The sequence below is a fragment of the Chiloscyllium plagiosum genome, unplaced genomic scaffold, assembly GCF_037043375.1.
Source record: "Chiloscyllium plagiosum isolate Xiang-an unplaced genomic scaffold, Cpla_swu_hap1 HiC_scaffold_38, whole genome shotgun sequence".
In the NCBI taxonomy this organism is placed as follows: domain Eukaryota; kingdom Metazoa; phylum Chordata; class Chondrichthyes; order Orectolobiformes; family Hemiscylliidae; genus Chiloscyllium; species Chiloscyllium plagiosum.
In genome coordinates, this window is record NW_028270176.1 from 24,026,055 (window position 1) to 24,098,143 (window position 72,089).

At 42.0% G+C, this 72,089-nt stretch overlaps 2 protein-coding genes and 2 pseudogenes across 3 annotated transcripts; all 4 read left to right on the forward strand.

The window, feature by feature from the left end:
* Positions 1 to 8,936: 8,936 nt before the first annotated feature.
* LOC148139325 (putative G protein-coupled receptor 139) lies at positions 8,937 to 12,404 on the forward strand. The gene is made up of 2 exons (XM_087981060.1): positions 8,937 to 9,003; positions 11,494 to 12,404. Exons 1-2 carry the CDS (start codon positions 8,937 to 8,939, stop codon positions 12,402 to 12,404), a joined length of 978 nt encoding a protein of 325 aa, XP_087837186.1.
* A 16,815-nt stretch (positions 12,405 to 29,219) lies between these two features.
* Positions 29,220 to 34,021, forward strand: LOC148139326 (putative G protein-coupled receptor 139; annotated as a pseudogene). The gene is made up of 2 exons (XR_015753710.1): positions 29,220 to 29,344; positions 32,469 to 34,021. The product of XR_015753710.1 is annotated as a putative G protein-coupled receptor 139 (transcript).
* A 16,020-nt stretch (positions 34,022 to 50,041) lies between these two features.
* On the forward strand, positions 50,042 to 54,348 carry LOC148139327 (putative G protein-coupled receptor 139). The gene is made up of 2 exons (XM_087980841.1): positions 50,042 to 50,108; positions 53,435 to 54,348. The coding sequence occupies exons 1-2, from the start codon at positions 50,042 to 50,044 to the stop codon at positions 54,346 to 54,348; spliced, it is 981 nt and encodes a 326-aa protein (XP_087836967.1).
* Positions 54,349 to 67,336: 12,988 nt separating this feature from the next.
* Positions 67,337 to 71,470, forward strand: LOC148139328 (putative G protein-coupled receptor 139; annotated as a pseudogene).
* The last annotated feature ends 619 nt before the right edge of the window (positions 71,471 to 72,089 follow it).

Consider the following 72,089-nt stretch of genomic DNA (forward strand, 5'->3'; position numbering starts at 1 on the left):
AAACATTAGAGTTGATCCTGTAGGGGATCATATCTTCGGTAATGTCTGTGCCTTTGTTCTCCTGAAAGGAAGGATGTCAAGGTATTGGAGGTAGTTCCGTGAGTATTTAGTTGATTGATATCTGGCATGAATGAGTTACCTTGTGAATAACAATTTTACAGGCAGCTCTTGTTTTTTGCTGGAGGGGGAGTGACTCGATGAAGTATGTAAAATCCTGGGTGGGCTTGACAAGCTAAATGTGGAAAGGACATTTCAGCTTACATGTAAACCCAGAGCTCGGGGACACTGCTTTGTAATTAGAGGTAGCCCTTCCAGGATAGAGGGACAATGTTTCTTTTTCTCAGAATGTTGGGTGATATTGAAATATTCTGTCTCAGAAGGTGGCAGAAGTGCAATCATTAAACAATTTTAAGATGGGCCTGATAGATTGGGCAAGGGAGTTAAAGATTCTGAGGGTCAGGTGGAATTCTGGAATTCCGAATACAGGAAGGTTAGTCATGATCTTAGATTATTTCCTCATCAGCCTATTCAGAGACGTTATTACACTCCTTTGAAGCAGGTGGGACTTGAGCCCAGGTCTCCTGGTTCAGATTGAGGGACACTACCAACAAATCAATTGAGCCCTCCTTTATGATCTTATTGAATGGTTGGGGTTAAGCTCAAGGGGCAAAATGACTTACCTCCATTCCCAAATAGTCTGTTTAGCTCAGTCAATTAGTTGTTATTCATTTATTTGGCATTGGTTCAATCAGTTGGTGCTGATGTAGCCATGGTGCCCCAGTTCCTACAATTCCATTGGGCTGACAAAGGCCCTAATTGCACCATGGGAAAATCCTTTTGCCAACACACAGTTCCTCAACATGATATGAATCACAGCTTTTATGCATTTTTCTCAGCTTCCAGCCAGCGAGACTTTCTCTTCCCTCAATTTTGATCAAAAAACCAATGTTGCCTTCATTGGTGGCGGTGATTCTGAATTAGTACAATGGATGTCAGCATTGGTCCATGATATAACACCAATATGGCTGCCACCTCATGGGACAGGCCCAAATTCATAATGGAGCAGAGAGGCCAGAAGAGCAAGACTGACCCTCATGTCTGTTTTAACTCTTTCTCCTGCAGGTTAAATACGATGTGTCATTTTGAACTCACACACCCAAGGGAAAATATCCTTGTCATTAGCCTTATCCATGCCCCTCAGATTTTATACCCCTCTATAATGTCAACCTTCAGCCTCCTACTTTCCAGTGAACAAACTCCCAAGCTATCCAGCCTCTCGATACAACTCAGACCTTCCATTACTGGCAACATCCAGGTAAATCTCTTCAGAACTCGGTTCAATTCAATTTTAAAAAATCTTTGTGGGGATGTGGGCGTCGCTGACTGGGCCAGCATTGAATGTCCATCCCTAGTTGCCCCTTTGGAAGGTGATGGTGAGCTGCTTTCTTGAACTGCTGCAGTTCACCTGCTGTAGGTTGACCCACAATGTCATTGGGGAGGGAATTCAGGATTTTGACTGAAAGACATAGAAGGAATGGTAGTATATTTCAGTATATTTCAGTATACTCCAAAGTATATGCTGCCCTATTCCTTCTGGATGGAAGTGACTGTGGATTTGGAAGATATTGTCGAAGGATCTTTGATGAATTTCTGCACTGCAACTTGTAGATGGTATGCACTGCTGCTAATGAGTGTTGGTGGTGGAGAGATAAGATCCTTGTGGATGTGGTGCTAATCAATCGGGGAGAAAGTGAGGTCTGCAGATGCTGGAGATCAGAGCTGGAAATGTGTTGCTGGAAAAGCGCAGCAGGTCAGGCAGCATCCAGGGAACAGGAGAATCGACGTTTCGGGCATAAGCCCTTCTTCAGGAATGAGGCTCATTCCTGAAGAAGGGCTTATGCCCGAAACGTCGATTCTCCTGTACCCTGGATGCTGTCTGACCTGCTGCGCTTTTCCAGCAACACATTTCCAGCTCTAATCAATCGGGGGCTACTTTGCCTTTTGTACATTGTTGGAGCTGCACCCAACCAGGCAAGTGGGGAGTATTTCAACTCACTCGTGATTTGTGTTTTGTAGATGACGGACAGGCTTTGTGGAGTCAGGAGGCGATCTCCTCCCTACAGCATTCCTAGCCTCTGACCTGCGCTTCTAGCCACTGTTTGTTTGGTGAGTCTAGTTGAGTTGCTGGTTAATGATAACTCTGGGGATTTTGATTGTGTGGGAATCAGTGAGGGTAACATCATTGAATGTCAAGGGGTGGTGGTTAGACTGTCCATTATTGAAGATGGTCATAGCATGGCATTTGTGTGGCATGAATGTTACTTGCCACTTCCCAGCCCAAGCCTGGGCATTGTCCAGATCTTTTCCATTTGATCATGGACTGCTTCTGTATTTGTGGAGTCATGAATAGTGAATACAACATGGGGAGACATGGGATTGAGGGTGATTTAACGGTTTGAATTAGAAATTGGCTAGCTGAAAGAAGACGGAGGGTGGTGGTTGATGGGAAACATTCATCCTGGAGTTCAGTTACTAGTAGGGTACTGCAAAGATCTGTTTTCGGTCCACTGCAGTTGGTCATTTTTATAAATGACCTGGATGAGGGCAGAGAACGATGGGTTAGTAAATTCATGGATGACACCCAGGTCAGTAGAGTTGTGGATAGTGACAAAAGATGTTGTGAGTTACAGAGGGACATGGATAAGTTGCAGAGCTGGGCTAAGAAGTGGCAAATGGAGTTTAATGCAGAAAAGTGTGAGGTGATTCATTTTGGAAGGAGTAACAGGAATGCAGAGTACTGGGCTAATGGTAAGATTCTTGGTAATGTAAATGAGCAGAGAGATCTCGGTGTACAGGTACATAGATCCTTGAAAGTTGCCACCCAGGATGATAGGGTTGTTAATAGGCATATGGTGTGTTAGCTTTTATTGGTAGGTTGAGTTTCAGAACCATGCGGTAATGCTGCACCTGTACAAACCTTTGCTGTGGCTGCACTTAGAATATTCCATACCGTTCTGGTCAAGGCATTATAGGAAGGATATGGAAGCTTTTGAACAGGTTCAGAGGAGATTTACGGGCATGTTGCCAGGTCTGGAGGGAAGATCTCACAAAGAAAGGCTGAGGGATTTGAGGCTGTTTTCCTTCGAGAGAAAAAGGTTAAGGGGTGAATTAATTGAGACATATAAGATGATCAGAGAGTTAAATAGGTTGAACAGTGGGAGCCTTTTTCCTCAGATGGCAACGGCTAGCATGAGGATACATAGCTTTAAATTGAGGGGTGATAGATGTAGAACAGATGTCAGAGGTAGTTTCTTTACTCAGAGAGTAGTAGGGACGTGGAAAGCACTACCTGTAACAATAGTATACTCACCAATGTTAAGGTCATTTAAATGGCCATTGGATGTGTATATAGATGAGAGTGGAATAGTTTAGGTTAGATGGGCTTCAGATTGTTTCACGGGTTGGCACAACATCGAGGGCTGAGGGGTCTGTACTGAGCTGTAATGTTCTATGTTCTAATATTCCATGTTCTATGACAGTCAAAATGGTATAGGCCATCTCACATGTTGACCATGGAGCAATTCCACGATTTTGCAAGGCCCACCCAGTGCCATTTGACTTAGGGGCCAAAGGAGAGGCAGAAATCCGGAGGCAGGAAAGTGAAGGAATCATCAAACCAGTGCAGTTTGCAGAATAGGCAGCACTGGTCGTACTGATTGTGAAGCCCAAAGGGTTGGTTCATCTTTGTGGGGATGTTGAGCAAATGGTAAATCGCCTTTCACAGCTGGATATATGCCCTGTCCCTGGCATACAGGGCTCATATGCAAAACTGGCAAGAGGGAGTTCCTTCACGAAGCTGGACGAGCCATGTGTACTTGTGGTTTTATGAGGAATTCCGGAAATACGTTACAATTAATACCCATGGGGGTTTGTACTTATATACGAGATTGCCTTTTGGGGTATCATCTGCTTGTGCCATTTTCCAGCGGACAATGGAGAACATTTTACAAGGGCTACCCCAGTTCGCCATTAATCTGGGTAATGAGCCAAGAACTGGGAAGATCAATAAAGACCATCCAGAGAACTTGGAAACAATGGTAAACATTAGGAAAGAATAATCCGTATAAACGGCATCCATCAACTTACCTCGATCCACCATCTTTGTCAACGCTTTAAAAATGAGCTTTTCCAAGCAAGAAGTACCCTCATGAATCCATGCTGACTCCCTCCAATTAGCTGAATCTTTTGAGGTGATTTGTTGCCCTATCCTTGATGATAGATTCTAACAATGTCCCCATCACAGTTATCAGGCTGACTCATCCGTAATTCCCTGGTTTCCCTTCTCAAAGAGTGAAGCGACATTAGCAAATTCCTGACCTAGATGTACAACTCCTGACTACAGGGAATTCTGAAAATTGATGTTCAGTAGATCAGCAAAATGTTCTCCTACCTCCTTTAACGCCCATTGATGGAAGTTTTCAGGTCCTGGGATTTGTCACTCTTCAGTTCCACTCATTTCATTGAACATAATAGAATCTCTCCAGTGTGGAAACAGGCCTATTGGTTCAACAAGTCCACATCGACTCTCCAAAAAGTAACCCACCCAGACCCATTCCTCTGCCCTTTTATTCTGCGTTTACCTCTGATTAATGCACCGAACGTTAACATCACTGAATACTATGGGCAATTTAGTGTGGCTAATTCACTAACCTGACCATTTTTGGATTGTGGAAGGAAACCAGACCACCCAGACCCGGGGGAAGAATATGCAAACTTGATACAAGCAGTTGCCTGAGGCTGGAATCGAACCCGGGTCCCCAGCGCTGTGAGGATGCAGTGCTAACCACTGAACCATCATGCTGCACCATTTATGTATTATTGACAATTTATTTTTGCTGATTTTATTTAGATATTGGCCTGATCCTCAGTTAGTTTCTGTGGAACTTTCAGCAAACTACCTCCTTGTCTGCTTTCAATACTGAAACATGTCTGCTATTTCAACACAATCATTGACAATATCCCTACTCTCAGCCTTCAGCGAGGACCAGCATTAATCTAAGCAGCTGCTTTCCCTTTCTATAACCAGAAAATCATTTCTTACTGTATTTTACATTCCGTGAATGTTTCCTTTTATCATCCTTTTTAGCTAATCTGATAAACTGCTTTGTTGCCTCCCATGTTGATCCTTGTCTTTGTCACTTGCTGTGGAATGTGTGATGGTTCTATGTATTTTCTTTCATTTTATGCTGCTCCTGATGTCTTTGGATTTGGAAAGGTTAGTGCACTGCAGAAATGATGGAACTGTTGCTAAACAGATGAATGGTGAATGGAGATGTTCTTTCTAAATATTCATTGCAATTCTCCCAGTGTTGTCTTTTTTTTAGTACTTGCTATGCACAATATTTATCTTTGAAAGATGTTACCATTCTGCATGTTGTTTTAATCACTGTTGTACCAGGATGTTGCCTCGGCTGAAACTTATCAGTTATAAGAGAGATTGGGTATAGTGCTGCTGTTTTCGTCAAGTCGAGGAGATTGAGAGGATACGATCGGAATGAATAAAACTATAAGGGGCATAGACAGGGTTAGTAGAAAGAAACCTTTCCCCTTGATGGCGGGATCAAGGAGCAGGGGCGTAGACTTAAGGTAAGGGGCAAAGTTTACAGAGGAGAGGTGAGGAAAAGACATTTTCACATTGAGGTTAGATGGAATTTATAAGGATGTTATCAACACTGGACGGCTTGAGAATTAAGGAGAGGCAGGTTCAGAGTCATAGGGAGAGGCAGGTTCAGAGTCATAGGGAGAGGCAGGTTCAGAGCTTGGAAGCACGGGATCTTTTTCCCTAGAACGTTGGATGCTGAGGGGTGACACTACAGAGTTTCATAAACACATGAGGGTCATGGATAAGTTGAATAGGCAAGGCCTTTTCCCCAGGGTAAGGGATGTTAAAGCTAGAGGGTATAGGCTTAAGGTGAGACTGGAAAGATTTAAAAGAGACCGAATGGTTAACTTTTTCAAACAAGGGGTGGTGCATGTATGGAATGATCTGCCAGAGGAAGTGGTGGAGGCTGATACAGTTACAACATTTTAAAGGCATATGGATTGGTATATGTATAGGAAGGGTTTAGAGGGATATGGGTTAATTGCTGCAAAACAGGTCGAGATTAATTTAAGATATCTGGTCTTCATGGACGAGTTGGACCGAAGGGTCTGTTTCTGTGCTGTAGAGTTCCATTACTCCTTGCAAAGGAAACTGATGATGTGGGACCCTAATTCAAAATGGGAGAGAGGGAAATACAGGTAATTATTGGTCAGTTCGCTTGACATACCTAATTGGGAATATGATGAAGTCTATTGTAAAAGATGAAACACGAGTATTTTGGAACATGTTTTACAATCAGAGTGAACATTGCGTCATGAAAGGGAAATGATACCTGAAAATGGAGTGCAGTTCTTTGAGGAAACAACAAACAGGGTAGAGGAAGTGGAACAACTGGTTGTATAGTTTTGGAATTTCAATGAGGTGTCACACATAACACTACTTTGCACGATAGAAATCATTAGCACTGGGCGTAGAACATGCCCATGGATAGAGGACTTGCTAACTAATAGGAAGCAGTGGCTTTTATGGAGGGAAAATTATAGAATGATGACTCATTCAAGCCACAAATGTTGACAATATGTCTTAGTTATGTGAATGACAGAAATGAACGTTCTGTCATCATTTACACGTAGGTGGGAAGGCAAAGGATAAGGGTGGCCCACAGTGTTACAGACAGGGGAAGGAAGTTGGAAACAAATCTTGACTGACAAAATGTAAAATGGGAAACTGGGAGGTTGCACATTTAGTCAGGAAGAATAAGAGAGCTGAAAATTATTTACAATGGCGAAGGATCAGACAAATCTTTAGGAGAGAGAAATTCATGAGTCTTAGTGCATGAATCCCAAAAAAGGTCTCGTAGAGTCACGGAGACGTACAGCATACAAATAGACCCTTCAGTCCAACTCGTCTGGACCAACCAGATATCCTAAATTCGCAGAAAGTGAGGGCTGCAGATGTTGGAGATCAGAGTTCAAAAGTGTGGCTCTGGAAAAGCATAGAAGGTCTAGCAGCATCCGAGGAGCAGGAGAATTGTCATTTTGGGAATAACCCCTTCATTATTCCTGATAATGTCATTAATAACATGGGCAGCATGGTGACTCAATGGTTAGTACTGTTGCCTCACAGCGCCAGGGACCTAGATTCAATTCCAGCTTTGGGCGACTGTCTGTGTGGAGTTTGCACATTTTCCTCGTTCTGCGTGGGTTTCCTCCAGGTGTTCCAGTTTCCTCTTACAATCCAAAGATGTACAGATCGGATGAATTGGCCATTCGAAATTGCCTATAGTGTTCGGTGCATTAGTCAGAAGGAAATGGGTCTGGGTGGGTTACTCTTTGGAGGGTCAGTGTGGATCTGTTGGTCCACACAATAAGGAATCTAATCTATTTACAATGATAAACGGAAAAATCTAACCTGAAATTTACATGTTAAAAGACATCTGACTGTAATAGGATACATCAAGTCCCCACCATGATGAAATGAAATTCACAACCCGAGTAGCAAACATTTCAATGCAGCTTAGAAGGCATCCGATCCAGATGTATCAACACTTGGTATGGCAACTGCTCTGTTCAAGACCACAAGAAATCACAGAGAGTTGTGAACACAGCCAAGCCTGTCATCCAAACCAGCCTTCCTTTGAGCTGTGAGAAAGCAGCCAACATCATCAAACACCACTCCAACACTGGTGATACTCTCTTTCACCCTCTTCCATCAGGCAAAAGAAACAACAGCTTGAAAACACGGACCAACAGTTTCGAGAACAGCTTCTTCCCTGTTCTTATCAGATGATGAATGGACCTCTTGTACATTCGAGTTGATCTTTCTCTGCCCTTCTCTGTAGCTGTAACTCGATATTCTGCTTTCAGTTCAATTACCCTGATGTACTTATGGAAGGTATGATTTATTTGGATAGCAAGCAACACTTTCACTGCATCTCGGTGCATGTGACAATACTAAATCAAATAAAATCCAATCTACTGTAGTAGAATATTAAGTGGTCTGAACTTCAAATATTTTCAAGCAAGCAATTGATATTTTTTATCAAGCTAAAGAGACTAAAGGATGTCAGGAGAATGCAGGGAACAGGGCCCTGAGTTGGATAATCATTAACATTGGGTAGTGAAGTAGGTGTGAAGGACCGATTGGCCTAACCCTACTCGTACATTCTATGTCTCTATGTTTGATTGGGATGCCTCTGTAGAAGCCGCAGCACCTTATCAGCTTGAGCTGCTGTATTGTTTGGTTTGTTTAGCTCAGGTCACCGAATCTGTCAAACAGAAGTGCTGGTTTCAGACTGTTGGAGTCTGATTTATGAACCTGAGGGGCAACTTGTTTATGCAAATGTGTGTGTATGGAATGATGAGGTGATGGAGGCTGGTACAATTATGGCACAGAAAAGGCCATCTGGATGGGTAGATGAGCAGGAAGTATTTAGAGGGCGAACTGTTGGCAAATGAGACGAGGTCAGATTGGGAGGCCTGGTCAGCTTGGACCAACTTGACTGAAGGGTCTCTTTCTGATCTGTATAACTCTACGACTCTATGGTTTCTGCAATCCATTGCTCACAGAGATTGTCCTATTATTAAGCCATTAAGGCTATAAGCCTTCTCTTTGATATTTTCCTATGAAGTCAGAACTGAATAATTTGAATGCAACAGGGACTTTATATCTCGATGGTAATATATTTTCCATAACAGATCAGAGATAGCAATGATGCAACTTTAACATTCCCTTGGGAATTCAAAAGAGTATAAAATAGTTTGTGAGTACAGTAATACTATGTTCAACTCGAAGATTTGGCTTCATCACCCAGGAACAGAACCTTCATCACAAAATGCTGCAGTTGTTCACCATCGTTGATAAAGTATATTACATCACTATTGCTGCTATTGGTGTTCCTGGTAAGTTTATTTTAATATTCATTCATGGGATGTGGGCATCACTGGAGAGGCCAGCATTAATGGTCCAGAGGGCATTTTAAGAGTCAGCCGCATTGCTGCCAGTCTGAAGTGACATATCAGTCAGTCCAGGTAAGGATGGCAGTTTCCTTCCCTAAATGACACTAGTGAAACAGATGGACTTTTCCAACAATCCACAGTTTTAATTAAACTCTTAATTACAGATTTTGTTTTCATTCAATTCAAATTTCACCATCTACCATGGGTGTTCAAACCTGGGGAGAAAGTGAGGTCTGCAGATGCTGGAGATCAGAGCTGAAAATGTGTTGCTGGAAAAGCGCAGCAGGTCAGGCAGCATCCAGGGAACAGGAGAATCGACGTTTCGGGCATAAGCCCTTCTTCAGGAATGAAGGGCTGAAGAAGGGCTTATGCCCGAAACGTCGATTCTCCTGTTCTGTGTTCAAACCTGGGTCCAGAGTACATTACCAAGGTCTCTGCACTAATAGTCCAGTGGTAATCCCACTCAGCCATTCCCTTTCCTGAGTAGAACTTTGAAAGTTGCATCAATCCATGCAATGGCATACCATGCCACCGTGCTTATATTTTGCTTAAAGTATTTGCCACTTGAATTCACTGTAGGTCAGTTAGCACTGCGATCATCGGATATGCATTATCAGGATTGTTGTAAGTATTAATTGGGACTCAATAATACGGGAATCCCTGTGAGCAGTAGATTGCAGAGATCAGAGACTCATAGAGTTATACACCACAGAAACACAGCCTCAGGACAAATCAGATATTAAGACGGTAAGACAGTCCAGTCAGAGCTCCTGTCTCTCCAGTTCCTTTTCCTTTTCCTTTCATTTCTCTTCTCCTCTTTGCAAAATTTTTTTTCTTCCTCCCTCCCCGAAACTATTAACTGCCCCAACCTGGGGAATGTAGACGAGTCGTCAACGGAGACAGGGCGTGAGCTGAGCACTCGGGCTGTACCCCAAAGCAGCAGCAGAGTGAGCAGGGGCCGAGATAGGGACTGAATCTCGGGGTTATGGCAGTAGGGAAATTCCGTGTCCTGGAATGGCACGTGGGGAATCCCACGTTCTGGAGCAGCACGAGGTGAAGCATAACTGAACTTGTTGCTGCTGAGTGCCGGTGAGGGAATGGTCTGGACGCTGGAGGGATGGGGGACACTTGTTGGACTTGGGCCCTGGTACCATGTGCTGAGCTGCTGCTGTTGTAATTCTTTACCAGACTGGAATGTAAATAACTACCTCTTTCCTATCCCATTCTCAGACACTGTCAGTAATGTTACTGCTTTCCTCATGATCCTCTTTTGCATAACAGCATTATATTTTTATTAACTCTGTAAGATTTGTACTTGGACCGAAGGTGGTGCCATTAAAAGGCAGCCATTGTAAACACTTCCCACTGTACTCCTGTACTTCCATACTTCATAAGAAGTGACAACAGAGAATATTCAACATGAACGGTTACATTTAGTCGATGATGGGCAAGGAAATCTTTCTTTGCTTAATAAATCTAGTTCTCCCCCACCCTTTTTTTTGTTGAACACTTCCGGTTTTTCTTTCAAAGAGTAGTTTAGAGGAAGAAGCGCTGATATTTCCTAATCTCAGGGAGTTCCACGAATGGAAAGCAGTGATAACCATTCACTAACACATCACCAGTACTGAGTACATAATTCCAGTCTTCAACATAACTAATGATTCGAAACGTAATTTCCAGAAATTTAGACAAATGTGAGGTGCTAAATGTTGGAAAGGCAAATCAGTGCAGGGTTTCTACTCTTAATGGTAGGGTCCTGGGGACCGTTGCAAAGCAAGGAGGACTTGGAGTGCAGGGCCCTTGAAAGTGGAGTCGCACATAGACAGGGTAGTAAAGAAGGACTTTAGTACACTTGCCTTTATTAGTCAGTGCATTAAGTATGTGATGTGGCTGTACAGGACATTGGTTTAGCCACTTCTGGAAAACTACCTTCATGTCCGGCCACCCTGCTATAGGAAAGATGCTGCTAATCTTGAAAGTGATCAGCACAGATTTACAAGGATGTCGCCGGGGACGGAAAGTATAAGCTATAGGAGACACTGGGCAGGCTGGGGCTGTGTTCCCTGGAGTATTAAAGGCTGAGGGGCATGGATAGAGTGAATGCTCAACGTCTTCTCCCCAGGGTAAGTGAGTCCAAAACCAACAGAATGATGTCTGTGAAGCCTGTACAATAGACAACAAGAACATATTCAGTTTGATTCTGTACACAACAGTAACGTAGTCAATTGACCATTTTCCATCTCCATTTTGCAGAACTTCATGTTCAACACCATATGCCCACACCCTTCGTTCATTGGGCACATCATAACGTGGGATGGAATCGGGGTTAAAATGCTTTTTACATTTTAATATTTTCCTTGACAGCCCTAATGCCATCTCAACTCAAATGGAAGGCTACAATTTCTGAACTAATTCGACTTTTCCCTCTTACAGTTAATGCACTAGCAATTGTGATTTTATCGCTTGGAAAATGCGGACTCTCCAAATGCACCACTCATTATCTGGTGGCCATGGCAACAGCAGATCTGATGGTCATCATAACTGACGTCATATTATATCAGCTAAATCATTACTTTTACCAGGGGTCATTCCTGCACCTCACGCCTGCATGCATTGTGATTGCCTTCCTGCTTTTAGTGAGTTCGGACTGTTCTGTCTGGTTCACTGTCACTTTCTCCGCTGATCGGTTTGTCACCATATGTTGCCGGAAACTGAAACTGAAATATTGCACTGTCAAAGCAGCAGCTGTTATTCTTTCAACAACCTTCACTCTATTCGTTCTAAAAAATGCTCCAATTTTTATTACACGGGAACCTATGATTGTGGTTGACAATGTACAGTGGTCCTGTCAAATTAAAGACAGCTATTACACTGAACTTGGGTGGGTGGTATATGACTGGGTTGATAAAGTGTTAACACCATTACTCCCATTCAGTTTGGTTTTGCTCTTCAATGCATTGACAGTCAGATACGTTTTAGTGGCGAATCGAATCCGTAAAGGATTGAGGAGTCAGAACACGGAAGAGAAGCGCAGTGATCCTGAGATGGAGAGCAGAAGGAAGTCAATGATTTTATTGTTCACTATATCAAGTAGCTTCATATTGCTGTGGTCACCCTATGTAATAAATTTCTTATATTATCGAATTGCAGCAATTGATCCCAAATCTTACAACGAAAGTTTGCTTGTATTTGAAAGGATTGGATACATGCTGCTGAGCTTGAGTTGCTGCACAAATACATTTATTTATGGAGTAACTCAATCGAAGTTCAGGGAGCAGTTCATTAGCGCTGTAAAATATCCAGTGACTGCGATAAACAGAGACATTACTTTTAGAACGAATTGAGGAAAATCTCTAAGGCAGTCCCATATGCATGTTTTCCAGAGTGCAGCATTGAGTAGTAAATGTCCATCAAATGATTTGTATCAAACCTGTTAGCTTGTATGAAAATACAAACAGCAGTGTAGGCTTAACGTTGATTGGGTGGTGTTTTATTTTGGATTGACATAATATTGAGACAAGATTTTTAATCTTCACCTGAATTCAACGTAATGAATAATTTGTTCAAGAAAACTGCACCATTGCAGCAGCCAAAGACATAAAGGAAAACCCACAAGAAATCGACAGAAAAAACTGAATTAGGGAAATTGCTTTCCATCAAATAGGTAGCACCGAATCTAACCATTGGGTCACTACTTAGAGTTGGCAATAAATTGCAAATGAGTCCATTCACATTGTATCTGCCTCATTTCAGTTTGTTTTGGCAAAAACTTTCCTCTCATTTCATTTATCGCAGGAATGATATGTTATGGTCCCAAATGATGTTAAAATTGGACAGTTCAGGTTGGAAATAGAAATCAGGATTCCTGGTTCATCTTTATTTCATTTCTCATTTCACGTGGTAACCTTTCAGAGAAGGATAAGCCTGGAACTCTGCACATTTCGTTTTAACAATGAAAATGGTCATGATTAAAGGAATGAAAATAATGAGAAAGTATCTGTGCTCTTCACATGTAAAACGGTTTGACAGTTTTCAAAGTACATGGCAAAAATATCCTGTCATCCAACTTTACTGTACTCGAATGAGAGTTTCATTCTGTGTAACATCTATAGCTGTGACTGAGCTGCTTCTTTCACTTTCTGTTCTTGGTAGTTTGTTAGTCTTTCCCTTGTTTATTCACACAAAAGAATATGCTTACCATCAAAGGACCCTATCTGATTTATAACCAAAGATTTCTGGCTTGGAGATTTCATATTAATACATTTGCAGTAGGATAACAGTTTCAAACTGTTCTGAATTAACTCCTTTCTGAGGGTTAACCTATAACTATCCTCTTCCAGTCTCTGCAAAATGCCCCAAATGCCTCATTACTTCGGTTTTTATTTCACAAGACAATATTTATTCTTCAAACCAAAAGCAAGTCAAAGGTCGCCATTGCTGATCGTAAAACCCCTGCAATGCAAATCATCTCACAATATCTCTCCAGTGTCAACCCGCTTACCTGCTTTCTGACCCATGATGTTTTGAGTTCATTACTCCCAAATGGTTAACACATTACTTATTACCCTTCATGCATGCAGATTAAAATTCACATCTGAGCAGGTGAAAAACTGAACGCAAAGGTACATTACATTCTCGCAACATAAACCATCCCCCTAATATCATATTCCTATGTTTGCATAATATTGCCAGAAGTCAAACGACACCAAGTTATAGTCCAACAGGTTTATTTGAAATCACACACATTTGGAGCACTGCTGCTTCACCAGATGGAGTGCTGAATGATTTCTGACTTTGTCCACCCCAACCCAACACCAGCACCTCCATCATTGATATTGTTGCACTCACGCTTTATTTTCGAAACTTGCAGATTCTGAATATTATAATAGTAGATGATTTTCTTAATTTGTATTAGCTTTTTTTGGCGCTATTTGCTGAGTTATTTGCTTTACACATATTCACATGCAAACATGCCTCAAGAGGAATAGAACTCTCAGTCTGTTCTAAACTATATAATAAAAAGACACTAATGAGTGCCATAGAATAACTTTCGATGTTTGTAAAATTTTGTTTAGTTCACTCACATCCTTTGAGGAAGGAAAGGGCTATCCTTACTTGATCTGACCACCATGTGACTCCAGACTGAAAGCAATGTGGTGACTCTTAGCTGACCGATGTGCAATTACCGATGGGCAATAAATTTTGGCTTCAGTGGCAACACACACATCCAATGAATGAATTAAAATAAAACCAGATGATATTTAGGTCTCTGGCTGTCATCTTCTGTTTGTGAAATAAAAAATCTTGATTTTAACTGGTGACTGTGGTCTCACATTTCAGGTACAATAAAATCATAGTAGAAAAAAATACTGAGTACTTTGAGTCACTTTCCCACTCTCTTCCAAAGTTAATTACTCAAACCTTTCTTGGTTACAAGTCTCTGAGGCAGACCTTTTCTGTTCGCATGCAGCAACAGGAAAGTGGCTTCCAACTCTGAACCATTGATCTCTCTCCGTAGTCATTGGTTGCTGAACGTCACATGGACAGTCTTGCTATCTTAAAAGTGACCATTCCTCTGAATTCTGGACAGTATCTGATATTTCATCGCCATCAAATCCAATTAAGAAAGAATACAAGGGAATTTAAGACGCTCTAATTCCGACTTCAAACCGTTTCCATTCACCGTGACCCTTGTACTGCAATGGATCCTACGTCAACTATGGGTCAACTTTGAAACTCACCCTGTTGCTCTCAAATCCCAACATGTCCTCTGTTCTCCATCATAGTGTCACCTTTTGTATCTCTGCAAGAAGTTCGTTGTCTGACTATTTCATTCCTCCGCATATTGACTGATGTTTTAAAGCCATCCAGTATTATGAAAGATATAAACATGCATATGCCCTTATGCCTCAGTAGGAGTAGGTCATCTGAAATCTAAAGGCTGCATTGACACTGAATAAGTCCAAGGCTGATCAGATTATGACTATAATTCCACATTGTAACCTACCACTGATCCATCTCCACAACCTCTTCACCCCGCATCAGATTGCATGTGTCTCGTGAATATTATATGACTGTCTCCGCCACACTCTGGTTAGAAAGTTACAAAGATAACTTTCAGCAAGATGATTTTCAGCAAGAACTGAATCTACAACATTGCTGACTCCTCAATCATTAAAAGTTTATTTCACACAATTCTCTTTTTCAATCTCACTTTTGGGACTATGTTGAAGGTTGAATTTTGATCATCTACCATATTATTTCTGCATAGGGATCAGCGTCACTGTTTTAGGGTGAATCCTACTATGAAATACTTCTGGATTTTCGTAAATCCTAGTTCTTCATAAACATGTTTCTTTTGTGACTGACATATATTATTCTTTAACAATCATTTTGTTTGCATTTCAAGATCATTTTGTGTGCTGACTCCATTTAGTTGCTTTTTCTCTGAATGAAAGTAATCTTATAACGATAGTGGGATTACAGGAGGAAAGCATCCTGTTTGTCTCATTGAGAAAAGTACGCTCTCACTTTCTGATACCACAGCAAAATGTAATTGTTTTATCTTGTTCTGATTTGGTCAATTGGACACTTTTGCTATGTCAGATTGAGGACAAAGAGCTCAATTAAGCAGCTCACTTTAATGACGTCTTTTTTCAGCAAAACAACAGTTATTTGATGAAGAGAGACATGCCGAGTGTAGTGATTGGAGCAAGGTCAACCAAGTGGACCTTAGAGAATAGGAATTCCCTGATAGGAGCTGTTAATCTGGTCCAATCAGAGAGCCCTGACTGACTGGCATAAACAGAAGTGTCAGAGGCTCTGCTCACACTCTGTCAATGGCTCTGAGCTAGCTGGGTCAGTGACATGTACAATAATAGGATACTAGCCTTTCTGGAGCTGTGATTGACTGGGGGTATTTGCATATAACATGTACAGTCCCCAGCAGAGAGGAATCATGCTGTGACTGCCTGTGTGTGAGTCGGTGATGATTCAGTCAGTCAGTGATGATTCAGTCAAAGTCATAGACAATTAGAAATTGGAGCTCTAATTAAGAAATAGAACTTCTTTAAAAAAAGCATTGAAAAGGTATCTGGGTGCGTGCATGAACTGGAAGGGTTATATGGATATGGACCGAATTCTGGCAAACAGGACTAGATTAATTTAGGATATCTGGTCAGCACATGTGAGTTGGACCAAAGGGATCTATTTCCGTGCTGTACAAATATGTGACTCTGTGTTTCTAAGTGGCTCATGAGATAATAGATGTGTTGGTGTCAATATTCCAAAATTCAGAACCAAATGTGGGAAGGTTTGATGATGTTGCAAAGTAGCTGATATAGTCCGTCTATTGAAGAAGGAAAGGATACGGAAAGCAAGAAATGCAGGTTAGTTAGCCTTGTGACTGTAATGGAGAAGTTGTTTGATTCAATCCTGAAGGAGAGTGTTATTGGAAAAATTGGGAAGAATCAGCCTGATGTTTTGAAATGGAGAACATTTTTAGTCAGCTACTCGGAATTCTTTGAAGGAGAGCCCATTGATGTATTGTATTTGGATTTCAGGAGTCGTTTGATAAGATGCTACATGAAAGATTATTGCAGAATATTGGAGTTGATCCTGTAGGGGATCACATCTCAGATACTGTCTGAGATGTGATCACACACACACACTCACACTCACACACACACACTCACACACACACACTCACACTCACACACACACACTCACACACACACTCACACTCACTCTCACACTCACACTCACCCACCCTGGGGGTGGGTGGGACAGGCATTCACACAAATATTTACAAGTCAAGGTGGTGAATGGGTTGGAGGGGAACTAAAAGCAACTTTATTCCTATGTATCTGCTGCCCTAGTCCTTCTAGATGGAAGTGGTCGTGGGTTTGAAGGGTGCTGTCCAATGATCTTTGGTGAATTTCTACAGTGCAGCTTTTTGATGGTACACACTGCTGCTACAGAGCGCCGGTGGGGGAGAGATTGGATGCCTGTGGATGTGGTGTCAATCAAGCAGGGGCTGCTTTGCCTTTAGAGTGCTGTTGGAGCTGCACCCAGCCAGGCAAGTGGGGAGTATTCCATCACACTCCTGACTTGTGCCTTATAGATGGTGGGCAGACTTTGTGGAGTCAGGTGGTGAGTTACTCACTCGCTGCAGCATTCTTAACCTCTGACCTGCTCTTGTAGACTGCATTTATATGGTGTGTCCAGCTGAGTTGTTAGTCAACGATATCCCTCAGGATGTTGATAGTGGGGAATTCAGTGATGGTAACACCATTGAATGTCAAGGGGCGGTGCTTAGAGTGTCTCTTATTGGAGATGGTCATAGCCTGGCATTTATGTGGCATGAATATCACTTGCTACTTTTCAGCCCAAGCCTGGATATTGTCCAGATCTTGGTCCATTTGATAATGGACTACTTCTGTGTGTGTGGAGTGTGAATAGTGCTGAACATTTATGTAATCATCAGCAAATATGCCCACTCCTAATGTTTTGTTGGAGGAAAGGTCATTGATGAACTAGCTGGAGATGATTGGGCCTAGGATAGTGCCCTGAGGTGCTCTGCAGAGATGTCCTAAAGCTTAGACGACTGACCTCCCACAATTACAGCCATCTTCCTGTGTGCCAGCTATGACTCTAACCACTGGAGTGTTTGTCCCCTTATACATGTTGAGTCCAGTTTTGCTCAGGCTCCTTGATGCCACATTCGGTCGAATGCAGCTTTGATCTCATGGGCTGCCTCTCCCACCTCCCCTATGGAATTCATCTCATTTGTCCATGTTTGAACCAAGGCTGTAATGGGGTCAGGAGCTGAGTGGCCCTAACGGAAAACAAACTGGGTGTCACTGAGCAAGTTATTGCTGAGCATCTGTTGCTTGAAAGCACAATTTGTGACACCTTCCATCACATTACTGATGCTTGAGTATAGACTGATGGAGCAGTAATTGCCTGATTTGGATTTGTCCTGCTTTTTATGTACAGGGTGTCCTTACGATAGCAGGTGACAAGAATTTCAATCATTACTCCAGAAAAGAGCTCATTCACCACCAATGGGACTTCCATGGTCTTAACCTTTCCTGCCTTTGGCATCTTATGGAATCAAACTGTCATTGATGTCTCATTCTTCTTCACCCAACCAATTGGATTGTTTCTTACTTTCTGTTCTTTCCAAGTGCCTCATGATTTTCAACAAGCTTATTGATATTCCTCTCTGTTTTCCCAAACAGTTCAAGTGTCTCCAATTAATTTTTTTAGGAAAAGTTCCTTCACCCTGGAACTATTTGCAATGATCCTGTTTGCAGTCTCCCTCATGCCTTTAGAAGGCTAAGGAAATTCGGCATGCCCACAATGACTCTTACCACCTTTTATAGATGCACCATAGAAAGCATCCTTTCCAAATGCATCACAGCTTGGTATGACAACTGTTCTGTCTAACACCACAAGAAATTGCAGAGAGTTGTGAACACAGCCCACGCCATCACGCAAACCAGCTTTCCTTCCACTGACCCCGTCTACACTGCCCACTGCCTTGGGAAAGCAGCCAACATAATCAATGACCCTTCCCACCCCAGTTATACTCTCTTTAATCAGGCAGAAGGTACAAATATCTGAAAGCACGTATCAACAGATTCAAGAACAGCTTCTTCCCAACTGTTATCAGACTTGTGAGTGGATCCTTCATATATTAGAGTTGATCTTTCTCTGCACTTTCTCTGTGATTGTAACACTGTATTCTGTATTCTATTCCATTACCCTGATGTACGTACGTGAGGTATGATTTGTCTGGATAGCCAAAAGCAATACTTCTCACTGTATCTCAGTACGTGACCATATCAAATCAAGAATTCCCTATCCTTCATTAACTGCTCTCACACCCCCTGTCTTGTTACTGAATTACCAAATTCTTCCTGCGCCTATAATCCTTTTGGAATCACTTACTTTGATCTGTCTCTCTGTTGTCTTCCAGTCAAATTGAATCACTTCCTATTTCCCCACATTGAATTCCATCTGCTGATTGTGCACTCATTCCATCACCCTTCCCATGTCCTTTTGAGGGTTGACACTGTCCTCCTTGAGCATCTGCAGCTCAGTTGGCTGGACAGCTGATTGACTCACACCTTTGGACTGTGGGAGGAAACTGATGCACCTGGAGGAAACTCACTCAGATACCGACAGAATGTGCAAACTCCACAAGCCAGCTGCTTGACAGTGGGATGGAACCTTCTATTCCACTAAAAAGATTGTAGATTTTCACTTATTTCTTCATTATTCTGCTTGTGTAACTAAGGTTTTGCACCTCAGTACTTCGTACCTAAGATAGTCTGGTGTGCTTATACTGTATACTTTTCACTGCAATCTTGTACCTCTAAATTTAAATCTAAAGTGTGACTGGTGATCACACACAGGCCTCTGTGGATTTCAGTAGTGCTGAGGTTGGGATTAACAATGTAACCATGCAAAAACACCTCCATGCACCTAAATAAGTACACTATTTTGGATATTCAATCGTGAGAGGAAAAGACAGCAGATTCTGTGCTCACAAGCGAGACTCCCAGATGCTATGTTGTCTCCCGGGTGCCAGGGTCAGGGCTGTCTCAGATCGAGTCCACAGGAATCTTGAGAGGGAGGGAGGAAGGGCTTCCAGAAGTCAATATACACATCAGTACCAATGACATCACCAGGAAAAGGGATTACGACCTGAAAAGTGATTATAGGGAGTTAGGCGTGAAGCTACAAGTCAGGGCAAGCAGAGTAGATATCTCAGTATTGCTACCAGTGTCACGTGCTAGTGAGGCTAGGAATAGAGAGCGAGTATATATGAACACGTAGTTTCATGGCTGGTGTAGGAGGGAAGACTTCAGATATGTGGATCATTGCGATATCTTCTGAGGAAGGTGGAACCTGTGCAAGGAGGACAGATTGCACCTGAACAGGAGGGACACCAATATCCTCTCTGCGGGGTTTGAAACGAGATTGGCTAGGGGGTGGGATCCTGAGCTATGGATAAGATGATGGAGTCGGTACTAAACAGCAGAAAGTCTATGATGAGGGATAGGCACTTAATAGGACAAAGTCAGTATGATGGAATGAAGTGTGTCTATTTCAATGTAAGAAGTATCAGGAATAAGGGTGATGAACTCAGACCATGGATCATTACTTGAAACTCTGATGTTTTAGCCATTATGTCGACTTGGCTATCACAGAGGCAGGAATGGTTGTTGGATGTACCAGAGTTTAGATGTTTCAAAAGGAACAGTGGGAGAGGTAAAAGAGGTGGAGGAGTGGCATTGCTAATCAGGGATAGTATCGCAGTTGCAGAAAGGGAGGTCGTCAATGAGGGTTTGTCCACACAGTCAGTATGGTGCAAGTCAGAAACAAGGAAGGAGCAGTCACTTTATTGGGAGTTTTCACAGGCCCCCACAATAGCAACAGAGAGACGGAGAAGCAGATAGGGAGACAGAATTTGGAAAGATGCAGAAGTAACAGTGTAGTTGTCATTGGTGACTTAACTTCCCTCATATTGATTGGAACCTCCTTAGATCAATTAGTTTGGATGGAACAATTTTTGTCACGTCTGTCCAAGAACCGTTAGCGGGTAGGATTAAGGAAATCCCTTAGGCGTTCTACTCTTATGTGAGGAACAAGGCGATGTCCAGAGTGAGGGGAGGGCCAATCAGAAATAGTGGAGGGGACTTGTGCCTGGAGTCGGAGGAAGTTGAGGAGATCCATAACGAATACTTTGCTTCAGTATTCATTACTGAGAGGGACCTGATGGTTCTGAGGACAGTGCAAAACAGACTGATATGCTAGAGTAGGTTGATCTTAAGAAGAAGGATGTGTTGAAAATTTTGAAAAACAAAAGGTAAGTCCTCTGGGCCAGACGGGATTTATCCTTGGTTGATACAGGAAGTAAGAGAAGAGATTGCACTGCCTTTGGCAAAGATCTTTGCATCCTCTCTTTTCACTGGAGTAGTGCCAGATGATTGAAGAGTTGCAAATGTTATTCCATTGTTTAAGAAAGGGAACAGGGATAATCCTGGGGATTACAGACCAGTCAGTCTTACACCTGTGGTTGGCAAAGTATTGGAGAGGATTCTGAGAGACTGGGTATAGGGTATATGATCACTTGGAAAACCATAGCTTGATCAGCGATAGTCAGCATGGCTTTGTGGAGGGGCAGGTCATGCCTCACAAACGTGATTGAATTCTTTGAGGATGTGACAAAACACATTAGTGAAGGTAGAACAATGGATGTGGCGTACATGAATTTTAGCAAGGCATTTGATAAGGTTCCCATGATAGGCTCATTCAGAAAATGAGGAGTTATCAGACACAGGGAAATTTGGCTCTCTGGATATAGAATTGGCTGGCCCATGGATGACAGAGGGTGGCAGTGGATGGAAAGCTTTCAGCCTGGAGATCATTGACCAGCAATGTTTCACCGGGATTGCTTCTGGAACCTGTTGTTTGTGATTTTACAAATGACTTGTATGAGGAAGTAGAAGGGTGGATTAGTAAGTTTGCCAATGACACAAAGTTTGGTGAAGTTCTGGAGAGTGTGGAGGGCTGTTGTAGTTTGCAATGAGACATTGAGAGGATGTAGAGCTGGGCTGACAAGTGGTAGATAGAGTTCAACCTGGAAAAGTTTGAAGTGATTCACTTTGGAAGTTTGATTTCAAATGCAGAATACCGTGTGGTTATGCTACAGATCTATAGCGGCCTGGTTAGACCACACTTGGAATATTGTATTCAATTCTGTTCATCACATTAAACAAAAGCATTTGGATTGGATTGGAGAGCATGTCTTATGAAGTACAGTTGAGGTAGTTAGTCCTTTTCTCATTGAAGGGAAGAAGGGTGAGAGGTGACTTGATAGATGTGTACAAGATTTTGAGATGCATACATAGAGTGGATATCCAGGGACTTTTCTCCCTTGGCAGAAATTGCTATCATGAGGGGGCATAATTCTAAGCTGTTTGAAGGAAGGTTTAGGTGAGATGTCAAAGGTAGGTTCTTTACATAGAGAGTGATGGATGAGTGGAATGCACTGCCAGCAGTGGCACTAGACACAGATATATATTTGGGACATTTAAGCAACTCTTGGAACGTAGTTGAATGAAGGGTATGTAGGTCTGATCTTAGAGTGGGCCAAAAGGCTGGCACAACATCGTTGGGCAATGGGCCTGTACTGTGTCCTACTGTTCTATGTTCCATCTTCTTAGTTGAAGCCCAACGAGATCTCAAACAGGCACTACAACTGGAAAATGTGGCAAGTGGACCATTTGAGTTCCAGGGTTTTCTGACGGAAGTGGACACCCTCAGCAGCCGATTGAGCTTGGGGAACACCACTTGAGTGAAGGTATTTGCATAGCGTCACTCAGGAGATATCCTGAACAGAGGGTCACCAGGTCAGCCCACAGCAAATCCCTGAAATAATGCAAAGACCTGATTGAATTGTTTACATTTTCTCAAGGAGCTGGGCCAGCAGGCCATTGTAGTTGCTGCCAGTTAGTGGACTCGAGACAGCAAAAGATTCCCGCTCTGTCTGAATTAAACAACAGAGCTCATGGGCTGGTGTACAGGACAGTGCACACCCTGGGAAGTCCACTTACAGCTGGTAGAGAAACATTGAATTGCTCAACAACAACCAAATCAGAACCAAACAAAGTAAACTTCCTGTTTAATGGTCACCGGTTCTCAGGGAGATGGCTGAATCAGTGATTGCAAAACCAGTCTTGAACAAAATTCACTCTGGAAGGTTTAAGTGCTGTCATACGGATGTAGGTCACGTCACATGTTGACCTGGAAACAATTCCACGATTCTGCAAGGCCCACCAGTGCCATTTGCCTTATGGGCAAAAGGAGAGGCAGAAATCAGAAGGTGGGAAAGTGAAGGAATACCAAGCCAGGTGCAGTTTGAAGAATGGGCAGCACTAGGCTTACTTATTGTGAATCCCAAAGGGTTATACCGCCTTTATGGAGGATGTTGAGCAATTGGTAAACTGCCTTTCATGGCTGGATACACACCCTTCATGAATCCATGATGACTCTCTCTGATTAACTGACATTTGTTTTGAGGTGATTGTTACCCTGTCCTTTATTACAGATTCTAACAACTTCCCCATCACAGGTGTCAGGCTGACTCATCTGTAATCCTCTGGTTTCTCGATTTCCCTTTTCAAAGAGTGAAGCAAAATGAGCAGATTTCTGATCCAGAGGTAAAACCCTTGAGTTCAGGGAATTATGAAAGATTATAATGAGGGCATCTGCAAAATATTCTCCGACCTACTTTAACATCGGTAGATGAAAGCCATCAGGTCCTGATTATTTGCCACACTTCAGTTCCATTCATTTCCCCATTACTGATGATTTATTGTTGCTAATTTTATTTGGACCTTGCCCTGATCCTCTGTTAATTTCTGTGTAACTTCCAGCAACCGACCCTCCTTGTCTGCTCTCAATACAGAAACAAACTACTCATTTAGCATGTCTGCTATTTCAACACGATCATTGACGATATCCCCACTCTCAGCCTTCAGTGGGGGCCAGCAGTACTCCAAGCAGCTGCATTCCCTTTCTATAACCAGAAAATCATTTCTTACTGTCTTTTACATTCCATGAATGTTTCCTTTCATAATCCTTTTCAGCTGTCCTGATAAGTTGCTTTGTGGGCCCCTATATCAAGCCTTATCTTTGTCCCTTTCTATGGCATCTGTTCTTTGTATTTTTATAAGAACTTTCTTTTCATTTTATGCTGCTACTGACTTCCTTGGCTCTGATGGGGTGACTGCACTGTAGAAATGGTAGAACAGTTGGTAAACAGACAAATGATGAATGATAATGTTCTTTCTAAATATTAATTGCAATTCTCCCACTTTTAGTACTTGCTTCACACAACATGTTATCTTTGAAAAACGTTACAATTCTGCATTTTATTTTAATTATTCTTTTACCAGGATGTTGCCTCGGCTGGAACTTCTCAGTTATTGAGAGAGAGATTGGGCATAGTTCAGTTGTTTTCTTTAGAGTAGAGGAGATTTAGAGAGGATAAGCAAAATGTAAAATTCTAAGTGTCGCACACTTAGAGTAGGCAGGAATGAACATTTTCCCGTCTTGGTGGGATCTATGAAAAGGAACATAGATTAACGGTAAGGGGCACAGGTTATAGAGGAGATGTGAGGAAAAGACTTTTTCACATTGAGGTGAGATGGAATATATAAGGATGTTACCAAGACTCGACAGCTTGAGTTATAAGGAGAGGCTGGGTAGAGTCAGAGTCAGAGTCATACAGCATGGAAACATGGAGCATTTTGTTCCTGTAGTATAGGAGGCTGAGGAGTGACCCTGTACAGATTCATAAAATCATAAGTGACATGCATAAGTTGAATAGGCAAGGTCTTCTCCCCAGGGTACAGCGTGATCAAAACTAGAGGGTATAGGTTTAAGGTGTGATAGGAAAGTTTTAAAAGGCACCTGAAGGTTAATTTCTTTTTCATGCAGAGGGTAGTGTGCATATGGAATGAGCTGTCAGAGGAAGAGGTGGAGGTGGTACAATTACAACATGTGAAAGGCACTTGGATGAGTATACGTATCGGAAGAGTTTAGGGGGATGCTGGCAAATGGGAGTAGATAACCTGGTTGGCATGGACAGGTTGGACCAAAGGGTCTGTGTCTATGCTGTTGAGTTCCATGACTCTATGAACAGGAAACTGCTGATGTGACCCCCCAACTCAAAATGAGAGACAGGGAACTATAGTTACATTAGCTTAACGTCTCTTTTGAGGAAAATGCTGGATTCTGTTATAAAAGGTGAAATCAGAATATTTTGAAACATGTGATATCATCAAACAGAGTGAGCATTGGTTCATGACAGGGAACTGAAAATGAGGAAGCAACAAGCAGGGTAGATAAAGGGGGTCAAGTAGTTGTAAAGTATTAGAATTTCAACAAGGTGTCACACATCAGGTTACTTTGTAGGATAGGAACGAATGGTGTAGGGCGCACAACATGATCATGGATAGAGGATTTGCTCATTGGAAATAGCTCGTTGGTATATATGATCATTCAGGCCACAAATATTAACAACATATTTTAGTGATGTGGATGACGAAAATGAGTGTTCTATCATCATTTTATGGATGATGTACACATAGGTGAGAAGGTAAGGGATAAGGATGTCTCAGGGTGTCCACAAAGTAGCACGGACGGGTTAAGCCATTTGGAAAAAAAAACTTGACTGAAAAAATGTAAAGTGCGAAAATCTTGTCAGGAAGAATAGGAGAGTTGAAAATAATTTAAAATAGGGAAAGTTCGTCGAAATCTTCAATAGAGAGAAACTTGTCAGTTGGTCGAGTGCATGAATCACAAAAAGGTGTCATGGAGATGTACAACACAGAAACAGACCCTTTGGTTCAACTTGTCCATCCCAAGCAGATATCCTACATTAATCTAGTCCCATTTGTGAACACTTAACCCATATCCCTCTGAACTCTTCCTATTCATATACGCTCCAAGATGCCTTTTAAATTTTGCAAATGTAACAGATTCCGCCATTTCCACTGGTAACTCATTCCATACAGGCACTAACATCGGTGTGAGAAAGTTGCCCCTTAGGTCCCTTTTAAATCTTTCCCCTCTCACCTTAAACCTACGCCCTCTACGTCTATACTCCACTACATTGGGAAAAGAGATGGAAATGTGTTGCTAGAAAAGCGCAGCAGGTCAGGCAGCATCTAGGGAACAGGAGAATCGATGTTTCGGGCATTAGCTAATGCCCGAAACGTCGATTCTCCTGTTCCCTAGATGCTGCCTGACCTGCTGCGCTTTTCCAGCAACACATTTCCATCTCTGATCTCCAGCATCTGCAGACCTCACTTTCTCCTCCTACATTGGGAAAAGACCTTGTCTATTTCCCCTGTCCATGTCACTCATGGTTTTATAAACCTCTATAAGATCATCCAAATCAACAAGTAACAGCAATGCTGGCTTTCATTCTAAAGAAAGCGGAACATAAAAACAGTGAGTAGTTGCTAAATCTAAAGACAGCACTGGTCAGACCGTCCTGAAATACTGTGAACATTTCTGGTCCCCTCATCTAAGGCAAGATATTGGAGGCAGTTCAGAACAGATTCTTTCATTTGATTCCAGGTTATGGACGAATTTTCATTGGTGGAAAGGTTGTACAGAATTGGCTTCGAATCACTGAATTTTTGGAAAATATGAGGAGTCTGGATGTCTTTGTGTTATGGGGTTTAATTTATTAATAATGACAACTAACTGGAGGTAAATCTAACCTGAAATCCATATGTTGAAAGAAGTCTGACTTTGATAGGATGAGTCAAGACTTGACCATGATGAAATGAAATTCTTGATTCAAGTAGCAAACTTTTAGGTGCACCTTGGAAAGCATCCGATCCAGATGGATCACAATTTGGTAAGGCAACTACTCTACTTAAGACCGCAAGAAATTTGAGAAAGTTATGAACACTGCCTAATTCATCTCAAAACCAGCCTTCCTTCCATTGACTCTGTCTATATTTCCCACTGCCTCAGTGAAGCAGCCAAGATCATCAAAGACCCCGACCACCTTGGTTAAATTCTCTTCCACTCTCTTCCATTGGGCAGAAGATACAACAGTTTGAAAACAAGTACCAACAGACTGAAGAACAGCTTCTTCCCCACTGTTATCAGACTAATGAATGGGTCTCCCTTCCCTCCATTACAGACATTAACACCACAGGATGCATCCGCAAGGCTAACAGCATTCAGTCCCTCACAGTCAGACACTGCAACAGTTTCTTCCCACAAGCCATTAGGCTCCTTAACACTGTATAATCATACTGTATTCCATTTGTAGTTTTTGGATAATTTTTTGAATTGCTGCTAAAACAATGATTTATTAATGATCATTCATTGTTACAGTGTTACATAAGGCTGGAATCTTTGCGATACTGGTCAGTTCTATTGCAATGGAAAAATTTTCATAATATCCAATGCCATAGTTCATTGGATGGTGGTGGTGATGATAATACAATGTGACAAAAACAATGTTAAATGATATATTTCAAAATCCAAAGATGTGCAGATTAGGTGAATTTGCTATGCTAAATTGTTAGGTGCATTAGTCAGGGATAAATGTAGGGTTGGGGAGTGGGTCTGGGTGAGTTGCTTTAGGGTTGGGGAGTGGGTCTGGGTGAGTTGCTTTTCGGAGGGTCGGTGTGGACTTGTTGGGTCAAAGGACCCGTTTCCATACTGTAGGTAATCTAATCTAATCTAAAAAAACTGAAATGTCTTACATGAAAACATACAAATTATAAGCATGTGATAGGACAGGCTAAGAGGAAAACTGGACGTGCACAGACAGTCAAATGCCTTGGCAGTTAATTTGAAAGGGAATCCAAAAATTATTTCATGATATCAAGATAGTGGGGATGCAATAGGAAGCATTATAGGCTCACTGAGGGTCAAAGTGTGAGATTTATTCTCAGAAGGTCAGGAACAGTATAGAACTGTGAGGATTACTTTACGATCATGTTTACTAATGAAGGGATGCTGATAATATCGATAGAAGTGGAGACAGCAAATTTAATGTGGTGTGAAATTTGTTTGAAAGGAGGCTTCGAGTGGAATTAATTCTGACTCAATTGGGATTACAGCTTTGAAAGGGAGCAAAGTTGTTATCTTCATTCAGATTCTAGAAAAAGGAAAAATTTACCAAAGGACTTGAGAGCAGTAAATTTGATGAGCTTAGCTCAGAACAAACAGAGAGATTTTAAATGGCAGTTTAAAATTTCCAGGATTCTAGTGTAGCTATTTTTAAATGACTGATGGACAAACAGCACGCATTGGATGAAAACATTAAAACAAATGTCCTTGGGTTAATTGATTTTGAGGTAATTGTAAATACAAGAAGACTGTTCTCAATGATTGGTCCATCCAGAACCACGGTTTACACGATAAGAAATAAATCTTTGAGTGCAAAAATAGCACAAAAACCTCTTCATCCACAGCGTGGTGATCCCATGGAATTCTCTGCCATAGCATTGAATATTTTCAAGAAAGCAATCTTTATTTTTGGATAAAGGGATTAAAGGATGTCAGGAGAAAGCTGGGAGCAGGGGCCTATGTTGGATGATAGGCCATCATTAGTGTTGGGGGGTGAAGTAGGTTTGAAGGACCGAATGGGCTCACCCTACTCGTATATTCTATGTCTCTGTGTTTGATTGAGATGCCTCCTTGGAAGCAGCAGCACCTTATTAGCTTGAGCTGCTGTATTATTTGGTTGTTCAATTCAGGTCGCTGGACCTGTCAAACACAAGTACTGATTACAGTCTCTGAAGGAGTTTGGGAGGCTGTATTGATTTATGAACCTGAGGGACAACCTTTCCATGCAGAAGGTGGTGCATGTATGGAACGAGCTTACAGATGAGGAGATAGAGACTGGTTCAATTATAGCATTGAAAAGGCACCTGGATAGGCACGGTGGCACAGTGGTTAGCACGGCTGCCTCACAGCGCCAGAGACCCGGGTTCACTTCCCGCCTCAGGCGACTGACTGTGTGGAGTTTGCATGCTCTCCCCGTGTCTGCGTGGGTTTCCTCCGGTTTCCTCCCACAGTCCAAAGATGTGCAGGTCAGGTGAATTGGCCATGCTAAATTGCCCGTAGTGTTAGGTAAGGGGTACATGTAGGGGTATGGGTGGTTTGCGCTTCGGCGGGGTGGTGTGGACTTGTTGGGCCAAAGGGCCTGTTTCCACACTGTAAGTAATCTAATCTAATCTAAACAGAAATGATTTAGAGGGATATGGGCAAACTGCTGGCAAATGGGACCAAGTCAGATTGGAATGTCTGGCCAGCGCAGACACATTTAACCTAGGGTCTGTTTCCATGCTGTATAACTCTATGATTCTATGATTTCTGCAATTCATTTCTCACAGGGATTGTTCTACCAATGAGTCATGAAAGCTGTAAGCCGTCTCTTTGATATTTTCTTATGAAGTCAGAACTAAATAATTTGAATGCAACAAGGATTTAATATCTCGGTGGTGACATATTTTCCCTAACAGAGATAAAAATAGCAATGATGCAACTTTAACATTTCCTTGGGAATCCGAAAGAGAATAAAACAGTTTCTGAACATAGTAATACAGTGTTCAATTCAAAGGTTTTGGCTTCATCACCCGGGGCAGAAACTTCATACACAAAATGCTGCAGTTGTTCACCATTGTTGATAAAGTATATTACATCACTATTGCTGTTATTGGCATCCCTGGTAAGTTTCTTTTTAAAATATTGATTCATGGGATGTGGGCATTGCTGGCTAGGCCAGCATTGATGGCTCAGAGGGAAGTTTAAGTGTCAACAACTTTGCTGTGCGTCTGGAGTCATATGTCAGCGCGACCAGGTCAGGATCACAATTTAATTCCCGAAAGGAATTCAGTGAAGCAATTGGATTTTTCCAACAATCTACATTTGATTTACCATTATCATTAAATTCCTTATTCCAGATTTTTGTCTTCATTGAATTCAAATTCCACCATCTGCCCTGGGGATTCAAACCTGGATCCCCAGTACATTGCCGGGGTCTCTGGATTAACAGTCCAGTGATAATGCCACAAGGCCATTCCCATTCCTGAACAGAACTTTGAAAGTTCAGTGGAATGCCATGCCACCGCGCTCATATTTTGCTCGAAGTATTTGCCATTTGGGTCAGTCAGCACTGCCATCATCGGGTGTGCATTATCAGGGTTGTCGTAAATTTTGTTTGGGACTCAATAATACGAGAATCCCTGTGAGCAGTAGATTACAGAGATCATAGACTCATAGAATTATACAGCAGGGAAACACAACCTCTGGACAAATCAGATACTAAGACGGTCACAGGGTAAGACACTCCAGTCGGAGCTCCTGTCTCTCCCGTTCCTTTTCCTTTCTTTTAATTTTCTCCACTTTGCAGTTTTTGTTTCTTCATCCACCCTCCCCGAATCTTTCACCTACCCCGACCTGAGGAATGGAGATGATTCTCGACCAGAGTCAGGGTGGGAGCTGAGCACACGGGCCGTGTCCCACAGAGGCAGCAGAGCGAGACCCCCACGGACTGAATTCCCGAGTTATGGGAGCAGGGAAATCCCATGTTCCAGAGTGGCACGGGATGAAGTGTGACTGACCTTGTTGCTGCTAAGTGCCAGTGAGGGAGTAGTCTGGAGGCTGGAGGGATGGCAGACACTTGTTGAACTTGGGCCCTGGCCCCATGTGTTGAGCTGCTGCTGTTGTAATTCTTTACCTGGCTGGACTGTAAATTACTATCTCATTCCTAACTCATTCTCAGACTCTATCAGTACTGTTACTGCTTTCCTCATGATGCTGTTTTGTATAGCTGCACTATTTTTTTTAACCCTGTAAGATTTGTACTGGTACCTAAGATGGCACTATTAAAAGGCAGCCATTGTAAATGATTTCCACTGTACTCCTGTACTGAAGGACAAGGGACAACAAATGACCTTCAATGTCGATCGTTACGATGTGCTGGTGATGAGCAAGGAAGTCTTTTCTTGCGAAACAAATCTAATGCCCCTTTTTGTGTTGAACAATTAAGGCTTTTCTTTCAAAGAATAGTTTACAGGAAGAAGTGCTGAGATTTCCTAATCCCAACGAGTTTCATGAATGGAAAGCAGTGATAACCGTTCACTAACATATGGCCAGTACTAAGTATGTTTTTCCAGTCTTCAACACAATTAGTGATTCGAAATGTAGCTTCCAGAAATTGAGACAAATGTGAGGTGCTAAATTTCAGAAAGGCAAATCAGTGAAGGGCTTGGACACTTAATGGTAGGGTCCTGGGGACTGGTGCCAAGCAAACAGACCTTGGAATGCAGGTTCACAGTTCCTTGAAAGTGAGTTGGCAGATACGCAGAATGGTAAAGAAGGTATTTTGTACACTTGCCTTTACTGGGTAGTGCTTTGAGTATCAGAGTTGGGATGTCAGGATGTGGCTGTACAGGACATTAGTTAGGCCACTTCTGGAAAACTGCCTTCATTTCCAGTCTCCCTGTAATAGGAAAGATGCTGTCAAATTTTAAAGTGATTAGAAAAGATTTACAAGGATGTCGTCGGAGATGGAAAGTCTAAACCATATGGAGAGGCTGGATAGGCTGGGGCTGTGTTCCCTGGAGCATTAAAGGCTGAGGGACATGGATAGAGTAAATACTTAAGGTCTTCTCCCTAGGGTAAGGGATCCCAAAACTAGAGGGCATTGGTTTAAGGTGAGAGGGGAAAGATTTAAAAGGGAGCTAAGAGGCAGCTTTTCCAAGCAGAGGGTGAAGTGTGTATGGAATGAGCTGCCAGAGGAAGTGGTGGAGGCTGGTACAATTACAACACTAAAAGGCATCTGGATGGGTATATGAAAAGGAAGGGTTTAGAAGGATATTGGCTCAATACTGGCAAATGGGACTAGATTAATTTCGGATACCTGGTCAGCATGGATGAGTGGTCTGAAGGGTCTATTTCTGAGCTGGGCTCTAAGTGATTGAAAACAATTGTTGAGGTATAGCATAGATAGCTGGCTGTCTTCACGGAGGGAGGAAACCAATTACAAGAATGAGTTCTAATATATACTTTCTCACATGAAAGAACTCTTCGTTTTGTATTTTCCTTTGTTGAACTGCTGGATCAATTGACAGCACCGGTTGGTTATCTTGCTGTTCATTGATGGCTTTATTTATCTTACAGCACATTTCAGGTTCTCAATGGTTATCACCTGTCTGTCATGTCTTCAAACCCTAACTCATGATCCACTTGCTGTTATGGTGTGGATATGTTCTCCTATCATGTGTGCCGCTGTTCCCATATTCTTCCAGAATAATGTTTAAGAATATGTCTGTCCTGTAAGGTGGGATTATGTAATGTAATGGTGTCAAATCCATGATTCGGGTCAGTTTATTTTTAATATGATATCATTCTATGTCAGCTTACATTATGACCGTGCTAAAATGAGGCCTTACAACATTTAAATCCTTAGCTAGGTGATCAACTTGCATAATTGTTGGGAACACAGAAGAAAATGGACAGGTTACAACACTCCTCATTTTTTTTTTGTTTCCATTAACAGAATAATGTCAGTGAAGCCAATAGAACATGTTCAGTCTGATTCTATACGCAACAGTAACATACAGAACTGAACATTTTCCACCTCCAAAGCAACTTTGCAGTTTTTAATGTTCAACACCACACACCCATTCCCTTTGTTCATTCGGTACAGATTAATGTGGGATGGAATCAGGATTAAAATTCTTTTTACCTTTTGATATTCTTCCTGACTACCCTAATGTCATCTTGTCTCAAATGGAAGGCTTTTTGAACTACAATTTCTAAACTAATTTCACTTCTCCCTCTTACAGTTAATGCACTGGCAATTGCGATTCTGTCCCAAGGAAAATGCGGCCTCTCCAGATGCACTACTCATTACCTGGTGGCTATGGCAACAGCGGACCTGATGGTCATCATCACTGATGTTATATTGTATCAACTGAATCACTACTTTTACCAAGGATCATTCCTGCACCTCACACCTGCATACATTGGGATTCAGTTCCTGCTTTTAATGAGTTCAGACTGTTCTGTCTGGTTCACTGTCACTTTCTCCGCTGATCGGTTTGTGACCATTTGTTGCCGGAAACTGAAACTGAAATATTGCACAGTGAAAACAGCAGCTGTTATTCTTTCAACAACCTTCACTCTTTCCTTTTGAAAGAATGTTCCCATTTTCATTACACGGGAACCTCTGACCGTAGTTGACAATGTGCACTGGTCTTGTCAAATGAAGGCCTGCTATTTTACTGAACTTGGGCGGGTGATATATGACTGGTTTGGTAAAGTGTTAACACCATTACTCCCATTCAGTTTAGTTTTGCTCTTCAATGCTTTGACAGTCAGATATGTTTTAGTGGTGAATCGGATCCGTAAAGGATTGAGGAGTCAGAACACGGAAGAGGAGCGCAGTGATCCTGAGATGGAGAGCAGAAGGAAGTCAATGATTTTACTGTTCACCATATCGAGTAGCTTCATATTGCTGTGGTCACCCTATGTAATAAATTTCTTATATTATCGAATTGCAGCAAGTGATCCCAAATCTTATAATGACAGTTTGCATATATTTGAAAGAATTGGATATGTGCTGCTGAGCTTGAGTTGCTGCACAAATACGTTTATTTATGGAGTAACTCAGTCGAAGTTCAGGGAACAGTTCATTAATGCTGTAAAATACCCACCTGATTTCAATCAGCAGAGTCTTTACTTTCAGAATGAATTAATGGCAATCTATAAGACAGTACCATATATGACTTTGTTTTCCCAGAACGCAGCATTGAGTAGATAAAATCCATCAAATGATTTGTGTCAAAGCTGTTAGTTTGTTTGAAAATACAAACAGTAGTGTAGGTTTACCTTCAATTGGATGTTAATATATTTTGAATTGCCATAATATTGAGACAAGATTTTTTTAAACTTCACCTGAAGTAAACATAATGAATAATTCACCCAAGGAAGCCTCACCATTGCAGTGTTCACAGACATAAATTAAAATCCACAAGAAATCGACAGGAAGAACTCAACTAGGGAGATTGCATTCCATCAAATAGGCACCACCAAATCTAACTACTGGGCCATTCGTTTGTGTTGGCAGTGAATTGCAAACGAGTCCACTCACATTTTGTATGCCTCATTTCAGTTTTATTTGACAAAAAAACCTTTCCGCTCATTTCATTTATCTCAGGAATCATCTGTTATGGTCCCAAATGATTTGAAAATTGGACAGATCAGACTGGAAACAGAAATCAGGATTCCTAGTTCATCCTTATTTCATTTATCATTTCACATGGTAGCCTTTCAGTGAAAGATAAATCTGTAACTCTGCACACTTGGTTTAACAATGAAAAGGGTCATGATTAAAGGAATGAAAATAATGAGAAACTATCTGTGCTGTTCATATGTAAAACGGTTTGACAGTTTTCAAAGCAAATGGCAAAAATATCCTGCCATCTAACTTTACTGTACTTGAATGAGAGAGTTTCATTCTGTGTAACATCTATAGCCGTGACTGAGCTGCTTCTTTCACTTCTTGTTCTTGGGAGTGTGTTCGTCTTTCCCTTGTTTATTCACACAACTGAATATACTTAGCATCAAAGGACCCTATCTGATTTATAACCCAAGATTTCTGGCTGGGAATTTTCCAATTAATACACTTGCAGTAGGATAAAATTTCAAACTGTTCTGAATTAACTCCTTTTTGGGGGCTAACATATAACTACCCTCTTCTGGTCTCTGCAAAATGCCCCAAATAGCTCATTAGTTAGATTTTCATTTCACAAGACAATATTTATTCTTCAAACCCAAAAGCAGGTCAAAGGTCGCCATTGCTGATCATAAAACAAATGATGTGACAATATCTCTCCAGTATCAACCCAAATACCTGCTTTCTGACCCATGATGGTTTGAGTTTATGGCTCCAGAAAGGCTAACACATTTCTTATTACCCTTCATGCACACAAATTCAAACTCACATCTCAACAGATCAAAAGGTGAACACAAAAGTACATTACAGTCTTGCAACATAAATCACGTCCCTTATTTCATGTTTGCATATTATTGCCACAATTCAAACGACACCAGGTTATTATAGTCCAACAGGTTTATTTGAAATCAATCAGCTTTGGAACACTGCTGCTTCATCAGGTGATGTGTCATGTGACTTCTGACTGCGTCCACCCCAACCCGACACCAGCACCTCCATCATTTATATTATTACACTCACGTTTTATTTTTGAAACTTCCAGGTTCTGAATTTTCTGATAATAGATGATTTTCTTAATTTGAATTGGCCTTTTTGGCTCTATTTGCTGAGTTATTTGCTTTACACATGTTAACTTGCGAATATGCCTCAAGAGGAATAGCTCTCTTCATGTGTTCTAAACTATACAATAATAAGTGACACTAATGGGTGCCACAGGATGACTTTGTATTTGTAAAATCTCATTCGGTTCACTCATATCCTTTGAGGAAGGCAACTGCTATCCTTATTTGATCTGACCTCCATGTGACTCCAGACCCACAGCAATGTGGTGACTCTTAGCTGACCGATGTGCAGTTACTGATGGGCAATAAATTTTGGCTTCAGTGGCAACACCCACTTCAATGAATGAATTAAAATAAAACCAGATCATCTTTCGGCCTCTGGATGTCATCTTCTGTACTTGACAAAAATAATCTTTATTTTAACTGGTGCCTGTGGTCCCACATTTCAGGTACCATAAAATGATAGTAGAAAAAATTCCCTGATTACTTCCCACTCTCTCTTCTAAAGTTAATGACTCAAACCTTTCTTGGTGACAAGTCTCTGCGGCTGATCTGTTCACATGTATCAACAGGAAAGTGGCCTCCAAACGCTGAACCATTGATCACTCTCCCGTCCTGCCTCCAGTCATTGGTTGCTGAAAGTCACATGGACAGCCTTGCTACCTTAAATGTGACCATTGCTCTGAAGTCTGGACAATATCTGATATTTCATCACCATCAAACCCAATTAAGAAAGAATACAAGTGAATTTAAGCTACTCCAATTCTGACTTCAAACCGCTTCCATTCACCATGTACTCCAACAGATCCTACTTTCACTCGGGGTCAACTTTGAAGTTCATGTTGTTGCTTCCAAATCCCATTATGTCCTCTGTCATCCATCACAGTGCCAACTTCTGTATCTCTACAGCAATGTGGCTCTTCGGCTATTCCATTCCTCTGCCTACCAACTGATGTATTAAAGCCATCCAACATTATGAAAGATAAAGACATACATCTCACCTTATGAGTCGGTAGAAGTAGGTAATCTGAAATCTAAAGGCTGCACCAACATTAAATAAGCCCAAGGCTTATGACTTTAATTCCACATTGTAACCTACCAATGATACCTCGTCCACCTCTTCACCTTGCATCAGATTGCATGTGCCTCGTGAACATTATATGACTGTCTCCATCACTCTCTGGTTAGAAAGTTACAAAGGTGCACTTTGTGCTCATGATTTTCAGCAAGAACTGAATCTACAACATTGCTGACTCCTCATTCGTTAAAAGCTTATTTCACACAACTCACTTTTACAATATCACTTTTGGGAGTATGTTGATGGTTGACTTTTGATCATCCATCATTATATTTCTGCATCTGGTTCAGTGTCATGGTTTCGGGGTGAATCTTACTATGAAATGCTTCTGGACTTTCGTAAATCCTAATTCTTTCTAAGCATGTTTCTTTTGTGACTGACGTAGTATATTCTTTAACAATTGTTTTGCTTGTATTTCTAGATCATTTTGTGTTCTGACTCCATTTAGTTGCTTTTTCTCTGAGTGAAGGTAATCTTATACTGATAGTGGGAATGCAGGTAGGAAAGCACACTCTCACTTTCAGTTACCACAGCAAACTGTAATCGTTTTATCTTGTTCTGATCTGGTCAATTGGATGCTTTTGCTATGTCTGATTGAGGACAAAGAGCTCAACTAACCAGCTTTCGTTAACAAAGTCTTTTTTTCAACAAAACAACAGTTATTCAATGAAGAGAGACATGCCAAGTGTAATCATTGGAGCAAGGTCAGCCTGGTCTATGGAGTGGTGACTTTCTGTGTATGTGTATGCGTGCATAGCATGTACAGTCCCTATCAGAGGGGAATCATGCTGTGACTGTCTGCGAGTTGGTGATGATTCCGTCCATCAGTAAGGATTCAGTCAAATTTATTGACCAGTAGAAATTGTAGCCCTAATTAAGCAATAACACTTCTTAAAAGAACATTGAAAAGGCATCTGAATACGTGCATGAATAGGAAGGGTTTAGAGGGATATGGGCCGAATGTTGGCAAACAGGACTAGATAAATTTAGGATCTCTGGTCGGCACGGGTGAGTTGGACCAAAGGGATCTGTTTCATTTGCTGTATAACTGTGTGACTCTGTGATTCTAAATGGGTCATAAGGTAATAGATGTATTGGTGTCAATATTCTAAAATTCAGAACCAAATCTGGAAAGGCTCAATGAGATTGCATAGTAGCTGATATAGTCCCTCTACTGAAGAAGGAAAGGGTACTGAAAGCAGGAAATGTAGGTCAGTTAGTCTGTTGACTGTTATGGAGAAAGTGTTAGAATCAATCTTGAAGGAGAATCTCATTGGAAAAATTGGGAAGAGTCATTTTTAGTCAATTACCTGGAGTTAATTGAATGAGTAATGTGTGCTATTAATAAAGGTGAGCCCATTGATGTATTGTATTTGAATTCCAGGAGTCATTTGACAGGGTGCCACATGAAAGATTATTGCAGAACATTGGAATTATGGAATTCGGAGCACAGAAAGATTCTCCATGATCTTAGATTATTTCCTCATCAACCTAATCTCTACAAGGTTCCCCTTCTTCCTCCCACATTCCAGAGAACAAAATACTAGCTTATCCAGACTCTCATTTTAACTCAAACTTTTCATTACTGGCAACATCTGTGGAAATCTTGTCTGAACTCTGATCTTTTTTTAATTTCGTTGTGGGGCTGTGGGCATCGCTGACTGGGCCAGCAGTTATTGCCCGCCCCTAGTTGCCCTTTCAGAACATGGTGGTTAATTGCATTCTTCAACCACTGCAGCTCGCCTGCTGGAGGTAGACCAGCAATGCCCTTAGGGAGGCAATTCGAGGGTTTTGACCCCATGACAGTGAAGCAACGGCAGTATATTTGCAAGTCTGAATGGTGAGTGGCTTGGAGGGGAGTGTTGTATTCCTCTATATCTGCTGTCCTAGTGAAGTGGTCATACGTTTGGAAGGTCCTGTCCAAGGACCTTTGGAGAATTTCTACAATGCAGCTTGTAGGTGTAACGCATTGCTGCTACTGAATATCAGTGGGGGAGGGATTAGATGCTTGTGAATGTGGAGCCAATCAAGTGGGGGCTGCTTTGCCTTTTGAGTGCTGTTGGAGCTGCACCCAACCAGGCAAATGGGGAGTATTCCATCACACTCCTGATTTGTGCCTTGTAGATGGTGGACAGGCTTTGTGGAGTCAGGAGGTACATTACTCGCTGCAGCATTCCTAAGTTCTGACCTGCTCATGTAGACACTGCATTTATATGGCAAATCCAATTGAGTTGTTGGTCAACGATAACCCTTAGGATGTTGATAGTGGGCTATTCAGTGAAGGTAACACCATTGAATGTAAAGGGGCAGTGGTTAGACTGTCCCTTATTGGAGATGGTCATAGCCTGGCATTTGTGTAGCATGAATGTTACTTACCACTTCTCAGCCCAAGCCTGAATATTGTCCAGATCTTGTTCCATTTGAACATGGACTGCTTCTGCATGTGTGGAGTCATGAATAGTGAATACAACATTGGGTAATCATCAGCGAACATTGTCACTACTGACCTTATGATAGAGGGAAGGTCGTTGTTGAACCAGCTGAAGATGTTTGGACCTAGGACACTAACCTGTGGAACTCCTGCAGAGATGTTCTGGAGCTGAGATGAATGACCTCCAACATTTACAGCCAACTTCCTATGTATCAGCTATGACTCTAACCACTGGAGTGTTTGCCCCCTTATACCCATTGATTCCAGTTTTGTTAGTGCTCCTTGATGCACACTTGGTCGAACGCAGACACAGGCAGAATGTACAAACTCCATGAAGACAGTTGTCCGAGGATGGGATCGATCCCTTACTTTTACGTGAAGAAGAATGTACATTTTAACTTTTTTCTTCATTATTCTGATCTGTAGTAAGATTTTTTACCTCAATACTTCGTACCTGAGATATTATGGTGTGTGGCTGTATGGTATACACATCACTGCACTTTTGCACTTTTCTTGAATAGCTGTGACAATAAAACCTAAATCTAAATCTAAAGTGTGACTTGCTGATGGCATACAGGCCTCAGTGGATTTCAGCAGTGATGAGAGTGGGATTAATGATGTAACCGTGCAAAAGCACCACCTTGCACCTCAGTAAGTATACTGTTTTGGATACTGCTGGGGGGGGGGAAATGACTTACCAGGGGAAAGCCACAGTGGCCAGGTCGTTGGCACTGAGTCTGGCTCTGTGGCTCAGAAGGGAAGTGGGGAAAATAGGAGAGCTATTGTGATAATGGATTATATCGTGCGAGGAACAGACAGGAGATTCTGTGATCATGAGCGAGAATCCCAGATGGTATGTTACCTCCCCAGTGCCGGGGTCAGGGATGTCCTGGACCATGGTTACCAAATTCTTATGAGGGAATGAGAGCAGCCAGAAGTTGCTGTATACACCGGTACCAATAACATGGCTAGGAAAAGGGATTATGACCTGAAAATTGATTATAGGGAGTTAGGTGTGAAGCTAAAAGGCTGGACGAACAATAAAGTAATAGAACATAGAACATAGAAGAATACAGCGCAGTACAGGCCCTTTGGCCCTCGATGTTGCGCCGATCCAAGCCCACCTAACCTACACTAGCCCACTATCCTCCATATGCCTATCCAATGCACGTTTAAATGCCCATAATGAAGGAGAGTCCACCACTGCTACTGGCAGGGCATTCCATGAACTCACGACTCGCTGAGTAAAGAATCTACCCCTAACATCTGTCCTATACCTACCCCCCCTTAATTTAAAGCTATGCCCCCTTGTAATAGCTGACTCCATACGTGGAAAAAGATTCTCACTGTCGACCCTATCTAAACCCCTAATCATCTTGTACACCTCTATCAAGTCACCCCTAAACCTTCTTTTCTCCAATGAAAACAGCCCCAAGTGCCTCAGCCTTTCCTCATACGATCTTCCTACCATACCAGGCAACATCCTGGTAAACCTCCTCTGCACCCGTTCCAGTGCCTCCACATCCTTCCTATAGTATGGCGACCAAAACTGCACACAATATTCCAGATGCGGCCGCACCAGAGTCTTATACAACTGCAACATGACCTCAGTACTCCGGAACTCAATTCCTCTACCAATAAAAGCCAGTACGCCATATGCCTTCTTCACCGCACTATTTACCTGGGTGGCAACTTTCAAAGATTTGTGTACATGGACACCAAGATCTTTCTGCTCATCCACACTACCAAGTATCCGACCGTTAGCCCAGTACCCCATCTTTTTATTACTCTTACCAAAATGAATCACCTCACACTTAGCTACATTGAACTCCATTTGCCACCTTTCTGCCCAGTTCTGCAGCTTATCAATATCCCGCTGTAACCTGCCACATCCTTCCTCACTGTCTACCACTCCTCCAACTTTTGTATCATCCGCAAACTTGCTCACCCAACCTTCTAACCCCTCCTCCAGGTCATTTATAAAAATGACAAACAGCAATGGTCACAAAACCGATCCTTGCGGAACACCGCTAGTGACAGCACTCCAAGATGAACCTTTGCCATCAACTACTACCCTCTGTCTTCTTCCAGCTAGCCAACTCCTAATCCAAACCTCCAACTCACCCTCAATGCCATACCTCCGTATTTTTTGCAGTAGTCTACCATGGGGAACCTTATCAAACGCCTTACTAAAATCCATATACACCACATCTACTGCTTTCCCCTCATCCACCTCCTTAGTCACCTTCTCAAAGAATTCAATAAGGTTTGTGAGGCACGACCTGCCCTTCACAAAACCATGCTGACTATCCTTGATCACATTATTCCTATCCAGATGTTCATAAATCCTATCCCTTACAATTCTCTCTAAGATTTTGCCCACAACAGAAGTGAGACTCACCGGCCTATAGTTACTAGGGTTATCCCTACTCCACTTCTTGAACAAGGGAACCACATTTGCTATCCTCCAGTCTTCTGGCACTACTCCTGTAGACAAAGAGGACATAAAAATCAAGGCCAATGGCTCTGCAATCTCCTCCCTTGCTTCCCAGAGAATCCTAGGATAAATGCCATCAGGCCCACGGGACTTATCTATTTTCACCCTTTCCAGGATTTCCAACACCTCTTCTCTACATACCTCAAAGCCATCCATTCTACTTAATTGTGACTCGGTACTCACATCGACAACAATGTCCTGTTCCTGAGTGAATACTGACGAAAAGTATTCATTCAGTGTCTCCCCAATCTCTTCAGCCTCCACACGCAACTTCCCACTACTATCCTTGACTGGACCTATTCCTACCCTAGTCATTCTTTTATTCCTGACATACCTATAGAAAGCCTTAGGGTTTTCCCTAATCCTACCAACTAAGGACCTTTCATGTCCCCTCCTTGCTGCTCTTAGCTCTCTCTTCAGGTCCTTCCTGGCTACCTTATAACTCTCAATCGCCCCAATTGAACCTTCACGCCTCATCTTTACATAGGCCGCCCTCTTCCATTTAACAAGGGATTCCAATTCCTTATTAAACCACGGCTCCCTCACACGACCCTTTCCTCCCTGCCTGACGGGTACATACTTATCAAGGACACTCAATAGTTGCTCCTTGAACAAGCTCCACATATCAATTACACCCTTGCCTTGAAGCTTACTTTTCCAAGCCACACATCCTAAGTCATGCCTCACCGCATCATAATTTCCCTGCCCCCAGCTATAACTCTTGCCCTGTAGTGCACTCTTATCCCTCTCCATCACTAGAGTAAAAGTCACCGAATTGTGGTCACTGTCCCCAAAGTGCTCACCTACCTCTAATTCTAACACCTGGCCTGGTTCATTACCCAGAACCAAATCCAGTATGGCCTCACCTCTTGTTGGCCTATCTACATATTGTGTCAGGAAACCCTCCTGCACACATTGGACAAACACTGACCCATCTAACGAACTTGAGCTATAGCTTTCCCAATCAATATCAGGAAAGTTAAAGTCCCCCATAACAACCACCCTATTACTTTCACTCTTCTCTTGAATCATCCTCGCAATCCTTTCTTCTACGTTTCTAGGACTATTAGGGGGCCTGTAAAAAACTCCTAACAGGGTGACCTCACCTTTCCTATTCCTAACCTCAGCCCAAACTGCCTCTGATGGCGAGTCTTCATCCATCGTCCTTTCCACAGCTGTAATACTATCTTTGACAAGCAATGCCACACCTCCCCCTCTTTTGCCCCCACCTCTGACCCTACTAAAACATTTAAACCCTGGAACTTGCAACAGCCAATCCTGTCCCTGTTCTACCCATGTCTCCGTAATAGCCACAACATCGAAGTCCCAGGTACCAACCCACGCTGCAAGTTTACCTACCTTATTTCGTATACTTCTTGCATTGAAGTATACACACTTCAAGCCACTTTCCTGTTTACAGGCACCCTCCTTTGAAAATGATGTCATGTTCCTAACCTCCCTACACTCCAGGTCCTGCACCCTAAAGCTACAGTCTGGGTTCCCATGCCCCTGCAGAGTTAGTTTAAACCCCCCCCAAGAGCACTAGCAAACCTCCCACCAAGGATACTGGTGCCCCTCAGGTTCAGGTGTAGACCATCCTGTTTATAGAGGTCCCACCTTCCCCAGAAAGAACCCCAGTTATCCAGATACCGGAATCCCTCCCTCCTGCACCATCCCTGTAGCCACGCATTTAACTGTTCTCTCTCCCTATTCCTCGAATCTCTATCACGTGGCACGGGTAACAAACCAGAGACAACAACTCTGTTCGTTCTAACTCTGAGCTTCCAACCTAGCTCCCTGAAAGCCTGTCTAACATCCTCAGCGCTCCTCCTACCTATGTCATTGGTGCCAATGTGGACCACGACTTCCGGCTGCTCCCCCTCCCCCTTAAGGACCCGGAAAACACGATCAGAGACGTCACGTACCCTTGCACCTGGGAGGCAACATACCAAACGTGAGTCTCTCTCGCCCCCACAGAACCGCCTATCTGTGCCCCGAACTATCGAGTCCCCAATTACTATTGCTCTGCTCTTCTCCACCCTTCCCTTCTGAGTAACGGGGACAGGCTCCGTGCCAGAGACCTGAGCCCCATTACTTGCCCCTGGTAAGTCGTCCCCCCCACAAGTATCCAAAACGGTATACTTGTTCTTGAGGGGAACGGCCGCAGGGGGTCCCTGCATTGGCTGCTTCCTCCCAGTCCCCCTCACTGTCACCCATCTATCTGCCATCTTTGGAGTTACTACTTCCCTAAGGCTCCGATCTATGACCCCCTCTGCCTCCCGAATGATCCTAAGTTCATCCAACTCCAGCTCCAGTTCCCTAACACGGTCTTGGAGGAGCTGGAGATGGGTGCACTTCCTGCAAGTGTAATCAGCAGGGACGTCCATGGCATCCCTCACCTCAAACATGTTGCAAGAGGAACATTGCACTGCCTTCACTGCCATCCCTAATCTCAGGATTGCTACCAGTGCCAAGTGCTAGTGAGGCTAGGAATAAAGAGTGAGTGCACATGAACATGTGGCTGCAGAGCTGGTGTAGGAGGAAAGGCTTCAGATATGTGAATCATCGGAGTACCTTCTGGGGAAGGTGGGACCAGTACAAGAAGGACGGGTTGCACCTGAACTGGGCACCTTTATCCTCAGGAGATATTTTGCCACAGCTCTTAAAGAGGGTTGAAATGAGATTGGCAGGGGTGGGAAACTGAACTGTGGATCAGATGGTGGTGTAGGTAGTGAACAGCCAGAGCATGCAGAGAGTCTGCGATGAGGGACAGGCACTTGATAGGACAAAGGTGCAGTCAGTGTGATGGGTTGAAGTGTGTCCATTCTAATGCAAGAATTATCAGGAATAAGGGTGAGGAACTTAGAGCACTGATCAGCACTTGGAACTAGAATGGGGGACAAGGGCTACCCCAGATCATCATTTATCTGGTAATGTGCCAAGAACTGGGAAGACCAGTCTAGAGCTTCAAGAGAACTTGAAAAAAATGCATAAACATTTGTCCAAAGTGGATGTATATTTTAGGAAGGAGACAATCCATATAAACAACACCCACTGACTTACCTCAATCCATCACCTTTGAGACCTCTTTAAAAATTAGCTTTGCCAGACATAACCGACCCTTCATGAATCCATGCAGACTCTCTCTGATTAGCTGACATTTTTTTTGAGGCAATTGTTGCTCTACACTTGATTACAGATTCTAACAACGTCCCCATCACAGATGTCAGGCTGACTCATCTGTAATTCCCTGGTTTTCCTCTGTCTCCCTTCTCAAAGAGTGGAGTGACATGAGCAAATTTCCAAATCCAGAGGAACAACTCCTGAATCCAGGGAATTCCAAAAGATTACCGGTTGGGCACTGGCAAAAATATTCACCTACTTTCCTTAATGCCCATAGATGGAAGCCTGGGAATTTGCCATTCTTCAATGCCATTTCCCCATTATTGATGCTTTGCTGATTTTATTGAGACCTTGCCCTGATTCTTTGCTGATATCTGTGCAACCTCTAGCAAACTACCCTCCTTCTCTGCTCTCAATACAGAAACAAACTAATCATTCAGCATATCTGCTATTTCAACACTGTCATTGACAATATCCCCATTCCCAGCCTTCCCAGACAGGGGGGGGGGGGGCAACAGTACTCTAAGCAGCTGCATTCCCTTTTTCTCACCAGAAAATCATTTCTTCTTGTCTTTTACATCCCGTGAATGTTTCTTTTCATCACCCTTTTCAGCTGATCTGATAAGCTTCTTTGTGGCCCCCATATCGATCCTTATCTTTGTCCCTTTCTGTGGCATCTGCTCTTTGTGTTTCTATAAAAACTTTCTTTTCATTTTATGCTGCTCCTGACTTCTTTGGATCTGGAAGGGTTCATGCACTGCAGAAATGGTAGGACGTTTGCTAACAGATGAACGATGAATGGAGATGTTCTTTCTAATCATTCGTTGCAATTCTCCCACTGTTGCCTCTTTTTTTAGTACTTGCTACGCACATTTTATCTTTGAAAAATGTCACAATTCTGCATTTTGTTTTAATCATTTTTTTACCAGGATGTTGCCTCGGATGGAACTTCTTAGTTATTAAGAGAGATTGGGCATAGTGCATTTGTTTTCTTTAGAGTAGAGGAGATTGAGAGAGGATAAGCGGAATGTAAAATTGTCAGTGTCACAGATAGAGTAGACAGGAAGGAACGTTTTCCCGTCTTGGTGGGATCTATAACCACGGACATAGATTAAAGGTAAGGGACAAACCTTATAGAGGGGATGTGAGGAAAAGACTTTTCACATTGAGGGGAGATAGAATTTATAAGGATGCTACCAAGACAGGAAGGTTTGAGTTATAAGGAGAGGCTGGGTAGAGTCAGAGTCAGAGTCATACAGCATGGAAACATGGAACCTTTTTGTTTTCCCTGAAGCATAGGAGGCTAAGGAGTGACCCTATAGAGGTTCATAAAATCATGAGGGGCATGCAAAAATTGAACAAGCATGGTCTTCTCCCCAGGGTACAGAGTGATCAAAACGAGAGCGTGTAGGTTTAAGGTGAGATAGGAAAGATTTAAAAGGGACCTGAGGGTTAAATTTTAAACGCACAGGGTGGTACACATATGGAATGAGCTGCCAGAGGAAGAGGTGGGGGCTGCTACAATTGCAACATGTAAAAGGCACTTGGATATGTATAGGCAGGGTTTAGGGGGATGTGGGCCAAGTGCTGGCAAATGGGACTAGATGGGTTTAGGATATCTGGTCAGCATGGATGAGTTGGACCGAAGGGTCTGTCTCTGTGCTGTAGAGTTCCATGACTCCATGAAAAGGAAATTGTTGATGTGACACTCCAATTCAAAATGGGAGAGAGGGATAAAAAGGTAACTATAGATCAGTTAGCTTAACATCTTTAATGGGGAAAATGCTAGAGTCTATTCTAAAAGATGAAATCAGAATATTTTGAAACATGTTATATCATCAAACAGAGTGAGCATTGATTCATGACAGGGAACTGAAAATGAGGAAGCAACAAGCAGGGTAGATGAAGAGGATCAAGTAGTTGTAAAGTATTAGGATTTCAACAAGGTGTCACACATCAGATTACTTTGTAGGATACGAACGAATGGTGTAGGGCACAGAACAGTACTGTGGAGAGAGGATTTGCTTACTAATAGGAAACAGTGAGTTGGTACAGAGGGAAAACTACAGGATGATGACTGACTCATTCAGGCCACAAATATTGACAACATATTTTAGTGATGTGAATGATGAAAAAGAATGTTTTTTTCACTATTTTATGGATGATGTACACGTAGGTGGGGAGGCAAGGGATAAGGATGGCCCAAGCTGACGACAAAGTAATACAGGCAGGTTAAGGAAGTTGTAAAACAAAATACTTGATAGAAAAAATGTAAAGTGGGAAAATATGAGGTTGCCCATCTTGTCAGGAAGATTAGGAGAGTTGAAAATTATTTAAAATAGGGAAAGTTTGGAGAAATCTTCAATAGAGAGAAACTTGCCGGTCCTTGTGCATGAATCACAAAAAGTGTCATAGAGAGATAGAGTCATAGAGATATACAGCACGGAAACAGACCCTCCGGTCCAACTTGCCCATGCTGTGCAGATGTCCTACATTAATCCACTCCCATTTGCCAGCACTTGGCCTATATTCCTCTGTACCCTTTCTATTCATATATCCATCCAGATGCCTTATAAATGCTATAATTGTACCAGGCTCCACCACTTCCTCTGGCAGCTGAATCCCTACAGGCACCAACATCTGTGTGAAAATGTTGACCCATAGCTACCTTTTAAATCTTTCCCTTCTCATCTTAAACCTATGTCTGTTAGTTCTGGACTCCCCTACACTGGGAAAAGACCTTGTCTATTTACCCTACCATGTCCCTCTTGATTTTATAAACCTCTATAAGGTCACCCCGTATCAGTGGGTAACAGCCATGTTGGTGTTCATTCTAAAGAAAATGGAACATAAAAACAGTGAGTAGTTGCTAAGTCTGTGAACATCTCTGGTCCTCTCATCTAAGGCAAGATATTGGAGGTATACCAGAACAGATTCTCTCATTTGATTCCAGGTTATGGAGGAATTTTCATTCGTAGAACGGTTGTGTCAAATGGACTTAAAAGCATTGATTTTTTGGAGAATGAGAAGAGTCTGGATGTCTTAATGTCATGTAGTTGAATTTATTAATAATAATGACAAATAACTGCAGGCAAATTAAACCTGAAATCCATACATTTAAAGAGATCTGATTTTGATAGGATGATGAAACGAAATTCACAACGCAAGTAGCAAGCGTTCAGGTGCACCTTGGAAAGCATCCGATGCAGATGGATCACCGTTTGGTAGTGCAACTCTGCTCAAGACCGGAAGAAATTATAAAGTTATGAATACAGTCCAATTCACCTCAAAAACCAGCCTTCCTTCCACTGACTCCATCTATATTTCCCACTGCCTCAGGAAACCAGCCAAGATCATTAAAGACCCCTCCCACCCCGGTGAAACTCTCTTCCAAAGGGCAGAAGGTACAACAGTTTGAAAACATTACCAATAGTCTCAAGAACAGCTTCTTCCCCGCTGTTATCAGGCTTATGAATGAGTCGCTTTTCCTTCCATTACAGGCATTTACACCACATGCTCAATCTGCAAGGCTAACAGCATTGTGGATGACCCCACACATTCTTCATTCAAATTCATCTCCCTCCTGCCATCTGGTAGAAGATACCAGAGCATTTGTTCTCTCATGCAAGAGACCGTGAACAGTTTCTTCCCCAAGCTATCAGGTTCCTTAACAGTGCATGATCACACTTTATTCTGTTTGCAATTTTTGGACGACGTTTTTGAATTGCTGCAAAAACAATGTTTTATTAATGATCAGTCACTGTTACATTGTAATGTATCCACCACTGTGCCTATTGTCTTGCCTTCTCAGGAATTATTGCGCTGTCTTGCACATTTTTGCACTTTTCTATTCACTTTGTGCTGCCCTGTGTATGACTTTACTCTTGTGTAGTCTGAACGTTCATATAGCACATTGATTTTGGAGGAACGCTGTCTCATTTTTATTGGACCAGCTGTATATGGTAGAAACGAAAAATAAATTTCCTCTACTCTACCTCTTGTATATTAAAGTTGATTGTTCTCTGCACCTTCTCTGAAGCTGGAACACTATATACTGCATTCTGTTCTAATATCCTAATACACTTGTGCAAGGTGTGATCTGTCCGGAAAACACGCAAAGCATTACTTTTCACTCTATCGCGGTGCAGGAGACAATAATATGTCTAACGGAAGCAAGTTCAATATAGCAGAATAATGAGTGGTTTGTATGGCTGGAAGCTTTGTGATACTGGTCAGTTCCAATACAATGTAACAGTTTTCATAATATCCAACACCATAGCTCATTGGAAGGTGATGGAAGGTAATACAATGTGACAAAAACAATGTTAAGTGACATATTTAAATTGAAATGTCTTACATGGAAACATGAATTATAAGCATGTGATAGGACAGGTGAAGAAGATAATTGATGTACAAAGACAGTCATATGCCTTAGCAATTAATTTGAAAGTGAATCCAAAAAAACTTTCATGATGTGAAAATAGTGGGGTGTAATGGATAGGTCCACTTAGGGTCAAAGTGCAAGATTTCTGCTCAGAACGGCAGGAATAGTATAGACTTGGGAGGATTACTTTGTACCCATGTTTACTAATGAATGAGATGTTGATAAATATCAATAGGAGTGGAGACAGTAACTTTAATGTGATGTGAAATTAGTTTGAATGGCAGTAACAGAAAGTTTGTCTCGGCTTTGAGTGGAATTAAGGCCGGCTCTGTTCCGCTTGGAATGACGGCTTTGAAAGGAAGCAAAGGGTAAATTATGAAATAAGTTGTTATTTTCATTCAGATTCCAGAAAAGGAAGAATCCACCAAAGGGCTTGGGAGCAGCAAAGTTGACGAGTTTAGCTCAGAACAAACAGATAGATTTCAAATGGTAGTTTTCAAATTTCCAGAATTCCAGTGTAGCTATTTGTAAATGACTGATGGACAAACAGCACACATTGAATGAAAACATTAAAACAAAGGTCCTTGGGTTAATTGAGTTTGAGGTCATTGTAAATACAGGAAGACTATTTTCAATGACTTGTCCGTCCAGAACCATGATTTTCAGGATAGGAAATATATCACTGAGCACAAAGAAAGCAAAACTACAATTCACCCAGAGCATGGTGGTCCTGGGAAATTCTCTGCCAAGGAAGCGAATACTTTCAAGAAGGTAATAGATTTTTTTTTCAGGCTAAAGTGATTAAAGGATGTCAGGAGGAAGCTGGGAGCAAGGTCCTGAATTAGATGATCAGCCGTCATTAATATTGGGTGGTGAAATCGATTTGAAAAACTGAATGGACTCACCCTACTTGTATATACTATGCCTTGATGTTTGATTGAGATGCCTCCTTGGAAACAGCAACATGTTATTAGCTTGAGCTGCTGTATTACTTTGGTTGTCCTGACCTTTAGCTCAGGTCGCTGGGTCTGGCAAACACAAGTACTGGTTTCAGTCTCTGTAGGAGTTTGGAAGGCTGTATTGATTTATAAACCTGAAGATGGTGCGCGTATGGAACGAGCTGACAGATGAGGTGATAGAGACTGGTTCAATTATAACGTTGAAAAGACATCTGGATAGGCATAAGAATAGGAAGGATTTAGAGGGATATGGGCAAACTGCTGGCAAGTGGGGCTAGGTCAGGTCGAAGGGTTTGGTCGGTATGGACACTTTTAACCTCGGGTCTGTTTCTGAGCTGTATCACTCAATGGCTCTATGATTTCTGAAATCCATTGCCCACAGGGATTGATCTACCAATGAGTCACTCAGGTTGTAAGCCTTCTCTTTGGTATTTTCCTATGAAGTCAGAACTGAATAATTTGAATGCAACAGGGATTGAATATCTTGGTGCTAATATATTTTCCCAAACTGATCAGAAGTAGCAATGATGCAACTTTAACATTCCCGTGGGAACCAGGAAAAGTATAAAATGGTTTCTGAACACTGTCATACTATGTTCAACTCAAAGGTTTTGGCTTCATCACCTGGGAATAGAACCTTTATCGCAAAATGCTGCAGTTGTTCACCATTGTTGATAAAGTATATTACATCTCTATTGCTGCTATTGGTGTTCCTGGTAAGTTATTTTTTTTTAAATTATTCATTTATGGGATGTGGGCATCACTGGTGAGACCAGCATTCATGACCCAGAGGGGAGCTTAAGAGTCAGCCACATTGCTGTGGGTCTGGAGTCACATTCCAGCCATACCAGGATGGCAGTTTCCTTGCCTAAAGGACGTATGCAAACCAGAAAGATTCTTCCAACAATCAAGAATGGAATCACAGTTATCATAAAACTGTTAATTCCAGATTTTTGTTTTCATTCAATTCAAATTCCACCATCTGCCATGAAGGGATTCAAACCTGTGTCCTCAGCACATTACGGGGTCTCTAGATTAATAGTCCAGTGATAATGCCACGAGGCCATTCCCTTCCCTGAGCAGAACTTTGAAAGTTGCATCAATCCATGCAGTGGAACACCATGCCACCATGCTTGTATTTTGTTCAAAGTATTTGCCATTTGAGTTCACTGTAGGTCAGTTAGCACTACCATCATTGCACATGTATTATCAGGATTGTTGTAAGTTTTGATTGGGACTCAATAATAGGACAATCCCTGTGAGCAGTAGATTGCAGAGATCAGAGACTCACAGAGATATACAACATAGAAACACAGCCTTCGGATAAACCAGATATTAAGACGGTGACAGGGTAAGGCACTCCAGTCGGAACTCCTCTCTCTCTCCAGTTTCTGTTTCTTTTCCTTTTCGTTTCTTTTATTATTCTCCTCTTTGCAGTCTTTTTTTCTTCAACCCCTGCCTGAATCTTTTAACTACCCCTACCTGGGGAATGGAGACCAGTTGCAACTGGAGACAGAGCGGGAGCTGAGCACACTGGCCATGTCCCTCAGAGACAGCAGAGTGAGCAGGGTCAAAGATACAGGGACTGAATCCCAGAGTTTTCACAGCAGGGAAATTCCATGCCCCAGAATGGCATGTGGGGAAACCCACATTCCGGAGCAGCACGAGGTGAAGCATGACTGACCTTGTTACTGCTGAGTGCTGGTGAGGGAATGGCCTGGAGGCTGGAGGGAGGGGGGACACTTGTTAGACTTGGGCCCTGACACCATGTGCTGAGCTGCTGCTGTTGTAATTCTTTACTGGGCTGTAATTTAAATAACTACCTCATTCCTAACTCATTCTCAGATGCTGTTAGTAATGCTACTGATTTCCTCATTATCCTCTTTTGTATAACTTTTTCTTTACTCTGTAAGATTTGTACCTGTACCTAAGATGGTACCATTAAAAAGCAGCCATTGTAAATTCCTTGCACTGGACTCCTGTACTTCTGTACTGGAGGACAGCTGACAACAAAGGATATTCAGTGTGGATGGTTACATTGAGCTGATGACATGCAAGGAAGCCTTTCCTTGCTTAACAAATCAAATCCTTTTTTTTGATGATCAATTAAGGTTTTTCTTTCAAAGAATAGTTTTGAGGAAGAAGTGGTGGCATTTCCTAATCTCAGGGAGTTCAATGAATGGAAAGCAATGAGAACCGTTCACTAACACACCACCAGTTCTGAGTATGTTTTTCAGTTTTCAACATAATTCGTGATTCGAAATGCAATTTCCAGAGATTTAGTTATCTCTCCACCCTTCAGGCACTCTGCCTGTATTCCTGATGCAGAGCTTTTGCCTGAAATGTTGATTTTCCTGCTCCTTGGATGCTGTCTGAACTGCTGTGCTTTTCCAGCACCACTCTAATTTAGAAAGGCAAACCAAGAGCAGCTCTTCTGCATTCAATGGCAGGGTCCTGAGGACTGTTGCCAAACAAAGAGACCTTGGGGTTCAGGTTCATATTTCTTTGAAAGTGGAGTCACACGTAGACAGGGTAGTAAAGAAGGTGTTTATTACACTTGCCGTTTTTGGCCATGCATTCAGTATAGGAGTTGGGATGTCATGTTGTGGCTGTACAGAAAGTTGGTTGGGCCATTTCTGGAAAACAAATCATTCTGTTCCGGCCTCCCTGCTACAGGAAAGATGCTGCTAAACTTAAAAGTGTGCAGAAAAGATTTACAACGATATCACCATGGATGGAATTTCTAAGCTGTAGGAAAAATCTTAATAGGCTTGGGCTTTTTCTCCTGGAGCATCGAAGGCTGAGGGACAAGGATAGAGTGACTAGTCAAGGTATTCTCTCCAGGGTGAGAGGGTCCAAATCTAGATGGCATTGATTTAAGGTGAGAGAGGAATGAATTAAAAGGGGTCCTTGGGGCAACTTTTTCATGCGGAGGATGATGCATGTATGGAATGAGCTGTCAGAAGAGGTGGGAGAGGCTGGTGCAATTACAATATTTAAAAAGCATCTGGATGGGCACATCAGTAGGAAGAGTTGAGAGGGATATTGGCTAAATGCTGCCAAATGGGACTTGTTTAATTTAGGATATCTGTTCAGTGTGGACAAGTTGGACTGAAGGATCTGTTTCCCTGCTGTACATCTCTATGACTCTCAGTGACTGAAAGCAATTGTTGGGTTCTTGGAATATAGAATTGACAGCTGGTAGTTCACACAGAGAGAGCAACCCACGTACAAGACCAAGTTCAAATATATACTTTCTCACATGAAAGAATTCTTTGTTTTGTCTCACTTTGAAGGCATTCTTTGTTAAGTTGTTCAATCACTTGACAGCTCCATTTTATTATATTTATGTTTATCAATGGTTTCATTTATCTTACAGTACATTTCAGTTACACAATAGTTATCCTCTGTCCTTCACGTGGCCAACCCCAACTACAGGTCCACTTGTTCATAGGGTGTGGATATGATCTCTTGCCATGAGTGCTGCTATTCTCATATTCCTGTGGAACATTGCTAAGAATGTGTCTGTCCTGTAAGGCAGGATTATTTAACATAATGGTGTCAAATTCATGATTCTGTGCATCACATTTGTAATGTGGATGTCATTATATGCCAGCTTGCATTGTGATTATGTTGAACATTTAAAACATTTAAGGCCATTACTCGTTGGCTAGGAGAACAGATTGGTTAATTTTTGGGAGAACAGAAGGATAATTTGCTACCCTGCTCATGTTTTTTGTCCCTGTCATTAACAGTTGATGGAAGTTAATCCAATAGAACATGTTCAATCTGAGTTGTATGCAACAATTAAAATATGCAACTGACAAATTTACATCTACATAGAGATTTTGCAGTACTTCATGTTCAACACCACGCAGCCACACCCTTTGTACATTGGACAAAGGCTAACATGGGATGGAATCAAGATTAACATCTTTTTATATTTTGATATTCTTCCTGAGCACTCTAAAGCCATCTTGACTCAAATAGAAGGCTGTTCAAACTAAAATTTTTAAATTAACTTCCATTCTCCCTCTTACAGTTAATGCACTGGCAATTTTGATCCTCTCCCGAGGAAAATGCGGCCTCTCCAGATGCACTACTCATTACCTAGTGGCCATGGCGACAGCGGATCTGATGGTCATCATCACTGATGTTATATTATATCAATTGAATCACTACTTTTATCAGGGATCATTCCTGCACCTCACACCTGCATACATTGGGATTCAGTTCCTGCTTTTAGTGAGTTCAGACTGTTCTGTCTGGTTCACTGTCACTTTTTCCGCTGATCGCTTTGTGACCATTTGTTGCCGGAAACTGAAACTGAAATATTGCACCATCAAAACAGCAGCTGTTATTCTTTCAACAACCTTCACATTTTTCTGTATAAAAAATGCTCCCATTTTCATTATACGGGAACCTATGATGGTGGTTGACAATGTACACTGGTATTGTCAAATGAAGGCCAGCTATTACACTGAACATGGATGGATGATTTATGACTGGTTTGATAAAGTGTTAACGCCATTACTCCCATTCAGTTTGGTTTTGCTCTTCAATGCTTTGACAGTCAGATACGTTTTAGTGGCAAATCGGATCCGTAAAGGATTGAGGAGTCAGAACATCGAAGAGGAGCGCAGTGATCCTGAGATGGAGAGCAGAAGGAAGTCAATGATTTTACTGTTCACCATATCGAGTAGCTTCATATTGCTGTGGTCACCCTATGTAATAAATTTCTTATATTATCGAATTGCAGCAATTGATCCCAAATCTTACAATGACAGTTTGAGTATATTTGAAAGAATTGGATACATGCTGCTGAGTTTGAGTTGCTGCACAAATACATTTATTTATGGAGTAACTCAGTCGAAGTTCAGGGAACAGTTCATTAATGCTGTAAAATACCCACTGACTTCAATCAGCAGAGTCTTTACTTTTAGAATGCATCGATGAAAATCTCTAAGACAGTACCATATACGACTGTTTTCCTGAGTACAGCATTGAGTAGTGAACGTTCATCAAATTATTTGTATTAAAAAATGTCAATTTGTATAAAAATACGAACAGCAGTGTAGGCTTACCGTCGATTGGCTGCTATTTTATTTTGGATTGTCATAATATTGATAAAAGATTTTTAATCCTCATCTGAAGTAAACGTAATGAATAAGTCGCTCATAAGAGCTATACAGTTGCAGCATCCACACACATAAAGGAAACGCCACAAGAAATCAACAGGAAGAACTGAATTAGGGAGATTGCTTTCCATAAAATGGGTAGCACTGAATGTAAGCACTGGGCCCCTCGTTAGTGTTGGCAGTGAATTGCAAACGAGTCCATTCACATTTTGTCCGTCTCTTTTCAGTGTTGTTTGGCAAAAACATTTCCTGTCATTTCATTTACTGCAGACATGATCTGGCATGGTCCCAAATTATGTTAAAATGGAAAGCTCAGAATGGAAACAGAAATCAGGGTTCCTCGTTCATCTTTATTTCATTTCTCATTTCGAGTGGTAGCCTTTCAGTGAAAGATAAGTCTGAAACTCTGTACATTTGTTTTTAACAATGAAAAGTGACATAAGTAAAGGAAATGAAATTAGTGAGAAAATGTCTGTGCTTTTCACATATAAAACAGTTTGAAAGTTTTCAGAGCACATGACATAAATATCCTGTCATCCAACTTTACTGTACTCGAATGAGAGAGCTTCATTCTGTGCAACATCTACAGCTGTGACTGAGCTGCTACTTTCATTTCTTGGGGGTTTGTTAGTCTTTCCCCTGTTTATTCACACAACTGAATATTCTTGGCGTAAAATGACACTTTCTGATTTATAACCAAAGATTTATGGTTTGTACCTTTCATTTTTAACACTTGCAGTAGGATAACAGTTTCAAACTGTTCTAAATTAACTGTTTTTCTGAGGGAGAATCTGTTCCTATAACTACTCTGTTGCAGTCTCTGTGAAATACCCCAAATGCCTCATTAATTATGTTTTCATTTCACAAGAAAGCATGTATTTTTCAAAACCAAAAGCAGGTCAATGTTTGTCTTTGTGATTATAAAATACTCGTAATGCAAGTCATCTCACAATATCTCTCCAGTATCGCTCCATGCTTTCTGACCCATGATGGTTTGAATGGACGGCTCCAGAAAGACTAATACATTACTTATACATTACTTCATGCACACAAACTAAACTCACATCTCACCAGATCAAAAAGTGAATGCAAAAGTACTTTACATTCTAGCAATATAAATCGTGCTCCTAATATCCTATTCCTATGTTTTTTATATTATTGCCAGAAGTCAAATGACACCAGGTTATAGTTCAGCAGGTTTATCTGAAATCATAACCACTGCTGCTTCACCAGGTGAAGTGTCATGTGACTTCTGACAGTGTCCACCCCATCCCAACACCAGCACCTCCATCATTTATATTACTACACTTCTGTTTTATTTTCAAATCTTCCACATTCTGAATATTACGATAATAGATATTTTTATTATTTTGTGTTGGCTTTTTTGGCACTATTTGCTGAGTTATTTGCTTTACACATGTTGCCTTTTGAATTTCCCTCCAGAGGAATCAATCTTTCTGTCTGTCCAAAACTATACTTTAAAAAGTAACACTAATGAATAGCACATAATGAACTGAGATTTTGTAAAATCTCATTTGGTTCACTCATAGCTTTAGAGAATGGAAACTGCCATCCTTCCTTGTTCTGAACTCCATGTGATTCCAGACTTACTGCAATGTGGTGACTCTAAGCTGACCTATATGCAATTACCGATGGGCAATAAATGTTGGCCTCAGTGGCAAAACCCACGTCCAATGAATGAATGAAAACAAAACCTGATCATATTTAGGTTTATGAATGTCATCTACTGTATTTTATCGTCCAGAAACAAGGGCCTTGATTTTAACTGGTGACTGCGGTCTCAGATTTCAGGTACCATAAAATAATAGTCCAGAAAAGAACCCATATTGCTTTCAGTCACTTTCCCACTCGCTCTTCTAAAGTTAATGACTCAAACCTTTCTTGGTTACAAGTCTCTGTGGCTGATCTGATCTATTCGCATGCATCAACAGGCATGTGGCTTCCAAACTCTGAACGATTGGTCACTCTCTGTCCTGCCTCTAGTCATTGGTTGCTGAAATTCACATGGATAGTCTTGCTACTTAAACGTGACAACACCTATGTATCCTGAACTGTATCTGACATTTCATTACAATCAAACCCAACTGAGAATGAATACAAGTGTATTTAATCTGCTCCAATTCCAATTTCAAAACATTTCCATTCACCATGATCCAGTGGATCTTACTTCAACTATGGGTCAACTTTCAAACTCATGTTATTGCTCCCAAACCCCATTATGTCCTCTGTCCTCCATCACAATGCCATCTTCTGTATCTCTATGGGAAGGTCGCTCTCTGACTATTCCATTCCTCCATATATCGACTGATGCTTTAAAGCCATCCAGCATTATGAAAGGTATAAACATACATCCGACCTTATGAGTCAGTAGGAGTAGGTCATCTGAAATCTAGAGGCTACACCAACATTGGATAAGCCCAAGGCTGATAAGATTATGGCTTTAATTCCACATTGTAGCCTACCACTGACACTTTGACCACCTCTTCATCAGACATCAAATTGCATGCATCTCGTGAGTATTATATGACTCTGTCCCCATCACTCTCTGGTTAGAAAGTTACAAAGATATAATTTTGTGTTAAGGACTTTCAGCAAGAACTGACTCTGAAGCATTGCTAACTCCTCAATCATTAAAGGTGTATGTCTCATAACTCTTTTCTTTTCAATATCACTTTTAGAACTATGTTCGTGCTTCACTTTTGATCATCTACCATATTATTTCTTCTTAGGGTTCAGTGTCATTGTTGCAGGGTGAATCCTACTGTGAAATACTTTCATAAATCCTAGTTCTTTATAAACATGTTCCTTTTGTGACTGACTTATAGTATTCTTTAACAATAGCTTTGCTTGTATTTATAGATTATATTGTGTTTAGTTCCATTTAGTTCCTATTTCTCTGAGGGAAGTTCATATCACAATGATATTAGGAATGTAGGTAGGACAGCCAAGGTAGGTACACTCTCACTGTCTGATGTCACAGCAAAATGGAATTGTTTTATCTTGTTCCTCGATGGTCAACTGGACACTTTCTCCAAGTCGGATAGAGGACAAAGAGCTCAAATACCCAGCTCTGTTGAATGAATATTTTAAAACAAAACTATGGTTATCCGATGAGGACACAGACAGGCTGAGTGTAGTCATTGGATCAAGGTCAGCCAGGTGGACCTCAGAGAATAGGAATTCCCTGATTGGGGCTGGTAATCAGGTCCAGTCAGAGAGCCCTGACTGACTGACATAAACCGGAGTGTCAGGGGCTCTGCTCACTCGAGGAGCTGGTATTTAGCTAGTTGGGACAGTGGCATGTACAATAAGAGGATACTGGCCTCTCTGGAGCTGTGACTGACTGCACGAGTGTGTGTTTGTGCATAACATGTACAGTCCCCGGCGTAGGGGCATGATGGTGTGACAGTCTATGTGTGAGTTGGTGATGATTCAGTCAAAATCACAGACAAATTGAAATTGGAGCTCTAATTAACCAGTAGAACCTCTTGAAATGGTTTCTACAGGAAGGCAGGAAAGAGATTGCTGCACCTTTCGCAATGATTTTTGCATCCTCACTGTTCTCTGGAGTAGTGCCAGATGTTTGGAGTGTGGCCAATATTGTTCCCTTGTTCCTGAAAAGGAATAGGGATAATCCTGGAAATTGTGGACCAGTCAGTCTAACGCCAGTAGTGGGTAAGCAATTGCAGAGAATTCTGAGAGACAGGATTTATGATTGCTTGGAAAACTGTAGTTTGATTAGTGGTAGTCAGCATGACTTTGTGAGCGGCAGGTCATGCCTCACAAACCTTATTGAAATCTTTCAGGATGTGACAAAACACATTGGTGAAGGTAGAACAGTGGATGTGGTGTACAGGTTTTAGCAAGGCATGTAATGAGGTTCCCCATGAAAGGCTTATTCAGAAAACAAGGAGGCATGGGATATAGGAAATTTGGCTGCCTGGATTCAGAATTCGCTGGCTGATAAAAGATGGAAAGTACTCAGTGTGGATCTCAGTGACCAGTGGTGTTCCACAGGGATCAGTTCTGGGATCTTTGCTCTTTGGATGAGGAAGTGGAAGGGTGGGTTAGTATGTTTGCCAATAACAGAAGGTTGGTAGAGTGGTGGATAGTGTGGAGAGCTGTTGTAGGTTACAACGGGAGGATGCAGAACTGGGCAGATAAGTGGCAAATGGAGCTCACCCTGGAAAGGTGTGAAGTGATTCACTTTGAAAGTTGGAATTTGAATACAGGGTTAAAGACAGGATTCTTGGTAGTGTGGAGGAACAAAGGATCTTGGGATCTGTGTCCAAAGGTCGCTCAAAGTTTCCACCCAGATTGATAGGTTTGTTAAGAAGGAGTATGGTATGCTGGCTTTCATTAGCAGGGCGGTTGAGTTTAAGAGCTACGAGGTTATGTTGCAGCTCTTTTAAGCACTGGTTAGACCACACTTGGAATATCATGTGCAGGCCTGGTCGCCTCATCTGAGGAAAGATCTGGAAGCTTTAGAGAGGGTGCAGAGGAAATTTATCAGGATGCTGCCAGGAGGGCATGTCTTATGAAGAACTGTTAAGGGAGCTAGGGCTTTTCTCATGGGAGCGAAGAAGAATGAGAGGCGAAATGATAGTGGTATACAGGATGTTGAGAGACATCGATACAGTGGATAGGCTGGGGCTTTTTCCCATGGCAGAAACGTCCATCATTAGAGGGCATAATTTTAAGGTACTCGAAGAAAGGTTTAGGGCAGATGTCAGAGGTCAGTTCTTTACACAGAGAGTGGTGGGTGTGTGGATTGAACTGCCAGCAGTAGTAGTAGAGACAGATACATTAGTGTTATTTGAGTGACTCTTGAGGATCGGCATATGGGACATAGTACACTGAAGCGTATGTAGGTTAGTCTGATCTTAGAGCAGGATGAAAGGCTGGCACAACACTGAGTGCCCAGTGACCTGTACTGTGCTGTGCTGTTCTCTGTTCTATGTTCTTAGCTGAAGCCCAACAGGAACTCAAACAGGCACTACAACTGGAAAATGCAGCAAGTGGAGCATCTGAGTTCCAGGGTATTCTGACGGAAGTGGACACCCTCACCAGGCTGACTGAGCTTGTGGAACACCACTTGAGTGCACAACGTTGCTCAGGAAATATCCTGAACGGAGAGACATCAGGTCAGCCCACAGCATAATTCCGAAACAAAGCCAAGTCCTAGTCAAATTGTTTAAATTTTCTCAAGGATCCAAGCCATTGTAGTTGTTGCTGGTTGGCAGGATTGAGACAGCAAAAGATTTCCCCTATGCCTGAATTAACTAAGAGAGCTCACATGCCGGTATCCAAGACAGTGCACCCCCTGGAGAGTCCACCTGCAGCTGGTTTGGAACCATTAAATTGCTTAGCAACAACCAAATCAGGCCCAAACAAACATCTGGTTAAATGGTGGCCACTTCTCACGGAATTTGAGACCAATATGTCGTTTTCAGTGATTGCAGAACCAGTCTTGAATAAAATTCACTGTGGAGTTGAATCCTTAAGTGTAAGACATTGACCAGGCTGAGAGCCTGTGCTGGGAGCCCTTTACAGAAAAAGGGGACAACTTTGGTTCCGGTCTGTTATGAGAAGCAGCTGGCTCAGTTCCCACTGGTTGTAGTAAAAAGCTCGGGCCCAAGCCTGTAAGGGCAAAATTGTTTGAGAAAGTTTCAACTTAATTGGCTCAACATTTTTCGACTAGAAAATGACTGCCTGAGTGAAGTCCTTATTAAATAACCAGATGGTTTTCAGGAATGGTTAGGGACTATCAAACAGGTGTAGGCCACTTTATATGTTGACCTGGAAGCAATTCCATGATTCTGCAAGGCCCGCCCAGTGCCATTTGCCTTACAGGCAAAAGGAGAGGCAGAAATCAGGAGGCAGGAAAGTGAAGGAATCATCAAACCAGTGCAGTTTGCAGAATGGGCAGCACTGGTCGTACTGACTGTGAAGCCCAAAGGGTTGGTTCATCTTTGTGGGGATGTTGAGCAAATGGTAAATGGCTTTTCATGGCTGGATAAATACCCAGTCCCTGGCATACGGGGCTCATACACAAAACTGGCAAGAAAGCGTTCCTTGCTGAAACTGGGTGAACCATGTGTACAAGTGGTCAGATAAGGAATCCCAGAAGTACGCTACAATTAATTCCCATAAAGGTTTGTACCAATATACAAGACTACTATTAGGGGTATCATCAGCCTGTGCAATTTTCCAGCGGACAATGAGAACATTTTACCAGGGCTACCCCAGGTCACGATTTATCTGGGTAATGTGTCAATAACTGGGAAAACCAATAAAGAGCATTAAGAGAATTTGGAGGTAATGCTTAATCATTTCTCCAAAGCAGGTGGAAGTTTTAGGAAGGAAAGTATCTATACAAACAATGTAACAATGAATGATCATCAATAAAATATTGCTCTAGCAGCAATTCAAAAAGTCATCCACTGCTGCCTCATAGCACCAGGGACCTAGGTTCAAATCCAGCCTCGGGTGACTGACTGTGTGGAGTTTGCACGTTCTCCCCGTGTCTGCATGGGTTTCCTCTGGATGCTCCGGTTTCCTCACACAGTCCAAAGATGTGCAGGTTAGGTGAATTGACTATGCTATATTGCCCACAGTGTTAGATGCATTAGTCAGAGGGAAGTGGGTCTGGGTGGGTTACTCTTCGGAGGGTCGATGTCAACTTATTGGGCTGAAGGGCCTGTTTCCACACTGTAGGTAATTTAATCTAATTGAATTGCAAATGGAAAAAAATGTGTTCATACAGCATTAAGGAGCCTGATGGCTTGGCTGAAGATAAGATTGGGAATTTTTGAAAAGGACTTAAGGGTTTACTTTTTCATGCAGAGGATGGTGCGTGCATGGAATGAGCTGCTAGAGGGAGTAATGGAGGCTGGTACAATTAGTTGAAACTTTATTGCTGGAACAGCACAGCAGGTCAGGCAGCATCCAGGGAACAGGAGATTCGACGTTTCGGGCACAGGCCCTTCTTCAGGAATCAATTGGTACAATTGATGGTACAATTACAACTTCAAAAGGTGTTTGGAGGTATATATATATAGGAAGAGTTTAGAGGGATATGAGCCAAGTCCTGGTAAAAGATTAATTTAAGATATCTTGAAGGCATAGATGAGTTGGACCAAAAGGTCAATTTCTTGCTCCATGACTCAATGAAAAGGAATCTGCTGTTGGGACACCCCTATTCAAAATTGGAGAGAGGAGAAAAATAGGTAAGTGTAGGTCAGTTAGTTTAACATCTCTTTCTGGGAAAATGCTGGAGTCTACTAGAAAAGATGAAATCAGAATATTTTAAAACATGTTATATCATCAAACAGAGTGAGCATTGGTTCGTGGTAAGAAACTGACACCTGGAAATTAGGTAAAGTATTAGGATTTCAACAAGGTGTCACTCATGAGACTACTTTGTTGGATAGGAACTAACAGCATGGGGTGTAGAACATGACCATATATAGAGGATTTGCTAACTAATAGGAAACAGTGAGTTAGTATAGAGAAAACCCCATAGGATGATGACTCATTCAGGCCACAAAAATTGACAATATATTATAGTGATGTGAATGACGGAAATGAATGTTCTGTCATCATTTTATGGTCATGTGCACATGGGTGGGAAGGCAAGGAATAAGGATGGTCCAAGGAGGCCACACAGTAATATAGACAGGTTAAGTTAAATGGACAAAAATGCTTGATAGATAGAATGTAAAGTGGGAAAGCGTGAGTTTGCACATTTTGTCAGGAAGTATAGGGGAGTTGAGAATTATTTACAATGGGTAAAGGCTGGAGAAATCTTCAGTAGAAAGAAATTTATGAGTCCGAGTGTATAAATCACAAAAAGGTGTCAGAGTCATAGTGTCATAGAGATTTACAGCACAGAAGTAAATGCTTCAGTTCCATGCCAATCTGATAGCCTATATTAATGTTGTCCCATTTGTCAGCAGTTGGCCCCTATTCCCTCTGAACCCTTCCTATTCATATACCCATCCAAATGCCTTTTAAGTGCTGTAATTGTACCAGCCTTCACCACATCCTCTGGCAGCTCACTCCATTCATGTACCACACTCTGCTTGAAAACATTATTCCTTAGTTCCTTTTTATATCTTTCCCCTTTCACCCTAAACCAACGTCCTCTATCTCTGTGCTCCCCCACCCCAGGGGAAAGACCTTGTCTATTTACCATGATTTTATAAACCTCTATAAGATCACCCCGAATCAGTGGGTAACAGTGGGTAAAGAAAATGGAACATAAAAACAGTGAGTAGTTGCTAAATCTAAAGACAGCACTTGGTCAGACCGCCCTGACATACTGTGAACATTTCTGGTCCCCTCATGTAAGGCAAGATATTGGAGGTAGTCCAGGACAGATTCTCTCGTATGATTCCAGGTTATGGAGGAATTTTCTTTGGAGAAAAGGTTGTGTAGAATGGGCTTCTAATCATTGAGTTTTTGACGAATGAGAAGAGTCTGGATGTCTTAGTGTCATGTGGTTTAATTTATTAATAATAACAAATAACAACAAGTAAATCTAACCTGATATCCATATATTGAAAGAAATTTGACTTTGATAGGATGAGTCAAGACTTGCCATGGTGAAATGAAATTCACGACGTGAGTAGCAAACTTTTAGTGCACCTTGGAAAGCGTCTGATGCACATGGATCACCGTTTGGTAGGGCAACTACTGTGCTCCAGACCACAAGACATTCCAGAGAGTTATGAACACAGCCCAATTCGTCTCAAAAGTAGCCCTCCTTCCACTGACTCCGTCCACCTTTCTAACTGCCTCAGGAAACCAGCCAAGGTCATCAAAGACTCCTCCCATCCCGGTTATACTCTCTTCTACTCTCTTCCATAAGGCAGAAGATACAACAGTTTGAAAACATTTACCAACAGAATCAAAAACAGCTTCTTCCCTGCTGTTATCAGACTTGTGAATGGGTCTCTCTTCCCCCATTACAGACATTAACACCACAGGGTGCATCCGCAAGGCCAATGGTATTGTGGATGACCCCACATATTCCTCATTCAAATTCTTCTCCCTCCTGCCATCTGGCAGAAGGTACCAGAGCATTCGGTCTCTCACAGCCAGACTGTTCAATGGTTTCTTCAGCCAAGCCATCCGGCTCCTTAACGCTGTATGAACACATTTTTTTCCATTTGCAATTAGATTAGATTAGATTACCTACAGTGTGGAAACAGGCCCTTCAGCCCAACAAGTCCACATCGACCCTCCGAAGAGTAACCCACCCAGACGCACTTCCCTCTGACTAATGCATCTAACACTATGGGCAATATAGCATGGTCAATTCACCTGACGTGCACATCTTTGGACTGTGTGAGGAAACCGGAGCATCCAGAGGAAACCCACGCAGACATGGCAAGAACTTGCAAACTCCACACAGACAGTCACCCGAGGCTGGATTTGAACCTAGGTCCCTGGTGCTGTGAGGCAGCAGTGCTGACCACTGAGCCACCGTACTGCCCCAAATTTTTGGATGACTTTTTGAATTGCTGCTAGAGCAATGTTTTATTAATGATCATTCATTGTTACATTGTAACTTGTCCACCACTGGGCCTTTTGTCTTGCCTTCTCAGGAATTATTCTGCTGCCTTGCACTGTTTTGCACTTTTCTATGCACTTTATGCTGCCCTGTGTATGACTGCACACTTGTGTAGTCTGTGTGTTCATATAGCACCTTGGTCCTATAGGACCGCTCTCTCATTTTTATTGGGCCAGCTGTATGTGGTAGAAATTACAAATAAAGTTACTCTACTCTACTCTACCTCTGTATATTAAAGCTGATCGCTTTCTGCACCTTCTTGGTCGCTGGAACACTATATTCTGCATTCTATTCTATTATCCTGATGCACTTATGTCAGGTGTGATCTGCCTGGATAGCACACAAAACAATACGTTTCACTGTTTCTCATGAGACAAAGAAATCAAATCCACTGTAGCAGGATAATGAGTGGTCTATTCCGCTGGAATCTTTGTGAAACTGGTCAGTTCCATTGCAATGTAACAATTTTCATAATATCCAACACTATAACTCATTGGATGGCGATGGTGATGATAATACAACAAAAACAGTGTTAAATGATATGTTTTAATTGAAAAGACTTACATGGAAACATACAAATTATAAGCATGTGAGAGGACAGGTGAAGAGGAAAATTGGACGTACAGCGAAAAGCAAATGCCTTGGCAATTAATTTGAAAGGGAATCCAAAACATCTTTCATGATGTGGCACAGTGGCTCTGTGGTTAGCACTGCTGCCTCACAGCACCAGGGTCCCAGGTCCAATTCCAGCCTCGGGCGACTGTCTGTGTGGAGTTTCCACATCCTCCCCGTGTCTGCGTGGGTTTCCTCTGGGTGCTCCGTTTTCCTCCCACAGTCCAAAGATGTGCAGGTCAAATGAATTAGCCATGCTAAATTGTCCCATAGTGTTAGGTGCAGTAGTCAAAGGGGATTGGGACTGGGTGGGTTACTCTTCGGAGGGTCAGCAGGTAGTGAAGAAGGCTAATAGCATGCTGGCCTTCATAACAAGAGGGATTGAGTATAGAAGCAAAGAGGTTCTTCTGCAGCTGTACAGGGCCCTGGTGAGACTACACCTGGAGTACTGTGTGCAGTTCTGGTCTCCAAATTTGAGAAAAGACATTCTGGCTATTGAGGGAGTGCAGCGTAGGTTCACGAGGTCAATTCCTGGAATGGCAGGATTACCTTACACTGAAAGACTGAAGCGACTGGGCTTGTATACCCTTGAGTTTCGAAGATTGAGAGGGGATCTGATTGAGACGTATAAGATTATGAAAGGATTGGACACTCTGGCAGTAGGAAACATATTTCCACTGATGGGTGAGTGCTGAACCAGAGGACACAGCTTAAAAATACGGGGTAGACCATTTAGGACAGAGCTCAGGAGAAACTTCTTCACCCAGAGAGTGGTGGCTGTGTGGAATGCTCTGCCCCAGAGGGCAGTGGAGGCCCACTCTCTGGATTCATTTAAGAAAGAGTTGGATAGAGCTCTCAAAGATAGTGGAATCAAGGGTTATGGAGATAAGGCAGGAACAGGATACTGATTAGGAATGATCAGCCGTGATTATATTGAATGGTGGTGCAGGCTCGAAGGGCTGAATGGCCTACTCCTGCACCTATTGTCTATTGTCTACTGTCAGTGTGGACTTGCTGGGCTGAAGGGCCTGTTTCCATACTGTAGGTAATCTAATCTAATCTAATATGAAAATGGAATGTAATAGGAAGCATTATAGGTCCACTTTGGGTCAAAGTGCAAGATTTATGCTCAGAATGTTAGAAACAGTATAGAACTGTGAGGATTGCTTTGCACTGATGTTTACTAATGAAGGAGATGTTGATTAATATCAATAGCAGTGGAGACCGTGGTGTGAAATCTGTTTGAAAGGAGGTAACAGAAAGGTAGTTGAAGCTTTGATTCGAATTTGGGCCTGATCTGTCCTGTATGGAATTACAGCTTTGAAGGGAAGCAAAAGGTAAATTATGGAATAAGTTGTTATCTTCATTCAGATTCCAGAAAAAGGAAGAATCCACCAAAGAACTTGAGAGCAGCAAACTTGATGGGTTTAGCTCAGAACAAACGGAGAGATTTCCAATGGTAATTTTCAAATTTCCAGGATTCCAGTGTAGCTATTTTTAAATGACTGATGAATAAACAACACACATTGAATGGAAACATTAAAACAAACATTAAAGCAAACATTCTTGGGTTCATTGATTTTGAGGTCATTGTAAATGCAGGAAGATTGTTCACAAGTCCATCCAGAACAACAGCTTACAGTATCAGAAATATACCATTGAGCACAAAGATAGCAAAAAACAAAATTCTCGCAGACCGTGGTGATCCTGTGGAATTCTCTGCCAAAGCAGAGAATATTTTCAAGAAGGCAATAGATTTTTTTTTTAGACTAAGGTGATTAAAGAATGTCAGGAGAAAGCTGGGAGCAGAGTCCTGGGTTGGATGATCAGCCATCATTAATATTGGGGGGTGAAGTAGATTTGAAAAACCAAATGGCGTCACCTTACTCATATTGTATGTCTCTATGTTTGATTTGGATGCCCCTGTAGAAACAGCAGCACCTTATTGGCTTGAGCTGCTGTATTACTTTGGCTGTTTAGCTCAGGTCACTGGATCTGTCAAACGCAAGTACTGGTTTCAGTCTCTGTAGGAATTTGGGATGCTGCATTGATTTATAAACCTGAGGGACAACCTTTTCATGCAGAAGGTGGTGCATGTATGGGACAAGCTGACAGATGAGGTGATAGAGACTGGTTCAATTATAACATTGAAAAGGCATCTGGATAGGCATACAAATAGGAAAGATTTAGAGGGATATGGGCCAACTGCTGGCAAATGGGACGAGGTCAGATTGGAATGTCTGGTCGGTGTGAACACATTTAACCAAGGGTCTGTTTCTGAGCTGTATAACTCAATGACTATGATTTATGCAATCCATTGCCCATTGGGATTGTTCTACCAATGAGTCATCCAGGTTGTAAGCCTTTTCTTTGGTATTTTCCTATGTAGTCAGAACTAAATAATTTGAATGCATACAGGGACTTAGTATCTTGGTGCTAATATATTTTACCAAACTGATCAGAAATAGTAATGATGCAACTTCAGCATTCCCTTGGGAATCAGAAAGAGTATAAAATAGTTTCTGAATACAGTAATACTGTGTTCAACTCGAAGGTTTTGGCTTCATTACCCCGGAACAGAGCTCTCATACACAAAATGCTGCAGTTGTTCACCATTGTGAATAAAGTATAGTACATCACTATTGCTGCTATTGGCGTCCCTGGTGAGTTTAAGCGTCAGCCACATTGCTGTGGGTCTGGAGTCACATTTCAGCCAAACCAGGTAAGGATGGCAGTTTCCTTCCCTGAAGGACATTATGAACCAGATGGATTTTTCCAACAATCAATAATGGATTCACGTCTATCATTAAACTTTTAATTCCAGAGTTTTGTTTTCATTCCATTCAAATCTCACCATCGGCGATCGGAATTCAAACCTGGGTCCCCAGTACATTACCGGGGTCTCTGCATTAATTGTCCAGTGATAATGCCATGAGCCCATTCCCGTCCCTGAGCAGAACTTTGAAAGTTGCATCAATCCGTGCAGTGGAATATCATGCCAACGCGCTTATATTTTGTTCACGTATTTGCAAATTTGGTTCAGTGCAGGTCAGTCACACTGTGATCATCGGTCATGCATTATCAGGATGATTGTAAGTTTTGATTGGGAGAATTCCTGTGAGCAGTAGATCGCAGAGTTCAGAGATTCACAGAGTTAGGCAGCATGGAAACCCAGCCTCCGGACAAACCAGATATAAAGACAGTGGCTGGGGAAGGCATTCCAATCGGATCTCCTCTCTCTCCATATTCCGACTTCTTTTCCTTTCTTTCCTCTTCTTCTTACCCCCACCCAACCAAAGCCCGGAACTATTAACTACCCCAACCTGGGGAATGGAGACGAGTTGCGACTGGACAGTGTAGGGGCTGAGCACACGGGTCGTGTCCCACAGCAGCAGCAGGGCGAGTTGGAGCCGAGACAGGGACTGAATCCCGGAGTGATGGCAGCAGGGAGATGCTGTGTCCCGGAACGGCATGTGGGGAATCCCAAGTTCCGGAGCAGCACGGAGTGAAGTGTGACTGACCTTGTTGCTGCTGAGTGCTGGTGAGGGTGTGGTCTGGAGGCTGGAGGGATGGCGGGCACTTGCTGGACCTGATTCCTGGCACCATGTGCTGAGCTGCTGCTGTTGGAAATCTTTACCGAGCTGGACTGTAAATAACGACCTCATTCTCAGACACTGTCAGTAATGCTACTGCTTTGCTCATGATCCTCTTTTCTATAACAGTATTGTATTTTTTACTCTGTAAGATTTGTACCTGTATCTAAGATGGCACCATTAAAAAGCAGCCATTGTAAACACTTCCCACTGTACTCCTGTACTGGAGGAGAAGTGACAACAAATGATATTCAATGTCAATGGTTCCATTGCGTTGATGATGTGCAAGGAAGCCCTTCCTTGCTTAACACATCAAATCATCGCTTTTGTGTTGAACAATTAAGGTTTTTGCTTGAAAGAATAATTTACAGGAAGAAGCACTGAGATTTCCTAATCCCAGCGAGTTTCATGAATGGAAAGCAGTGATAACCGTTCACTAACACATGGCCAGTACTGAGCACGTTTTTCCAGTCTTCAACATAATTAGATTCGAAATGTAATTTCCAGAAATTTAGACAAATGTGAGGTGCTAAATTTCAGAAAGGTAATTCAGAGCTGGGCTTCTGCACTTAATGGTAGGGTCCTAGGGACTGTTGCCAAACGAACAGACCTTGGAATGCAGGTTCATAGTTCCTTGAAAGTGAAGATACAGGTAGACAGGATAGTAAAGAAGGTGTTTAGTACACTTACCTTTCTTGGGCAGCGCATTGAGTATCGGAGTAGGGATGTCAGGATGTGGCTGTATAGGACATTATTTAAACCACTGCTGGAAAACTGCCTTCATTTCCGGTCCCCCTGCTGTAGAAAAGATGCTGTTAAATTTTAAAGTGATCAGAAAAGATTGACAAGGATGTCGCCGGGAATGAAAAGTCTGAGCTATAGGGAGAGGCTGGACAGGCTGGGGCTGTGCTCCATGGAGCATCAAAGACAGAGGGGCATGGATAGAGTGAATATTCAAGGTCTTCTCCCCAGGTTAAGGGAGCCCAAAACTAAAGGGCATTGGTTCAAGGTGAGAGGGGAAAGATTTAAAAGGGATCTAAGGGGCAGCTCTGTTCATGTAGAGGGTGATGTGTGTATGGAATGAGCTGCCAGAGGAAGTGGTGGAAACTGGTACAATTACAACATTTAAAAGGCATCTGGATAGGTGCATGAATACAAAGGATTTAGAGGCATATTGGCTAAATGCTGGCAAATGGGACTAGATTAATGTAGGATATAAGGTCAGCATGAATGGGTGGACTGGAGGGTCTGTTTCTGTGCTGTTCTCTAAATGATTGAAAGCAATTGGTGGAGTGTAGCATAGACAGTGGGCTGTGTAAATGGAGAGAGGAAACTATTAGATTAGATTACATTACAGTGTGGAAACACTGTATTTGCAAGAACAAGTTCAAATACGGTATATACTTTCTCGCATGAAAGTATTCTTCATTTTGTCTTATCCTTTGTTCAACTGCTATATAAATTGACAGCTCCATTTGATTGTCTTGATGTTTACAAATGGTTTAATTTATCTTACAGCACATTTCAGTTTCTCAGTGGTTATCCCCTGTCCATCATGTCTTCAATCCCCAACTCGTGGTCCACTTGTTGTTATGGTGTGGATATGATCAACTATCATGTGTGCTGCTGTTCCCATATTCTTGTAGAATAATGTTTAACAATGTGTCTGTCCCGTAAAGTGAGATTATGTCATGTAATAGTGTCAAATCCATGATTCTGGGTAGTATATTTTTATAACGGATGTCATTCTATGTCAGCTTGCATTGTGACCATGTTTAAATTGGCCCTTACAAGGTTTAAATCCCGAGCTCCCAAAGATCAGCTTGGTTAATTGTTGGGAACACAGAAGGGAAATGGACAGGTTACTTCACTCCTCATGTTTTTTTTCCTTCCATTAACAGAGTGATATTAGTGAAGCCAATAGAGCATGTTCGGTCTGATTCTATACACAACTGTAGCAAATTTAACTGACTATTTTCCACCTCCAAAGCCATTTTGCACTACTTCATATTCAACACCACACACCCACTCCCTTTGTTCATTGAACACAGCTTAACATGGGATGGGATTGGAATTAAAATTCTTTTTACATTTTGATAGTCTTCCTGACCACCCTGATGCTATCTCGACTCAAATACAAGGCTGTTTGAATGACAATTTCTATACTAATTTCACTTCTCCCTCTTACAGTTAATGCACTGGCAATTGCGATTCTGTCCCAAGGAAAATGCGGCCTCTCCAGATGCACTACTCATTACCTGGTGGCCATGGCAACAGCAGATCTGATGGTCATCGTCACTGATGTTATATTGTATCAACTGAATCACTACTTTTACCAGGGATCATTCCTGCACCTCACACCTGCATACATTGGGATTCAGTTCCTGCTTTTAGTGAGTTCGGACTGTTCTGTCTGGTTCACTGTCACTTTCTCCGCTGATCGGTTTGTCACCATTTGTTGCCGGAAACTGAAACTGAAATATTGCACAGTGAAAACAGCAGCTGTTATTCTTTCAACAACCTTCACTCTATTCTTTATAAAAAAATGTTCCCATTTTCATTACACGGGAACCGGTGATTGTGGTTGACAATGTGCACTGGTCTTGTCAAATAAAGGCCAGCTATTACACTGAACTTGTGTGGATAGTTTATGACTGGTTTGATAAAGTGTTAACACCATTACTCCCATTCAGTTTAGTTTTACTCTTCAATGCTTTGACAGTCAGGTACGTTTTAGTGGCGAATCGGATCCGTAAAGGATTGAGGAATCAGAACACGGAAGAGAAGCGCAGTGATCCTGAGATGGAGAGCAGAAGGAAGTCAATGATTTTACTGTTCACCATATCGAGTAGCTTTATATTGTTGTGGTCACCCTATGTAATAAATTTCTTATACTATCAAATCTTACAATGACAGCTTGCTTGTATTTGAAAGAATTGGATATATGCTGCTGAGCTTGAGTTGCTGCACAAATACGTTTATTTATGGAGTAACTCAGTCGAAGTTCAGGAAACAGTTCATTAGCGCTGTAAAATACCCACTGACTTCAATGGGCAGAGTCTTTACTTTCAGAATGAATTGATGGCAATCTATAAGACAGTACCATATATGACTTTGTTTTCCCAGAATGCTGCATTGAGTAGAAAACGCCCAGCAAATGATTTGTATCAAAGCTGTTAGTTTGTTTGAAAATACGAACAGCGGTGTAGCCTTACATTCGATTGGTTTTTAAGTTATTTCGGATTGCCAAGATAGACAAGATTTTTTAATCCTCTCCTGAAGTAAACGTAATGAATAATTCACCCAAGAAAGCCACGCCATTGCAGCGATAACAGACATAAAGGAAAATCCACAAGAAATCGACAGGAAGAACTCAAATAGGGAGATGGCATTCCATCCAAAAGGGTGGCACCGAAACTAGCAGCGCGGCCACTAGTTACTGCTGGCAGTGAATTGCAAACGAGTCCACTCACATTTTGTCTGCCTCATTTCAGTTTTGTTTGGCAAAAACATTTCCTGTCCTCTCATTTCATTTACCTCGGAAATGGTCTGTTATGATCCCAAATGATGTTAAAATTGGACACCTCAGACTGGAAACAGAAATCAGGATTGCTGGTTCATCTTTATTTCATTTCTCATTTCACGTGGTAGTCTTTCAGTTAAAGAAAAGTCTGTAACTCTGCATATTTGGTTTTAACATTAAAAAAGTATATGTGCTCTTCACATAAAATAGTTTGAACGCTTTCAAAGTACATG

Excerpts from the sequence above, each read along its gene's own strand:
- LOC148139325 (XM_087981060.1), top strand. The coding sequence starts at position 8,937 with ATGCTGCAGTTGTTCACCATCGTTGATAAAGTATATTACATCACTATT. Across the intron at positions 9,004-11,493 it reads TGCTGCTATTGGTGTTCCTG|TTAATGCACTAGCAATTGTG; the intron begins GTAAGTTTATTT and ends TCCCTCTTACAG.
- LOC148139327 (XM_087980841.1), top strand. The coding sequence starts at position 50,042 with ATGCTGCAGTTGTTCACCATTGTTGATAAAGTATATTACATCTCTATT. Across the intron at positions 50,109-53,434 it reads TGCTGCTATTGGTGTTCCTG|TTAATGCACTGGCAATTTTG; the intron begins GTAAGTTATTTT and ends TCCCTCTTACAG.